The sequence below is a fragment of the Electrona antarctica genome (genome assembly GCF_951216825.1).
Source record: "Electrona antarctica genome assembly, chromosome: 12".
Taxonomy (NCBI): Eukaryota; Metazoa; Chordata; class Actinopteri; order Myctophiformes; family Myctophidae; genus Electrona; species Electrona antarctica.
The window spans coordinates 16,602,615-16,674,703 of NC_136793.1; the positions used below are offsets into that span (position 1 = coordinate 16,602,615).

Here is a 72,089-nt window from a genome sequence, read left to right on the forward strand (position 1 = left end):
TTTAATGAATACAATGTTATGTTGTCCATCTGTATGGTAGAGTATGTAACTTATACAATTGGGATGGTTGTATTGTGTCTCCCTGCTCTTCTATTGAGACATTTAGATAACGTCAAAGGTCATGTCTCACCTAGACACGGGATCTGATGGTCAAGATTCAATTCATCCCCTGAGCAAGCAGGCAGGCTCTATTAGCTCAATGGTAAAACATTCTGCACTTGCACAGGAAGCCGGGTTCAAATCCGGGGTAGAGGAGGAATTCGGAAAGTGCAACTTTTAGGTGATGCTATTAACTCATATTGCTGGACCCCTGTGGGTATACCCGGACGCCAGGTTGAGAACCACTAGTGGAACAGAACATGTCGGACAGCCCGCATATCAGTGGCGTGCACAGACATTTAGAGGGGCAGGTGCTCAAGTTAAAAAAGGGCACCTAGCTATTGAAAAATAGCAGATCTACAAGCTCATAGCGCGCCACCGAGTGGCGCGCTACGAGCTTGTAGGTCTGCTATTTTTGAAAAATCAAAAAAAAAAAGAGAAAAAAAAGTTTTTGTTTCTTTTTTTTTTCCAAAAGGGCACATTGCCAAAAGGGCAGGGGGTGCTCTAGCACCCCCTAGTGTCTATCTGTGCACGCCACTGCCGCATATACACAACAAAATGTCAGTTGATGCTCAAAAGTGACTTTGATGCCCCTAAAGATGAAAGGGGACCCATTATACTTGTCTTTATTGTTCAGCCAAAGTTCCATGATGAATAAACGAATGACAACGCTATTAATCAGGCAAATTAAGCTATTCTAGCGGGGAGATCCAAAGTAAAGTATTAATAATCTTCACTGCAAATGAATGAGCATAATAGGCCCCCTTTTAGAAATATGATCATAACTGCTGCTGATTTGGATGTTGTGCTAGTCTTAATTCTGCTTGTCTTAAGTTGTATTATTATTATTATTATTTATTATTACTATTTATGTTTGGTATGATTGTAGGGGAGTGGAGGTACAGTATTTCCAAAACGAAACTGTGGTCTTGTGAGCCAAAACGGAGCATGTCTGAATACTAACTGTATAGGTTACATGACAGCTAAGGTTATAGTAAGAGTTCCACTGGAACTCATGCACCTCCCATTATGACACACACGCTCTCTCTCCTCTACAGGACCTCATGCACCACATCACACAAAGACAACATGTGAGAACACACACACACACACACACACACACACACACACACACACACACACACAACGGCTTAGTACGAACCAGCTCTCCTCTGCTCGCCTTCTCTCTCTTTTTCTGTCGTTCCTGTCTCTCTTACACTTATACATTTCTCTCATACACACACACAATCCAATGCCGTCATAAGATTTGAAGCGTTGTTTTCCTTTGGTTTTCTACTAAGAAATTGTAAGTCAGAAAGAATTCTAACACGTTGCACTATTATACTTAACGAAACCCCTCTCTCTCTGTCTTTCATTCTCTCTCTCTCTCACACACACACACACACACACACACTTATAAGTAATTCTTTTTTGCAATTAGAGTATGCCTTAAGTACAGAGATGTTTAAAAGAGGTGTGTACATATTTATTGCCATCCTGGTTACTTTGTTTATTTGTTATTTGAGAGAGGATTTGCTGTCTTTGAAGGCATGCATTTTCTTTCTTTTCTTTTCTTTTTTTACTTTTTTGTTTTGTTTGATTTCATTTTGGTTGTACAGTAAACACTTTCATTCCAGTATTTAACAGTTATTATTATTATGATTGTGTGTAGTCAGTGTGTGAAGACAAGAAATAAACAAAAAAACTGACAGAGCAAACTGCCCTTGTCTAGAGATTCACTGTACTGTTTAAAGCTGCCATTCTATTTTCAGACTGGTCCATATTACAGCATTATCGTCTCCTCCTGTGGCCTGTCCATGATACAGCTAGTAGGCCATACATGGCCTACTTGTGCGCACGCAAGTACTGCTACTAACTAATGTCTATATTACAACTGCTGTTCTAAATCCTTTAGACCCGTTATTGACCTTATACCAACCTTGAAGCGTACCTTAGTTACGTCACCATCAACAGCCAATAAGGGACCACCATTCTTACCGACATACATACATACATACATACATACATACATACATACATACATAGATACATACATACATACATACATACATACATACATACATACATACATACATACATACATACATACATACATACATACATACATACAGTACGTTACCATTTACCCACCCAACATTGAAACATCTTTAAATATATCTTAATTACGTCACCATCAACAGCCAATTAGTGACATGCATACCATACATGTATACATACCACCTTTGGTCCTGCCGACCACAATACTTCAAGTAAAAATAGCGAAAGTAGCACATCCAGATATGTATCTGCTACTTTTGATACTATTTTGTGACTTGGTAGTTATGATCAAGTATAGGGTCGTTCATTTTATTTACAAAAAGTTAAAATATGGAGATGAGAGGTTTCTGCCAGCAACGCCATACTGTTGCATATCGCCATGGTCCAAAACCATGCCTTGCTTTGTTTTTATTGTTTAAGAATCAAAATAATAATATTAGAATTAAAGTAGTGAAAACCCGAAAATAGCAGACCATCTCACAACATGTCTGTCAACATCGCGACACGTTCTGAGCTTGCATATCTGCTATTTCACTACTCATGATGAAGCAGGGCATCACTTTATGAGAAAACATACAGTAAACAGTTGATACATGGAGATAGGAGGTTTCTGCCCGATGACAGCGAGGATATAGACCAGCGGTTTCCAGGCTTTTTAGCCTGTGACCCACAAGAGAAATTAGCCCGGGACCCAAACTAGTGAAAATAGCAGATCGACAAGCTGAAACACTGAACCAATTGAACAAAAACAATGATCACATTTTTATTTTGAAAATAGTGGCTTTGTAATCTCGCAACACATGGGCTTCTGCTTTTCTTTTACTTTTTCTCTCTTCCAAAATGTGTTTTTCACTTGGGTTAAAGTGGTTTATACAAATGCAGCTTGAATAATTTCAACATTGTAAAAATGGTTCAAAACAATAAATTAAATACTGTATATCTACCAGTGAATTCTACCAGAGTTCCTGTTAAGTTTGACTTTAATTTCAGAGCATTGACTTACCGGTAATTGTTCTATTTTGTTGTCTCTCTCTCATTTTAATCGTATTTTAAGCATTTGAGTTTATATCTAGTTCTACATCCTTGAATTAGTTTGAAACCATTTATTGTTGTTGGCCTAATTAAATTCAACATGCGTTGAATACATTTTTTCTTTGTATTCCCAGGGTTGTGCATAAGACAATGTAGTATTATTGAAGTTATTATATTTGTTGGTGGGGATTTTATTCCAATGAATATAAATGTACACCCTCCTAGAGCCAAGCAGATTAGGCTGTGATAAAGAAATCATTGAAGGGTTTAGGGGCGTAAAGTTACTTTTATGGTTGTTATTACTAGAGTAGGCTACCTCTGGTTAATGCTAAATGGCTTGCTTGAATTGAAAGATCGTAACACATAGGCTACTGTGTATATTGAATTATAATCATTTTCTAATAGATCTCTCTCGACATTGCACAGGATCCAGACTCTGTTGGCTTGTTTGAGCTACGTTGTCTTGAACCACGTACCTTTTGAACAACTGAGGTGGGCAAAGAAACAACTAACAAGCCATATGTCAAAACACCTGTGGTCTCCGAGGCTACCCCACCTGTAATGCTAGAGAGATTATGAATGAATGCATGAATGAATGAATGACCGACCAAAACTAGGCCAGCCAACTCGGGAATGATGCAAGTCAGGAACACATAGGGAAATAGGGAATGCTTGACTGATATTCCCATTATATGGAGATCTCTGTATCAGTCAGTCCTTGTCCCTTTTATGCCCATATATGGAGATGTCTGCATCTGTCAGACATTGTACAGTTTATGCCCATATATGGTGATCCCTGATGTCATCAGTATATGGACATATAAGGGCAGCCCCCTTTGTGTGTCCATGGAGCTGACTGATTTGTTTATGCCTGATGCCATGATGACACATTGAGGTTAGACAACACACTCCAGTTGTGTGAACTCCCTATTTGGTTATGGCCGAGTTATGGTGACATGGGCGTGACCTAAGACGGCCTATAGGCCTACATGCTGATTATAGATTCTGCTGTAATTCTAAACATTCCTGGATCGTAAATACAGCCAATACTGGTTGAGGACATACGTGACTAAATTTGACTGATTGACTGCCATTGGATTTTTTTGAATTCTCGTTTTTTCATGTCATATGAAAGCAGGGAATCATAGCTTCAAATTGACATATTGGTTGTTCAGTTTGGCCCACCAGTTTTGGAGATATGGCTTATAGAGTAATGTCTTGCAGAAAACAGCGAGTTGAGAAAACAGGCTTGAAAGGTTCACTTCTGTGGTCTCTAACATTACACCTAGCTACATGTTTAAGCATTTATTTCATATTTACATGTCGATTTCAGCTCTGACACTTATTTCAGACATGCTCTAGTATGTGAAGAGTCTGCCTGTGCTATAAACCCATTTTGGAAAAAAAATAAAAGGTTTTTCTCCTCTGGTGAAAAGCTGGAATTTGCGCGATGGCAGTCTCTCAGTCAAATCGGCACTGCTGATACAGAAAATAAATAAATGTAGTTTTAAGTAGTCTTTACAATATTTCCTGTGTTTAATTACTTTGACTTAATACTCTCACTGTGTAGAAATGGCGTCCGTCAGTAGTCTCCTGTCCGAAGAGCACTTTCTGTGTTCTACAGTTGGAGGCCATCGATATTGTCCTTTTCTTTTTGCTGAGGTTTGCGTGATCTGCGCAAAAGGACAGTTAACCCATTTTGGGCGGGAACCCCTTTTGGTGTTTTAAACATTGTTATAATTTAGCTATTGAAAAATAGCAGATCTACAAGCTCATAGCGCGCCACCGAGTGGCTTGTAGGTCTGCTATTTTTGAAAAATCGTGAAAATATTTATTTCAGAAAACTGGAGGATTTAGAAGGATTTTTTAAAATGTTGAGGTCAGGCCTAAATGGGTCAAATGATAAGGGACAATATCGGTGGCACCTAACTGTATATGCGTGGATGTGTTTACCGATCTGGATTAAGAGCGTCTGCTAAATGCCTAAATTGTAAATTGATCCATTCACCATTCCATGTGGACACAACTACTGCAAAACCTGCATCACACACTACTGGGATACTAATGAAGTGTGCCACTGCCCACTATGTAAAGAAACCTTCGATAGGAGACCAACACTACTGGGATACTAATGAAGTGTGCCACTGCCCACTATGTAAAGAAACCTTCGATAGGAGACCAACACTACTGGGATACTAATGAAGTGTGCCACTGCCCACTATGTAAAGAAACCTACACTACTGGGATACTAATGAAGTGTGCCACTGCCCACTATGTAAAGAAACCTACACTACTGGGATACTAATGAAGTGTGCCACTGCCCACTATGTAAAGAAACCTTCGATAGGAGACCTGCATCACACACTACTGGGATACTAATGAAGTGTGCCACTGCCCACTATGTAAAGAAACCTTCGATAGGAGACCTGCATCACACACTACTGGGATACTAATGAAGTGTGCCACTGCCCACTATGTAAAGAAACCTTCCATAGGAGACCTGCATCACACACTACTGGGATACTAATGAAGTGTGCCACTGCCCACTATGTAAAGAAACCTTCCATAGGAGACCTGAATCACACACTACTGGGATACTAATGAAGTGTGCCACTGCCCACTATGTAAAGAAACCTTCGATAGGAGACCTGCATCACACACTACTGGGATACTAATGAAGTGTGCCACTGCCCACTATGTAAAGAAACCTTCGATAGGAGACCTGCATCACACACTACTGGGATACTAATGAAGTGTGCCACTGCCCACTATGTAAAGAAACCTTCCATAGGAGACCAAAATCATCCGTCAATACTTTTATTTCTGAGATGGTTCATCAGTTCGGGAGTCACAAGTGGAAAAACGAATATGAAGCAAAGACTGAGGCTGAAGTTCAGCAAATGATCCAGGACAGACAAGTGAGGATTCAGGAGTTCAAACACTCAGTAGAGCTCAGCAAGAAGGAAGCATTCACAGCGATGGCAGACAGTGTACAGATCGTCACCGCTCTCAATACATCTCTGGTGATCTGTAGTGAGAGGAGCCAGGCTGAGCTCATTGCTGCAATTGAAGAGAAACAGAAAAAAATAGAGAAACAGGCCCATGGCTTCATCAAACAGCTGAAAAAAGAAATAACTCTGCTAGAGAAGCGGAGCTCTGAGCTGAGGTCTGCTGATCATGACGGGGAAGACGGTAACATCCAACTTCAAAAAGAAGAAAAACATGAACGTATTACCTTTTTCCGATAACTAGTAATATAACTAATTGCTTCCACATTGAGTAATACAACACATTTACTATTTTTCAAAAGTACAGGCCTTGGTGGTGACATGAGTGTTTTGTGTTTATTTATAATGGGATTGATTGATTGATTGATTGATTGATTGATTGAAAGTTTTATTAACTACAAAATGGGTACAGTCCAAGGAAGGTACAGATCAATACAAAAACTGCTAAGGGGGTAAAACCAGAGAAAAAGCACTAAAACTTGTTTACATCAGGGTCCTCCATTTTCAATTCATCAAAACATCTAGACATACAAATATACACATATACACAAGAAATTAATAAAGATCATCAAATACAGTTAGAATAAACGTGAACAGTAGCCTACAGAATAGAGGGGGGGTTTCAAATTACAGCCGCCCGTAAGTGCTCTTTGAGAGTGGTTTTGAAGGAAGCTAGGGATTCGCATTTCTTAACGGCTGTTAGTAGGGCGTTCCACATTTTAGTGACAGGAGCTAAATTCATTTAACCCCTTGTTTGAGCCGAATCTGGGTTGAACGTGGTTTGTTGAACTCCTTCTGGCGTTGTGATCGTGGACTTCGTTGACATTGAGGAAGTATTTTGACAGGTACATGCCATATGGGTATCTTAGTGTAGTGAATCTTGTAGACCAGGCCCATTGCAAGTCGCTGTAGCCTACTGTCATCAACCCTAAGCCATTCCAGCTTATCAATATAATAGAATGGTATACATTTGTATCTAAACATGCAGTAAATTACATGGCAGATCTTTTGCTACACCACCCTACAACATAACACACTGGAGTACAAGGCCCATTTGTTTCACCCAGTGTCAATTATCTAATGTAATCCTGGGCGCTACACTTCCACTGCCAACCTGGGGGGCCAGTGTCCCCAGCGGGAATCGAACCCAGGACCTTCTAGCTGTGAGGCGACCGCACAATTGTCCCCATTCATTATTTTAAAAGTAAGGATGGACGGACATTTTTATTCAGTTGTTGTTGGTTTATTCAGTATGAAGTTAATTTCACTAAGTTAATTCAGGATTTTAATGAATGAGAAAGAAGACCTGGGGAATATCTCCAAAGGACGAGTCCTATGTTGACAGGAGCAATATTTACATAAGTACTTTTTTTTCTGTCTAACCACCTACATACCTACAAGTACAAACAGACGTTTAATTATTTAAATTGTAAAGTTTTTACCCAATACTCTGATGTCTTTTCAAAATAAGTAACTGACTGAAGCTCATGTCACAATGTTTATCCTTTCTTCCTCCAGTGTAGTGTGAACATTCTGGTGCTTCTTAGAACCTAGTGAACTAGTCTATTGTTACATTGGTTACATCAGTAAGGTTTTACTCTAATGTGGACACCCCATGGTGGCTATTGAGGGCTGACGTCACAATGTACACTGTGGAAAGGTTTTTCTCCAGTATGGTGACTTGCCAACCTGAAACCCTTGCTACACTGGGGGACATCAGTACTGTTTTTCCCCAGTGTGGATACGCTGGTGTGTCTTCAGGTTACTTGATTGACTGAAACTCTTGTCACAGTTTTTACAGTGGAAAGGTCTTTCTCCAGTGTGGACACGCTCGTGTGTCTTCAGCTCATTTGATCGACCAAAGCTCTTGTCACAGTGTTCACAGTGGAAAGGCTTTTCTCCAGTGTGGACACGTTGGTGGTGTGTCTTCAGCTCATTGGATCGACCGAAACTCTCGTCACAGTGTTCACAGTGGAAAGGCTTTTCTCCAGTGTGGACACGCCGGTGTTCCTTTAGGTGACCTGACCGACTGAAACTCTTGTCACAGTGTTCACAGTGGAAAAGCTTTTCTCCAGTGTGGACATGCTGGTGTTCCTTTAGGTGACCTGAGCGACTGAAACTCTTGTCACAATGTTCACAGTGGAAAGGTTTTTCTCCAGTGTGGACATGCTGGTGTGTCTTCAGGTTACCTGACTGACTGAAACTCTTGTCACAGTGTTCACAGTGGAAAAGCTTTTCTCCAGTGTGGATACGCCGGTGTTCCTTCAGGTGAGTTGACAACCTGAAACACTTGTCACAATGTTCACAGTGGAAAGGTTTTTCTCCAGTGTGGACACCCTGGTGTCTCTTCAAGAGAAATGAGATACTGAAACTCTTGTCACAATGTTTACAGTGGAAAGGTTTATCTCTAGTGTCGACACGCTGGTGTGTGTTCAGGGGACCTGACTCACTGAAACTCCTGTCGCACCGGTCATCATCACCGCCTTCAGTGGACTCCCCCCAATCATCACTGTCCTCAGTGACTTCAGTGTCAGACTCAAGTTCAACTTCAACTTTAGAGCAGTGTGAAGCGATGTCTTCTTCAGTATTATCCTCATGATCATCTTCACGTTTCACTGCTAGTAATGTCAACCATGACCCATCAGCCTCCTCTGGTCTTTGAAATATCTCTTCCTGTTCCTCTTTAATCTGTAGAGGCTCTGGTTCCTCCTGTTCAGGAGAAATCTCCTCTTTACACACAACCATGTGCCGGATGTCTAGGAGCAGAAAAATAAGATAATGGTGAATACTGGATTCCTAAAAAATATATATTTTATATTGACCTTATTTCATCAGGGAAGTCCATTGAGAACATGCTCTCTTTTGCAAGGACAAGTACAGTATGATCACAACGTACAAAAACTACAAACAACACCATTTTACATATATATAAATATAGTGAAATATTTCACCCAGCCCATTGTCTGCCCCAAAATCGCCGATGGACGATATATTTGCGCTATTAAAGCAATATGAGAACAGCTCACAGCGGGTTGAAAAAAAGGCTGATCTACAAGCTCTCAACACAACGCATCCGTGGCGCGTTGAGAGCTTGTAGATCTGCCTGTTTTTGCAGCGCTGTTCGCGGCGCGTTGAGAAAGCAAAGCAAAGCAAAGTTATTTGTTTACCCAGGGTGAATGGACTAAGCTCGAGATGCTTGTTTACAGCCAGACCCTGCTCATAGAACATTTCATGGTAGGGGTTCAATGCCTTGCTCAAGGGCACTTCAGCGGTGGTAATTTTAACGTGCCGGTCCGGGGATTCGAACTGGCGACCTTCCGATAACAAGACCGCTCCGCAAACCGTTCGGCCACCACTGCCTGTTTTTGCCGTGCCGGTGTCAGGGTAAGAACGTGACTCCACGTCCACGTTGTCAATAACAAAATAAAATAGATTACAGGTGGAGATGAAATTAAGTTGAATTAGACAGGCTAACATCACTACCATGGCTGGTGCAGTGGTGGTGTTGTTAGCTTTGCCACTCCTCGTCTTTTCCTTTACTTTCTTTTTTAATTCCCCCCCCCCCAATAAATAAGTTAAAATAAAACAGAACATAATACACAGTGGGGCTTTCTTATAGCGATATCAAACGCCTTAAGACGAGCCCAGTCGTCATGAGCACCCCGCGTAATGAATTTATAGGACGAGTATACCTGTCCTTAGTATCCAATGTTCAGGTTCAAAGGTTAAGGACAGTAAGTAAGTAAGACCCCCCAAGTCGGTAAGTCATTCCAGTGAGGGGATATACCACAGCAAAAGCTTGATCACCCTTTGTTACCACATCGTCAGATGATTCATGTATGAGTCAGACATTGAAAGATCGTTAATAACAAAAGGGCTGCTAACGTTAATTTTACGCTCTTATTTGTCAGTTTTATTTTTGACTGTATGCTATTGCTAATGTCCTTTTATAATGTATTTCCTTTGCTTAATGTTTTATGTAAAGCACATTGAAGTGAAATTGTTGTTTAAATGTAATATATAATTGCCTTGCCTATAGCTTTAACTTTAAGATTTTCGTTTTGACCAAAAAATATTACTTACAGCACCTTAACTGTTTGTAAGTGTATGTGACATGAAACACATTTAGCTAAAAAAAACAAAAAAAAAACAAAGAGAGACCGTGAAACGTACTGAGGTGTGGCTGGTCTTCAGGTTCCTCCTGTTTCACTGAAACGGGTCTGGATAGATCTGGAGAGTTCATCTGCATCAGTAGTCTGGACTCCACAGAGTCTGCAATTAAACAAGTAAGACCAAAGAGTTAATTAGGATTCATTGAGAAGAGAAACACCTCTTATACTCAACTTCAACAACAACAGACAATAAGGAAGGACTTTTCAACTTGGCAAGTTACTGCTTCACAGCACATTATAAATAATGAAACTGTGTTAAAAAGCTCTAAATTGTGAAAGTACTCATTGTTCTGCCTCCCAGGCAGTTAATTTTGTGTTTAGCACCACCTGTGCTTTTTTTTTTTTAATAATATTTATTTTATTTGGAAAAAGCAGTACAATAACAGCATTTCTATGCATACATAGGACACAAGTGCAGTTCCCAGGATTTTTTTTTCACCCCTCTTCCCTCCCTCCCCCCTCCAAGTGACTCCATCTCCAGTGTCTCTGTAACATCCTTGCTTTCTTCAGGACCACATATCCACCTGTGCTTCTAGTGTGGTATTGCAACAGAAGTAGGACTGGGGGATGGGCAATTTGAGTGTTCAACCTCTTGTGAGTTGTTGATTGCAGGAGTAGCACCTGTTCTTTATTGGGAGTAATTAGGGCACAGGCCAGCTCAGTCATTTTTGGAAAAGTACTGCTAGAGAGCAGAGTTCAGTCACTCTTGGAAACAACACTAGGTGCGTTTCCATAAAGCCGTTTTTTTGCGCATTAAGGCTCTTGCGCAAAATCTCCTGGATGGAAACACATCAAAGTGCGAATAAGTCTCCATTTTTCGCAAAAACACTTTTTCGCTTGGAGGTTGCGGATTTAGGCTTTTTCGAAAAAAGGGAAATGCGCAAATAGTGTATGGAAACACTTGCGGAAAAGGTTTTTAATTAGAAAGCATTGAACTCGCATTATATCGCTTTTGAACAGTTGGAAAATAAAATAAAAACCGATGGGGAGGCAGTGGAGTGAACGGTGCAAGGGAGGGTGGCTAGAGGGAGAGGGAGTGATGTTGTGGATACATATAAGGTCCCAATTTACTACTACCCGACCCGTCCGATTAATAATTGTGTAGTGTGTTCAAAGATCCCCAACCCGACTCCATATGAAGTCTGAATCCTCCCGAGTTGATCGGGGCGCTCCGATCATTTTGATATCTGGATCGCTAGGCCTACTGTATGGATGCACACACACACACACACACACACACACACACACACACACACACACACACGGTGTAGTAGACTAAACTTTTATATAACCTAGCTGCCTGGGTCCCTGCAGGCTATTCGATTTCGATCCATGCATATGCTTCATCTATTCTTATATATTCATTGCATAAGATAAGCAACCTAAACGTGTAGGCTAAGTTATTTACAACTGTTTGCAGCTGCAATCAATCAATTTACAGTATAAACGACCAGTATGCTCCAATCGAGTCCCGCGACATGGCTACATGTGCCCTGAATATATTAAGACAAGCATTACACAACAAATCGTTCTTTGTACGTTCTTTGACTGTATAGGTGTCAATACTGTGAAAGCAGCAGATGCCCGCTGGCTTGCTGTAGACTTGCTGACGGTCGGTCAGCCGCTGACCAGGGATCAGATTACAGCGCAGTATATCTGTATATGGGGTCCCGTCCGAAAATTGAGAGCACGCACAAGCGCATCAAATCCCTAAATCAATGGTGTGAACATGGATTAGGACTACTTTACATGAGCCTCACTTTACTGGCAAACAGTGCCAACTACTGCATATTTAATGAACTTATTTAATATGCGCATTTTATCAGTTTAATGGGAACACCGACAATTCGCTTTTCTTTTTTCGACTTAATGAACATACGCTTCCTTTTTTCGCAAAGGCTTAATGGAACCGCACCTAGTGTTAGACAGCAGTCAGATTTTAAGTTTGTTACAGTAAGTGGATATATTTATAGTTTGCATTTACATAATTCTAAATGTTACTTTTTGTCTCTGTTGTTTGCTGATGGAATATTTGTGTTTCTGTTTTGTTTAAATTGCAGTTTACCATATATACTTTACACACATCAAGGAAATTAAAACCGGAGCTAGAACGCTACATCCTGACTCCGTGTGGTGTTTAAAGGGAGTTTGGCTGGCTGTCAATTAATGGAGACACTGTTGGGAGGACAGCACACTCATTGCTATAGTGTTTGTTCAGTAACAGGAGTCTCCATGTCTCTCCAGCTTTTAATTAAACTGAAAATGCATTTTCAGAAACTGAAACTGGGATACCAGTCAGGATACAGACTGAACAAGTGGTATTGTAAGTGATGACATAAAGAAATGAGCAGAAAAAATTTGAACTTTTTGAGACCCCTGTTATTGAACAAAAAGTCTATAGCAATGATTACTATCGGAATATATTTATTTAAACTTTTTGTTTTAACACTGCAAATATCACTTACACTACCTTTATAAAAAGTTGTCCAGCATCAAAAAAACAATACAGAAAAAAGCCAATAGTAAATAAACAACCTTCTTTTTCATGTGCATCACTTGAAAAATGAAAATAATTTGCATCAGCAAAGCACTTTGATTGATTGATTGATTGATGACTTTATTAACAGTTTACAAATAGTACAGTGGTACAATTTTACAATGATGCCAAAAGGACAACACAATTAAAAAGCCATATGGTCTTGTTTCCATTGGGGTGTATATGGTCACTTGAGACTCAGTGATCTGAACGTTTGAGTTATTATATCAGACTTGTGTTCTTTATGGTGAACGGTGCACTGGGGCATGATATAGGCTACATGTAGCTATAGCACAAGCTATAGTTTATAGTTACTGTAGCAAAATTAGTGTTAGTGACACTCCACAGACTTTATAAATGACGTAAAGGGTGATCAAATGTAACCATTGTGGATTACATGTTTTACATTGAACTGGATTATAATTGGATGAGCAAGTCAAACATTAGGACAACTGACAACTATAATTATATGCAGTATATAGTTGATGCTTGTTAAGAAGTGCTCTTAATTGTATCTTTTATTATGTACAGAGGCAAACTATTATTGTTTTGATTGATTGATTGATTGATTGAAGAATTTATTAACAGTTTGCAGAATTACAGTACATTTCAAGCACAAACTCAATACAAAGGCTGTTAACTGTGAGTGGACGACCCAATTAAGCATTACACTTGTTTCCAATAGGGTCCACCATGTTCAAATCATCAAAACATTTAGAGACGTACAAATAGACACTTCTATAGACAGAACAGGAATTCATAAAGGAGGTAAAAAGGGAAAAGGGAAAAATGATGCATGTTTATGCGTAATTGAACACTGATCAGTGCCACCTGCAGTGGGCGTGTATGTGATTATGGGTGTGTCATGTGTTCAATAAAAAGCCTCACTTGCTGTGAGGACAGCGTCCTGTGGAGCTGTGAATCTGAGCTGTCTGTGTCCGTCTACATTTATTTTCCCTCGTCAGTGTGGTGCTATTACAGTGGTGGTCTACAATGCTGGGGCTGTGATGAACTTAGCTGAACAATGCTACAGCTTTCTTGTGCAAGATATACTATTTTAAGCGATTCCTGACTTTTCTACCTTTTGATATAGGCCTACAAACAACGTGGAAGTACAGTACACAATACAATACACACATCACTAAAAATAAGGACAGACAGACAGTTTCATTCAATGACTTCACTTGACATTCAAATTAACATTACTGTGTGCAAATGGCAAGGTAATAATCTCATTTACAAGTTAATGATGTTAATGATAATAAGTTTGCACCTCAGTGATTATGGAGATTATAGTGCTATAGTTACTAGTACAACAAAACAGTAAAACAGTGGCATAATCAACATAATCAGCTGCAGTTGTAATGTGTTTATGATCACATTAAATTACAATCTAGTATAAGATAGATATAAGAGTATAAGTAATTGTCTCAAATGATGATTCATGAAGACTAATGGATGAAACACAACAATTTGTTCATCTTTACCTGTAGGCTACTTCACTGCGGTTTGCGTTTCAGTGGGAGCTCCTCCTGCTGATTAACGACGATACACTTTTTAAACGACACGTTTTTAGTTGCTTTAACGGTTGTTGATGTCAGTCAACATCAACAACCACGTTGTTTTCACATACAGTATCACCACCTCTGATAAAGCGACATGTCCAGAAGACGTTTTGAGGAGCTGAAGTGTCACTCACTGACACTTCTACACTGTAGAATTATAAATTACACTGTTTCTCTCGCACATAAGTTTATTTAAGAATACAAATCTACCATCTTTGGTTCAGAACACAAACAAAACACTGCATTGCGGGTATGATCCTCTTCTTCTGAGTTTCTTTCTGTCAGACTAGACGCCAGGTTGACGTATTGTTGCTGCCCCCCACTGTTAATCTTGGGTATTGCCCATTGTGGGAAAAGTGGGCACAGTGACACAGTCTGCGATGTCTGGCATGCATTCACTCACTCACTCACTCACTCACTCATTGTCTCCACCAGGCCGAAGGCATGGGGAGAGAGTATGTTTTGCACTCCGTCCGTCCGTCCGTGTGTGTGTGTGTGTGTGTGTCCGTCCGTCCGTCCTTCCGTCTGTGACCAGCTAATCTCCGGCACCGTTAACCCGGTCGATGCCAAATATTGCACACACACTCCCTGGATGCCAACGATGAACCTCTGCCCCAAAATTTCCAGAACGGCCGGTTATAGCGCCACCAGGAGGCCGCTTTGTGCAAAACAAGTTTTTGGACAGTACACCTACAGATTTTGTCCAAACATCACGCAAAATGGTACACAGTCTCTCTAGAGCCATTCAACGAAACGGGTCTTTCAGATTTCTCAGACTCCATCCTGATTGGCTAAGATTGGCTTCCAAAGTTCGCAGGAGTGCTCAGTTTCAAAGAAATGCTGCAAATCATGAACACATCGTGTGATTTCCGTGAAATTGTGCACGCACATTCCCACTAGGCCGAGGAAGAAATGCCACATGAACATTTTCAACTCAGCCTCATGGTGGCGCTATAACTGGCCGAAAAGTGTTTTGACCTCTAACTGCACGGATCTGTGGATAACTTTGTATGCCAACTCCCTAGAGGCCAAGGAAAAACCTTTGCCTGGAATTTTTCACATCTGCTCTTTATAGCGCCACCAGGAGGCCGACATATGTAAAACACATTTTCTAATATTACTCCTTCAGAATTTATCCAAATTTCACGCAAGTCGGTACACATCTTCTTCATAGTCATGTAATCAAGACGGGTTTGTTTGATTTCTCATCATCCACCCTCATTGGCTACGATTGGCTTCTAAACTTTTCAGGAGTAGCCCGCTTTGTACCCATTTTGTACAAATCGCCACAACTACTCAACACAGCGTCCGATTGTGGTGAAACTGTGCATGCATATTCCCACTAAGCTTTGGAAGAAATGCCACTTGACAGTTTTCAAATCAGCCTCATGGTGGCGCTACAACAGGCCAAGCCGTGTCACACACACACACACGTTTATATTGCTCCTAAACATTTTGCCAAACATCACACACACACTCCTATCCTCCTGGTGGAGACCTGTGCCCAGAAGGGCACTTTTTCTAGTTTATTCTTTCTTTTCCCTGCCCCAGTGCTTGGTATTCCGTAGCCTGGCATTGCCAGACTGATCACATGGGATGTTGATTGATTGATTGATTGATTGATTGATGTATTAACAGTTTGCAGAATTACAGTACATGTCAAGTACAACTGTGAGTGGACGACACCATAAAGCATTACACTTGTTTACAATAGGGCCCACCATTTTCAATTCATCAAAACAATTAGAGACATACGAATATACACAATATAATATATGTAGCTATAGCTACATGTAGCTATAGCACAAGCTATAGTTTATACTTTACTGTAGCAACATTAGTGTTAGTGACACTCCACAGACTTTATAAATTACATAAAGGGTGATCAAATGTAACCATTGTGGATTACATGTTTTACATTGAACTGGATTATAATTGGATGAGCAAGTCAAACATTAGGAAAACTGACAACTATAATTATATGCAGTATATAGTTGATGCTACAGCTTTCTTGTGCAAGATATACTATTTTAAGCAATTCCTGACTTTTCTACCTTGTGATATACAAACAACTTGGAAGTACAGTATTTTTTGATTGATTGAAAAATGTTACAGTAATTACAGTACATTTCAAGCACAAACTCAATACAAAGGCTGTTAACTGTGAGTGGACGACCCAATTAAGCATTACACTTGTTTCCAATAGGGTCCACAATGTTCAGTACACAATACAATACACACTATATCACTATAGCGGACAGACAGACAGTTTCATTCAACTTCACTTGACATTCAAATTAACATTACTGTGTGCAAATGGCAAAGATCACATTAAATTACAATCTAGTATAAGATAGATATAAGAGTATAAGTAATTGTCTCAAATGATGATTCATGAAGACTAATGGATGAAACACAACAATTTGTTCATCTTTACCTGTAGGCTACTTCACTGCGGTTTGTGTTTCAGTGGGAGCTCCTCCTGCTGATTAACGACGATACACCTGTTTTGACTATATTATATCAAAACACTATAACTTTTGACTATATTATAGTCAAAAAAGGAAATCATCATAGAGGAGGTAAAAAGGGAAAATAAACATATACAGTGAGGGGGAAAAGGGGGTGGGTGGGGGATTCAGAATTTACGGGGGCCAGTTTCGAATTGCAGCCGTCCGTAGGTGCCCTTTGAGAGCGGTTTTGAAGGAGTCAAGGGATTTGCATGTCTTAATGACTGTTGGTAGGGCGTTCCACATTTTGGTGGCATAGGAGCGAAATTAATTTAGTCCCTTGTTTGTGCCGAATCTGGGTTGCACATGGTTTGTTGAACTCCCTCTGGTGTTGTGGGTGTGGACTTCATTGACATTAAGGAAGTATTTAGACAGATACATGGGTATCTTGGTGGTGTATCGAATATTGTGGACCAGACCCAAGATGCAAGATGCTGTACTCTGTCGTCAACCCTAAGCCATTCCAGCCTGTCAAAGTGGGCAGGGGTGAGGTGGGTTCGGGGAGTGAGGCCAAGTAGTAGCCTGACCAGTTTGTTTTGGGAAGTCTGGAGCCTAGTTTTAAGGGCCTTAGAGGTGCTGTGGTACCAGGAGGTGCATGCATAGTCGAAGAAACCTTGTACGAGGGCAAAAATCTAGTCAGTGCACTGCGCCCGGGGTGTGCTGGGTGCCCTGTGCCCACACTGACGACCCTACTCAGAAGTTGGGGCTGTCCAGTGTGCGTCACTGCGGTGTCTCGAGCGCTCCCCGGCGGTGAAATTGGTCCTTTGAGCTTTATTATTACACACGCATCAACATGTAGAGTCTACATGCTGCTGAAAGGTAATTCAGAACAACAACCTACCTGCTGTTGGTTGTAGACCAACCAACAGCAGGTAGGCTGTTGTTCTGAATTACCTTTCAATGTTAAAGGAAGGTGTTTTGTCGTTCGTAAATAAGCCACACTCAGTGCCCTCTGTGACGTCACCGCACAGTGCAAAGCAAAGCAAAGCAAAGTTCTTTGTTTACCCAGGGAAGTGGACTAAGCTTGAGATGCTTGTTTACAGCCACACCCTGCTCATAGAACATTTCATGGTAGGGGTTCAATGCCTTGCTCAAGGGCACTTCAGCGGTGGTCATTTTAACGTGCCGGTCCAGGGATTCGAACTGGCGACCTTCCGGTATCAAGACCGCTCCGCAAACCGTTCGGCCACCGCTGCACACAAAAGACTGAGCACATTCTTCGTGCACATTTCCGAACACACCCGTAGTGGAGTAGAAAAGTATTGGAAATTGGAAATACTCAAGTAAAGTACAAATACCTCAAAATTGTACAGTATTGGGCTACTTTGTTACTTTCCACCACTGGTAGGCTACTAGCCTACTATCTGTACTTTGACTTTTGCATACTGAACAGACTGGTGTGGTTTACAAAGCTGGTGAAACCAGTTTGTTTCTTTTTTTGTTCCTGTCTTTGCTCATTCCTTCACAGCTATAGCTGCAGTTAAAGCAGTCTGTTTTTTCAAGCACTGATCGGAGTTAAAGCAGACATGACCATCAATAAATTCACCATCGAATATGATGCTCTCAATGATCGAAACATCTTCACCAACGGAGATTCAATAACAGGCAAGATTGTTGTAGTTTTGCATTTGTTTTTATTGTCATTGGGGTCTGCTATAGTAGTATTTTATTTGTATTGGTCATATCAGGGGTGAAAAAAGGTCAGGGGAAGCAAATTGTGAGCTTGTAGATTTTTGCTATTCTATTTCTAAATCTATTTTAAGATTCGGAAGATAAAATTGCATATCCACCCAAAACGATATGTACATTTTGTAAACACAATACAATTTCAGTTAGTTTCCTTAAGCTATGTTTTATTTCAGTTAAGAAATGTTGTTTTGTTCCTCAAAGTTATATTTAACTCTAAAAACTGTGGTGATGACAGGCAGAATCATCGTGGTGACGTCGGGTCAAACCAAGGTCCAGTCGCTGACCTTCACCGCCAAGGGCAAAGCATCAGTGTGTTGGTCTGAGCATCATGGACAGAACAACACCGTGGTTTATCACGATAAAGAGAAGTATTACAACGTGAAACACTCCATTCTGGCAGGTAATAAGAAAAAAAAACATGTTTTTCATTGAAAGCCCAGAGCACCAGTTTTGTGTGTGTGTGTGTGTGTGTGTGTGTGTGTGTGTGTGTGTGTGTGTGTGTGTGTGTGTGTGTGTGTGTGTGTGTGTGTGTGTGTGTGTGTGTGTGTGTGTGTGTGTTGTTTCATTTCATTTCATTTAAAGCCTAGGACCCCCATTTTGGTATGCGTGGGACCACTGACCCATAACTTTGAGGGCGCTATCTTCCACAAACTGAACCAAATGAATGGACAATTTGTGTACACTCAGAGTTACGGGGGTCTGTGGCCAAATGCATACCAAACTTGTGCACCATGTCCGTATGTATCTGTCACAGTGGCGATCGTGATACCCGGTGCAAATATTTTGTTTATGCATGCATGCAAAAGAAATAACAGAAAATACAGATTGTTTTTATTGAGAAATACATTCACAATAACCATGTGACTTTGTTTAGAGTCGGTGATCAGGCCATAACCATGTGACTTTGTTTACAGATCCCCAGGAGATTGGACCAGGCCGCCATGTGTTTCCTTTCACCTTCCAGATCCCTGACAGGTATAGTTTTCTTAAGGACCTGAGTCCAGACATATGCATTTGGCTGCCGAGTCCGACCCCCATCTGAAAACATTTTGTGCCAAGAGACAATTTCTATTCCAAATTGTCCAAATTCATTCAAGAATAGCTGAAGGAATGTATACAATAATGTTAAAGTTGTTAAACAGATTTCAATTAATATTTAAGACTTTTTTTTGTTAGGAACCCCCTCAATGACCAACTTCGACCACATTGTCAGTACCACTGACCACAGATCATATAAGACATGGTTACTTACTTTATGCATTTTGCTTTTGCTGTGTGACATTTGTGTGCAGGAGTTTGCCATCCACCTTCAAGACACACACGGGCAAGGTGGTTCATTCCCTGCAGGCCAAGCTGAGCAGATCCATGAAGATTCCAAGCAAAGACAAAACCCAGTTCACCTTTGTCTCCAAAGCAGACATGGCCCTGCCTGGACTCATGGTCAGTGGTAGCTATGGTTCACATGATGCTCGTACTTGATGCGGCTTAACTTCCGCCTGTTTTACGCGATCGCTACATTTACATTGTAAACGTGTACATAAACATTCAGATTTCAAATATGAAGTACTCACCACGTGGGCCACGGGTGTTAGAAATTTGCTGGTACAGTGATTAGCATTGCTGCATCCCGCGTTGTTTAATAAAAAGCATTTTTATCCGAGCTGTTCTTTTGCCATTGGCTTTCAACTACGCGCCCCTATCGGTCGGGAATAGTGTGGCAGTCTGAAACACTGGGTGTGTTCGATATAGGCACGCTGATCGCACTGCCAATACAGACTAATAGGCGAGTGCGCTCCCGGTGTGCAACTGTAATTTTCCTTAACACACCCCGTTTGAGAAAAGTAACCGAGGCGCTCGGATAAAAATGTTTTTTATTAAACAACGCGGAATGCAGCAATGCTAATGCTAATCGCTGTCCCAGCAAATTCCTAACACCTGGCACACGTTCAGTACTTTATATTTGAAATCTGAATGTTTATGTACAAGTTTTCAGTGTACTGTAAATGTAGCGATCGCGCAAAACTGGCTTCAGTTGCGTCATGACTGTCATGATTATGACAGTCATGTTTCAGGCCTAGGTGGAAGCTACTTTCAAATACATACAGTGGAGTCCCGTATGTTTTGTTCCTCAATCTACCTATAGAAGTCAGCCTGGAACAGACCAACAGAATGGGACTGTAGTATATTGTCGGGTGGAAACCTCGACAGAAACTGTTACTTTTCAGGATTCAAATTTAACAGTAGCAGAAGTAGCAGATCGATGAGCTCAAAGTCTGTTGCTTCGCAGCATATTTCAAGCTTGTAGATCTAGATACGTTTGATGCTTCTGTGTGACACTGCAGTATATAACCATACTGAGTGTGGCGTGTCATTTCAGGAGCAGCAGTACGGCAGTAAGGACAAAGACGTTGTTTTCTTTGCATCCGGAAATGTATCTATGAACGTATTCACTGAGAAGATGGGATACCTGCAAGGTAAGGTTTGCAAAATGTGCAAAATTTGATCTGGGTTATACTTTTAGCATTATTTTGTATAAATCTGTACCACCGTGCCTTTTTAATATTCTCAATATTATTATGTTTGCAAACTGTTAAAGTATTCAATCAATCAATCAATCAATCAATCAATCAATCAATCAAAAAGTCGACTAGCTGTTTCCCTCTTATCACCACTAGGTGACAGCAAAATCTATATTCAAAATTTTAACGCAATTAATGCATGCTTAGACCCGCCCTATACATCCCATAATCCCATCCACTGTGTGTGTGTGTGTGTGTGTGTGTGTGTGTGTGTGTGTGTGTGTGTGTGTGTGTGTATGTGTATGTGTATGTGTATGTGTGTGTGTGTGTGTGTGTGTGTGTGTGTTTTTGTGTGCACGTACACGACACGTGTGTGTGTCTGTGTCCTTTTGAGATTCTGAGGCTTCGTACACACATATCAGACGAACATGATCTGTGCTGTCCGTGTTTCATGGCCGCTTCAATGCTTTTCCAATGGAAGTCACGTGGTTTGACCAAACAGTTGTGTGTGATGGGGGGAGGGGGGCAATCAAACACAAGTGTTTGGTCAAACCACGTGACTTCCATTGGAAAAGCATTGGGGCGGCCATGAAACACAGGCAGAGCACAGCACAGTTGTTCTTTATGTGTGTACGAAGCCTGATAGGCCCTACAGAAACAACGTTTGAGAAACACTGACGTGTTGCCATTCTCTCTCCCCCGTTCCGACAGGAGAGTCCCTGAGCGTGACGGTGGAGGTGGTGAACAGCTCCACGCGCAGCGTCAAGCCGAAGTTCGAGCTGTACGAGAAGAAGAGCTACTTTGGCAAAGGTATTTACGGCCAGAAGAGGAAGTGCCGAACCTCGACCATCCTGAAGGACAAGGACGAGTCCGTGGAGGAGTCGAGCAGGAGGACCGTGTGCAAGACCATCTGTCTCCCGACAGAGCTGCCTCCCTCCATCTTGAACTGCAAGATTATCAAGCTGGAGTACAGACTGAAGGTACGTCTGTCTGTCTGTCTGTCTGTCTGTCTGTCTGTCTGTCTGGAAATTGAGTTGGTACTCCAATGAAGTTTAAAAATTGCAAAACAATGTTTTACATTTTTACATCGATTACAAGTCACCACTAGAAGTAGTTGGCCTACCGGTTGGATCATGACACATATACCCTAATTTATTAATGAAAATGAATCGTTGATTATAATTCCCTTCAGGTTATCCTGGACGTGAAGCTCGCCAAGGACCCAGAGATTAAACTACCTATCGTGGTCCTCCCAAATATGAACGACTGGTCTTCTTCAAAGGCCCTGGAAGCATACAAGCACTGAGGGAATGTATCAGTGAAAAAATCATACTCAGACAAATGTGTCCGTAACAAGACTTGGCTATTCAAAGCACGTTACAATGGTCCATTCATTCATACATTGGGAGTAGAGACAGTGTAGTGCCTCAGTAATCTAGGGTCATAGGTAAACCATGAACCTAGAATCAGTCTACTCTAAGCAGTATATAAACAAATCACACCTGTGTGAACTGAGTGGTGCAACTCCCCCCCCCCCTCTCTCTGTCTCTCTCTCTCTGTCTCTCATTAGCAGGCAGCAGTGCAGCACTATCTCTCTCTCTCTGTTTCTGGCACAACAGCACCACTTTTGGTACTCATTGGTACTCGTGCTCATAGTGACATAGTTAGGTGAACACATAGGTGAACATGAACACATAGGTGAACACGCACATTGCTGTTCCTTGGAGTGGTTGCACCACTCAAAAATTAATGTGTGTGTGTATATGTGGTAAATGGTAAAATGGTGCATTTATATAGCGCCTTTATCCAAGGCGCTTTACATAGATTGTGCATTACATTCACCCATTCACACACACATTCATACACCGATTGCGGCGGAAGCCATGCAAGGTACCAACCAGCACATCGGGAGCAACTTGGGGTTCAGTGTCTTGCCCAAGGACACTTTGACATGTAGACAGAAGGAGCCGGGATTCGAACCGCCGACCCATGGATCATTGGACGACCTGCTCTACCTCCTGAGCCACAGTCGCATTGAAACTATACTGTACAAAGTATAGGATGCTAGGTCAACAAGACAACAAATGTAGGCTACTATTTCCAAACGGACAAGGCCTCACATTGTGAACTTGTAAATCTGCTATTATTTATATGAATAAAGATTATTGTTGTTGTTGTTGTTGTTGTTGTTGTTGTTGTTGTTGTTGTTGTTGTTGTTATTAGGTTGTTTTTTTCATTACCTGAAAAGTCACAGTTTTGGACATATGAGCAGTGGTGGAAAGTAACTAAGTACATTTACTTAAGTAGGTATTTGTACTCCACTATGCAGTGGAGTACAAATACCTACTTAAGTTAATTATTTAAATGATGCGTAGCTTGCGGAGTTAGTTCAGTCAGAAATACTCGAGGGGTTTCTTGTGCTCAAGGGCGCATACATACTCTAGGGCCCTTTCTGAAACCAGTCCCTTGACTTGAAGTGCTCTCAGGAGGTTCCCTCGTCAGAAAGTGCCCCTCCAGCTGAAACAAGTTCCCTTGATTAGGGTGCTGGGTATACAAAACTGTTTGGAAATACACTCGCCCTCCTTGTGCAGAAACAGGAAACAGACACCATTCGTTGCCATGGTTACCATCACGCAATTGCGTTACCTGTTATTTTGTTTGTACAGTTATATTGCATTGCATCGTGTATGTTTGTGACATGTGGATTTCATTAATATGGAAAAAGGAAATACAGCGTGACTGTCAAAAATGACATGTCATATACATCCATGGTGTTTATAAATCATTGTGTTAAAAGTTGTGTGGTTTCATAACTTTCATTTATAGTTTTTTCACGGTGGGGTAAATAAAGAGCCCTTGTGAACATCAGTTGGAGCATTGTCTATTCTGCATCAGATGACGATTGTTTAGGAGGAGTTTATTTATCATTTATTTGTGGTGGTTCTTACATTTGTAGGTCGCGGTTTCCATGCGGACACAGGGCTGCACAAGGCAATCGAGTCTAGATCGGCAGAGACTCGCTCTTGAGGGCTTTATAAGCCACTTCCACTCAAGGCTGCTTGGTTTCGGACGACACTTAATATGGCGCAGCCTCGCGTGAACGCGCATATCGAGGGCAAGTGTGTAGAGCGAGTGGCGAGGAGCTGGTTTCAGAAAGGGGCTAGGGGTTAATATGCTGCATTACTATGTGGGTGTATTCTGTGTGTGCAAGACCCACATGTCATTCGCTGATGTGGCAGTCAGCTGACCAATTGGGCGGGCTACCTAGACTGCATGCTCTTCCTGCCTTCCTTTTGCTTATGGTTCCTGGTTGTTATGTGATGTTTGCTCCCACCACCACCCCAGCACCACCGTTGGGCTCTGTTTTTTATGTTCACCATGTGGGGTTTTATTGTATACTGTACATGTTTAATGTTTAATGATGGTGTTTGATTGTGCCGAGCAGAGCCGAACGCCAAGATAAAATATATGCACAAATGTATTCTCATTCTATAATAAATATTGGTTAAATCTATTCGTGAGTTATCTGACTGAATTATGATTACAAAAGATACAGTACTTCAGCACTATATGCATTTCAGCCATTTGAGAATGGCCGATCTACAAGCTCACAATGTGTTGTATTGTGATGCATTGTGAGCTTGTAGATTGTATTTCTACATTGCAGGATTGGTACTTTTATTTAAGTAAAACGTGAGTACTTTTTCCACCACTGCCTGAAAAGTCACAGTTTTGGACATACAGTATGAGGTTTCCACCCGACAGCGACGGTATAACAGTGTCTCATATTGTGGACCATGCTGCGGGTCGTGGGCCCAGTGTCTGGTAACCGTCTGATCTCGGGTTACCAATGTGAACGCGACACCTGCGCTAAGATCACACACGCAGGTCCAGAGCATGCCATCCTCATCGGCATCCTTGTTCATTCCAGAACAGACACAAACCAACAGAATGAATCAACTGGATGCATTTTAACCTACGTAGTCTCTCATACTGGATGGTTTCGTTTGGAACCGTTTTAGAATCGAAGCCGTGTGTGACAACTGAACAACCTCATAGTAGAGAACTCTATATGATACAGAGAGAGCGTTCTGCATTGGTTCATCATGACAGTGAAGCATTTCTCTGTGGAGTACGACAAGGTAGGGCTGCTGCATTATCCATTATTGTAGCGATTTAGTGATGACTCTAAATTTATAATAGTTTCTGTCGGGGCAGAAACCTCTTGTGTTTGCCACATTGTGCAAAGCATTTTGAGAATATGAAAAGTAACCGTTTTGGACATACAAGGTTTCCACCCGACAGACGATATACACACTTTATAATTATCAACAAATCCAATAACTGAAATGATGGATCATACACTGCCGCCAATTTAAAAAAAATATTTTTTCTCATCTATAAATATAGATATAGTTTGTATTTCTTGATGACATTTATGTCATTACATGAGAATTACTATTCTATGCTCTGTTGATTAATTGAATATACATATGACCAGAATTGTTTGTGTTATCCTTTTAGAATGTAGTATCTTTTAGTGTTTTACTACACTTCAGTGGTGTTAACCATTAAGACCTGGAACACATCTGTGTCACTTTAGCTTTTAACTTTATACTTTAGCTATTGTAAAATAGCAGATGCTACGAGCTTGTAGATCTGCTATTTTCTGCTATCCTCGATCCTTGTTTTTTCACAGCGAAAGTTTGAAACTAAAATCTTTGCCTCTGGGAACAAAATATTTTGAGATGGGGGTCGGTGGCCAAACATATCATTTTTTAAGGGTTTAGAAGAAACCTTCCCCCACAATGAGCCCCCACATGCATGGAGCTTTCCCCACGATAACAGAAAACAGAAAATACACCAGTATAGAGCCCTGATGGACTCCAGTCCAACCCCAAGTGGTTAAATAATGGATCAAATGCATTGGTTAGATTAACTGTTAACTGTACTTTTTGTGACAACAAGGTGAATGACAGAGGGACGTTCTCTCCTCTTGTGACAACAAGGTGAATGACAGAGGGACGTTCTCTCCCGGGGACCGCCTCTCCGGAAGGGTGGTCGTGGTCACCGGCAAGGAGGTCAAAGTTCAGTGTTTGTTGGTCAAAGCCAAAGGAAAGGTGGAGGTGAAGTGGCCGTCGCCAGAGGGGGCACCACCCCCCGCCGTCCTCAACCACACAAAGAAGAAATACTTCTACTTTGAACACATTCTACTCCAAGATAAAGGAGATGGTAATTGCCAATTTGTGGAAAGTACATTTACTCAAATACTTGAGTACAATGTTGAGGTACTTTCACTTTACTTGCAGGACATTATTCAATAATTAAAAATAATTGCTCTATTGTTTAGGAATTGATCATTCAAAAGACATTGACTTACAGTACGCTGAAACAGCTCTCAACGTCACTCTATTAGTACGTGAACAAACACAAAGGGATTCAGACAATCACCAAAACCAGTAGGCCTACTGTTTTTATTCCCTCTACGTATAGGTATAGGTATAGGATACACACGTATGCTCGCATGCACACGAGGAGGATACACACATTTTAAACAATAGAGTGATTCTATATATTTATCAATTACCTATGCTTTATAGGATCTTTTAAATATTCGTATGGAAGTTGCTCAATTTAAGTTCAGTATCGAGTTTATTCTATAGGTTTACCCCAATGGTGGATAAACATCTCTCTTTGGTGTTAGTCTTTGTTGAGCTTTAAAAAAAATCCAGTTCCCTTGAGTTCATCTGCTTTATTGGCTTAAAGGTATTATTACGAACCTTACGACCATATATGGGGTCTTGGCTCCAAAGGAGTAATATATGAGCGCTGTCAAGGATCACAAACCCATTCAAGCAAAAGTGTATTTATTTGAGAACAAGGTTTCACAAATCAAGACAGGGCAAGCTGTATGTTTATGTCGTCAGGGTGGCCAAGGCTAAAACAACAAACAAAACTCCCCCCAACCCTACCTAGAAAAGAAATAGTCTATACTACACCAAAAAGAAAATTACAATCTAGGCTCCCTGACTAAACAGTAAACAATGAGTCAAAACTGGGGCACAAAAGAAATAGCAGCACACCCTTACCCTATACAGCTTCCCTGGTGGGGGTACACGCAGGCCAATGGCTTGGGATACTTAGACAGTGGTTTATTATGAGTTTAACTTTTAACAACTTTGTCTGACTAGTATTGGCTAGACAGACGCACAGGGTCTCAGCAGCATGTGTTTGGTACAATGGCAAAAGAGGCTTGTGGGCTGTTCTCTCTCTCCTTTTATATTGGTTGGTGATGAGGCCCAGGTGTGTCACCATCTCCATGACACGCCTCCAATCTCCACTGCCACTCCCACCATCCATCATCAGCACTGGAAAACACTCACATTAGATTATACACAGACCAAAACACTGTAGGGCCACATAGGACCGTAACACCCCTTCCCATAAAAATAAACATGTACACTTTACAATGTTCAACTTAAATGGGTAAATGGTTATTCAACCATAACTGAAAAAGTATTAACAAGTATTAACAGTTAACACATGATTTTAATGTATGGAATTTGATCTCACCCCCACTCGCGGGACAGAGCGTCGGCCACTACATTGTTGGCCCCCTTCTTGTGTCAGATGTCCAGATTGTAGTCCTGTGCCAGCAGAGCCCACCGCATCAATCGTTGGTTGTGGTTGTACATTCGGGCCAGGAACACCAGTGGGTTGTGGTCGGTGTAGACCGTCACTGGTGATGGGCTGGAACCCACATAAACATCGAAGTGTTGGAGTGCCAGCAGCATGGCCAGAGTCTCCTTCTCTATTGTTGAATACCCCAGCTGGTGCTTCTTGAACTTGGCGGAGTAGTAACACACTGGGTGGTTGATGTCATCTGTGCTCTCCTGCAGCAGGACTGCTCCTGCTCCAGAAGCACTGGCATCCACCTCCAGCGTGAATGGTCGAGAGAAGTCTGGCGCAGCCAGAACTGGGGCACTGCAGAGAAGAGACTTCGCACACTCGAAGGCATGTTGGCACTCATCTGTCCACACAAAGGGTTGCTTAGGACTAGTTAGTCTGGTTATGGGGGAAACGACTACAGAAAAATTCTTGCAGAAACATCTGTAGTACCCAGCCATTCCTAGGAAACGCTTAAGTTCCAATTCAGTGATTTGACTTAATCTAAATATCACTTATTTTTTCTTTTTTTCTGGATAATCCTCCCTACTATAGAGTGTGCTGACCATATAAGGAGTTCCTCCCTGTCCCCAGTGAGCCCCTGGGGTAAAAAAAAACCTAGTTTTGGTGGCGGGTGGCAAAGCCTTCATCCAATCAGGATGAGAGGGGCCTTCCTCCAAATCATGATTGAGTGGGGGCGGGCCTTGATGCACATGCTGTTGGCCTGTTGCACTTCCCCCCACTGTAGAGCGTGCATGTGCACATTTTGTTACCGGGGCGGACTGGGTGGTTTTCCAACTCACTCAAATCACTGAATGCTCCTTTAAACAGATTGGAAGTAAGTTATTGAATAACTTGTACATTGCGGTGTTATGGTTGACCATGTCTTCAAGTTTCAGTGTGCGATTATAATGGATAATAATAATAACTGCACTTACATTGTCATTGACAATGTAAATCAATGAGGAGCACATTTTGAATTATCAATTTCTTATGAATGGAGCAATATCTTTTGATTTCTTGTCCACCTTTGAAGTTACATCATGGCAAGTTGCCATTGATTATATTGATCAAAACTGTTGATTGAGCAGTTTTTAATAGAATATTTATATTTTTTATTTAATTTTTCTCCTTAATGTCTTTTTTTTCAGGCTCTGTAATCATTGGCCCGGGGAAAAGTGTGTTTTCATTCACCTTTGAAATTCCAGAAAGGTGTGTGTTCCTTTGAATACAGTAGTGCTGATTTTGACTGCAAATTTGGAAAAAGGTTTCATATTTCTTGTCATCTGAAATGTTTTAGTCTAATGGCATTGTAATGCCTGATTTTACACTTGGTTGCATGCTGAAAATAACCAATCTACAATCTTGTAGATCAGCTATTTTCAGAGCGCAACAACAACCAAGTGCAACCAAACATAAAATGACTTGTCTTTTAGTTATACTGTTCTCCACTAGTTCGTCCCTAACATTTTAGTGTAGTTTTTATTCGTTGACAAAATTGTCAGCATATTTAGTGAATAGTTTTAGTCATCATACTGTTGTAGGTATCGTTTATATTTTTCGTCATAGTTTTAGTCGACAAAATCAACATTGATTTGGATGTGTTCACGCTCGCAGAGATATGCCTTCCTCTTACGAGGGTAAATGGGGCAGGATTGCATACAGCCTGCGAGCCAAGATGACCCAGTCCATTTGGTTGGTGCACAAAGCCAAGACACACTTCCCCTTCTTGACAAAGGCAGAGTTTCCGTTTGTGTCCAAGTCAGAAATGATCATCATAGGATTGAAGGTATGCTTTTTTTGGTATCACTTTACTTGGTCGGATCTATAGGTAGGCCTACGAATGCATGTCTAATGCATTGTAGTGCACCTATGGCTCGTTATAAATGTGTATAAGTATGAGACCTTAATTATAATGACATTTATAATGTATTTTAAGTGATGGTCATGCATTATAAACTCAGTGGAACAGCACATTACAGCTACATTAAAGGAGTTATAAGTGCATTATAATGCATTATAACTGTGGTTATAATGCATTATTGGCTTGGTTGAATGCGTGATTCTGATTGGTCAATCACTGAATTCAGTGGCGTGTTATCTTTTTTTATCAAAGACTCAATTTGGTGCTGCATCCAACATATAAGATCCATGCAAATAAACGCACAATGTCATTTACACATTGCTCTCAAGAATGTTTTTGAAAACATTTGAAAGGAGTAGGCCTAACTGAAAATGTATTCTATTTGATCAACACTTCCTTGTTTTCCGAGGCGACTGTCCGCCCAGCTCAACACTTATGGAATACTTTCATTATACCGTAAGCAAGAAAATACTTTGTTTTGTTGTTACTTTTGGGTAAATGTATTAATGAATCTATTAAAGGAGCATTCAGTGATTTGGGTGATTTGGAAAACCACCCAGTCCGCCCCGGTAACAAAATGTGCACATGCACGCTCTACAGTGGGGGGAAGTGCAACAGGCCAACAGCATGTGCACCAAGGCCCGCCCCCACTCGATCATGATTGGAGGAAGGCCCCTCTCATCCTGATTGGATGAAGGTTTTGCCACCCGCCACCAAAACTGAAACTAGGGTTTTTTGACCCCAGGGGCTCACTGGGGACAGGGAGGATTTCCTTATATGGTCAGCACACTCTATAGTAGGGAGGATTATCCAGAAAAAAAGAAAAAATAAGTGATATTTGAATTAAGTCAAATCACTGAATATACCTTTAAGTAGCCGTGTAATAAGTCCCAATAAAACTTTTAGGGAGAAATCTTATTTCTCAACAATGACCGGCTGGCCGCCAATTATCCCTTGCCCGACCTTAATACAAAGTTTAACCTCTTACCTATGCACACAGAATAACTTCTGGGTCATTTCAATACATCCTTCACAGGTGTTACCTTACCGATGATACTAATTTAAGGCTCTGTTCCATGGGTTCACTGGAAACACTGCTACACCAGTGGGTCTCAAAGTGTCCTTGAGTGGGTTCCAAATGGCCCGTACGGGTGTGTAACTCTCAGAGGGGGTCCTTGTACAGTCTATGGTTTGAGAAGCACTGTACACCAAATGGAACAGTAATAAGTATCAATTAGTATCATCGGTAACACCTGAAGGAAGCAGTACAGGGAAGGGGCTCAGAAGTGGGAAGAGTTATGTGATGTACTGACAGCCTTTCCATCGTGTCTCCTGCAGGAACCTCAGTACGGAACCAGAATCTCGTTCTATGGATGTGGGAAAGTCACTCTGAATGTCACCTCTGAGAAGATGGGCTTAACACAAGGTAGATCTGCTATGGCCCGCATATTTGCTGCCATGACAGGAACATAAATATCACTCGATAACATGATATGCATCACGCTATATAACATGATACATCGTTGCTGTCAGGCAATACCATATTCATGAGTTTTATTTATTATTATTCTGCACTTAAATTTCACAGTTTTTCTTTTTCATTTACGGCTTTTGCATTTTGCATTACGTCATTTGCTTTTGCATTGCATTCAAATGACCTTTAATATTGTGTCTCTTTTAAAACTTTTAAATATTACATTTTCCTTCCATGTTTCATGTAAAGCACATAGCAACTTGCCTCGTTGAAACATATAATAGAATTATAGCTGGGTCCCAATTCGTTATAATCGTGCACTTGGTGACAAGTTTTAGATTTTTGGCATGGTGTTAGGTATGGTTATAAGGTTTTCAAAAACCATCGCAAACGAGTTGGGCTCGCCCCCTAGTGGTCTGTTTGCAATGAATCTAATATTAAATGGGTCAGTATATGGTTACAAATCAAAATAATTGATAAAAGAGATTTTCCAATGGATTATATATTGGGTATGCTAAATAACATATTAAAAATGTGGGTGAAAATAACTTCTGGAAAGGCGTCATTTTCAAGATAGCGTCCACGATGGCTGCCATGAGCTTAAAATGCCTATAAACTGGGATTTAATACATAAAAAATCACAACAATTATGCACTTGGTGACAAGTTCTTGATTTTTGGCATGGTGTTAGGGATGGGCATAAGGTTTTCAAAAACCATCGCAAACGAGTTGGGCTCGCCCCCCGGGGCCTAGTGGTCCGTTTGCAATGAATCTAATTTTAAATGGGCCAGTATATGGTTAAAAACCATAATAATGGATAAAAGAAAAAATTCAATGGATTCTATTAGTATTGGGTATGCTAAATAATAATGTATGAAAAAATAATGTAGGAAAAAATAACTTCTGGAAAGGCATCATTTTCAAGATTGTGTCCACAATAGCTGCAAAATGCCTATAAAGCTGATCTAATCAAAAACTTGTCACCAAGTGCATAATTGTTATGATTTTTGTATGTATTAAATCCCAGTTTATAGGCATTTTAAGCTCACTGAGGCCACCGTGGACGCCATCTTGAAAATGATGCCTTTCCAGAAGTTATTTTCACCCAAATTTTGAATATGTTATTTAGCATACCCAATACTAATAGAATCCATTGGAAAATCTCTTTTATCAATTATTTTGGTTTTTACCCATATACTTTAATATTTGATTCATTGCAAACAGACCACTATCGATCCACGATTGAACCACGATCTTGTTGATTTTGGACGAATTGGGACCCAGCTATTATAATGTATTGACAAATGGACATACTTACCTGAAAAAGTACACTACCTTTTGTATAAAAGGTGAGTCCATGGAAGTGACGGCGGAGGTTCTGAACGAGTCCACGTCCGCTGTGACGCCCATGTTCCACCTGTGTGAGAAGCAGACATTTGTGTCCGGCTCGGAGAGGACGGTGCACACCGTCGGCGTCCAGTTCGGGACGGGGGACAGCGTCCCCGCGGCCAGCAGCCTCACAGTGTCCAGGGTCCTCAGCGCTCCTCCCACAATGCATCCCACCTTCTTCAACTGCTCCATGATGAAGCTGGAGTACAGGCTGAAGGTATGTATAGAGCACTGCTGCTTCTCTGACTTTTTTCCATGTCAAGATCCAAGAACCCCCAAAATGATATGTATTTGGCCCGCAGTCCCACGGACCCCCATCTGAAAAGGTTTTGTGACAGGGACAATGTTCCAAAATTTTTTGATATTTTTTACTTCTTTTTCTGAAAAAGTATATATCCAATCATCAATATATGCAGACTGATTTGTTTGCTGAAGCCATTGATGTTAGACAACACACTCCATATTTGGCCGTAGCTGCATTGAGTCATGGTGACATGACCATGACGTCACATGTATCATTTTCCTAAAATATATTCATTGTACATCAAATCGCAAAGAATGGCTGGAAAATCACTAATGTGATTGTTAGACTGACGTTTTAATTTTCATGTTCACAGTCTCTGTGTTACACTTGTGCACTTAATTTAGCTTTGTCTCTGCTGGGAAAGAACTTGCACCTGTACTTGTGACGAGGGGTTTGAGAAAACCACTCATGAGAATGGCTGAGAAGGTCCTGGTCACCGGTGGAGGAGGCTACATCGGCAGTCATTGTGTTGTGGAGCTTATTGAAGCAGGCTATTGCCCAGTTGTCATGGATAACTTCAGCAATGCCATACGAGGACATGGGGATGTACCTGAAAGCATTCGCAGGATAGAGAAGTTCCTGGACACCAGTATCGAGTTCCATGAACTAGACATGTTGGACCGACCTGGACTAGAAAAGCTCTTTCAGAAACACGTGTTCAGTGCTGTGATGCACTTTGCTGGTCTGAAGGCTGTCGGGGAGTCGGTAGAGAAGCCACTGCGCTATCATCATGTCAACCTCACCGGCGCCATCAACCTGCTGCAGGTCATGCAGGCCCATGGTGTGCACAATCTGATCTTCAGCAGCTCGGCCGCGGTGTACGGCAAGCCGCAGCACCTACCCATCAGCGAGCAGCATCCAGTGGGCACCTGCGCCAACCCTTACGGCAAGACCAAATACTTCATCGAGGAGATGGTTGTTGACCAGTGCAAGGCTGAAAAGGACTGGAATGCAGTGCTGCTACGCTATTTCAACCCCATTGGAGCTCATGCCTCGGGCCAAATAGGAGATGGACCAAAGGGAATCCCCAACAACCTCCTGCCATATGTAGCCCAGGTTGCCAACGGAAGAAGAAAGCACCTCAACATATTTGGGAATGACTACAACACAGTCGACGGAACAGGTGTGAGAGATTATATACATGTTGTAGATCTGGCTAAAGGACACATAGCTGCTCTCAAGAAGCTTAAGGACAACTGCGGCTGCAAAGTGTACAACTTGGGAACAGGGATTGGTTATTCTGTGCTGCAGATGGTCAAAGCTATGGAGAAGGCCTCAGGGAAGGAGATCAACTACCAGATCGTCCCTCGAAGAGAAGGGGATGTCGCAGCCACCTATGCAGACCCTCGCCTGGCTGAGAAGGAACTGGGATGGAAGGCCGACTTTGGCCTGGAGACAATGTGTGAGGACACGTGGCGATGGCAATCCCAAAACCCCAATGGATTTAACAACGCCATCATCTCTTGATGAAAGCTAGGCCAGCTCCATCAAGTTGAATTATGTGTTCATCAAGTTGAATCATGTCTTTCTCCAAGTCACATTTTTGAGGGGCACTAGCCCCTCCTATGTCCAGATTTGTGTAAACACAAACCTTGTGCTAACACAAACATTGTATGTCATTGACAATGAATAGCCAGTTTTGAGTGTTTGTGCAAACACAAACATTGAATGTCATTGACAATGAATGGCCAGTTTTGAGTCTTTAACACAAACATTGATTGAATGCCATTGACAATGAATGGCCAGTTTTGAGTGTTTAACACAAACATTGATTGAATGCCATTGACAATGAATGGCCAGTTTTGAGTGTTTAACACAAACATTGATTGAAGGCCATTGACAATGAATGGCCAGTTTTGAGTGTTTAACACAAACATTGATTGAATGCCATTGACAATGAATGGCCAGTTTTGAGTGTTTATAAACATTGTGTAAACACAAACATTGAAGACAAGTGAGGACGCAAATTTTGATTGGCCGGAATGAGATGATGTATGATGATCCATCCATCCATCCATCCATCTTCAACCGCTTATCTGTAGTCGGGACGCGGGGGCAACAGCTCCACCAGAGTGTTGCAGACTTCCCTCTGCAGAGCAACATTAGTGACTTCCTCCTGGGGGATCCCGAAACATTCCAATTAAGGCCAGTGAGTCGATGTGTTTCCTCCAACTGCGCCTTGGTCTTCCCCGGGGTCTCCTCCCAGTGGGACGTGCCTCAAGGACCTCACTAGGGAGACGCCCGAGAGGCATCCTAAGCTGGCTCCTTTCCAGGCGAAGAAACAGCGACTCTACTCCTAGTCTCTCTCGTGTGACTGAACTTCTCACATGTCATTGATGATGTATGATGATAAGAGCGCCCCTCACTTCACACGGGTGTGATTTTTTTCCTTTCATTTTTATTTTATATACAGGTTTAATGTTTGTTTTAAAACACCATTGACAATGAAGGAAAATGTACGTCATTTGTCCCTAACACAAACATTAACAATAAATGTATTGTTTGTGTTGGCACCGTTTGTTTGAGAAAGGAGAGAGGCCACACAGCTCGTAGTCACGATGCCATCAAAATCTTTATTTTTCCAACGTTTCGGAAACAAGTTGCCTTCTTCAGGGAATGACATACAAGGAGTTACACCAGATATTTATAGAGATTGGGACAAGGGATCAGGGAGTCAGGGAGTGTCCTCAATCAGGCCAACACCCAAAGTGGGTGTTCCTGAAGAGAAAATCATTTTGGGATGTAGTTTTTTATTTTATCCAAACATGAAATTCCTCTATTGCTTCACTATAGGAAAATAAATCACACCTGTGTGAAGTGAGGGGTGCTCTTATCATCGTACATCATCTCATTCCGGCCAATCACAACTTGCGTCCTTACTTTTCCCTCTTCATCTTTGTCTTCAATAACTCGGAAAGCTGGGCATAGGAGGGGCTACCTAAAAAAAAGTAGTTTTGATTGATCGTGTAAAAATTGTTAAGCACACAATATGCTGTAAAGATTGCCCATTCCTTAGAGATACTGCACCGTAAGGTTTGCGCTAACTCTGACTGTTTATTGTGTTTTCATCCTGCCAAGTTTCTGTATTGTAGTCAGTGGAGAGAAAAGGGAAGTAATCAATCTGGGAAAGGAAAAACAGTGCCATCTGCTGTTTGTTTCAGAATCTGTTCTTGAGAGAATAGTTGTATTTGAATTGAACTGCTTAGTAAAGTGGAATTAAATGTGGGTTGTCTTTTGTTTTTTTATTGATCAGATCCAAAACGTTGGATGTTCATGTAAGGTGGTAAACTCAGTTAACAAGTTGTATTAGCAGTAGCCTACTGACTTTATGACTAAGACTACAGTAGCCTATTACAGCAAAAATCCCCCCATTCTCTATGTATTCATTTGACTCTGTGTCTGCTTTCATTCCCCCGTCGGCCTAGCCAGCAGTTCATTAGTTCAATTTATTCATGCCAATACGGCAATACCACATTGTCTCAGATCCTGTCACGGCTTTGCCTTAAGCAAATACCCTCATCTCTCTCTTAGTGTACATCTTCACATTCTCCAGTATGATACCTGAAACCATGAATAGTTTTCCCTTGCTCTGACTAACCTCTTTGGGTCATTTTAAATGTGCTTTAATATCTGACTTCTTCTTGCCCTTCTGCTGTGCCAGTTCAGGGCTCTTCCCCTCTGCCAAAGCCAGCTGTTTTTTTAGGTCCAATAGTTTGGCGACCTCCCCTGTGAGAACGGCCTTCTCTGCCTTTTGGGCCTTCAGCGCTCGCACTGTGTCCGCCTGTTGGGCCACGGCCTCTGTGAGCTGCTTGGCTCGCTTTGGGTCGCCACTGCACACTGACCGGGGTTGACGCAGCCACTGGCGTGGCCTCAGCGGCGTTCTGTGGCTTTGTCTGCTGTACACCAAACCTCTCCTTCAAAGCCTCAATCTGGTCTGCCTCTAGTTTCTGGAACAAAGGACTGACGGTGCCAATGCGGTGGCCAGCAGCCAGGGTACAGATGAAGCTGCCAGTACCTTTCAGAATGGTGTTGATGCACGCCTGAGGGGCATTGAGCTGATCTCTGATGGTTTGGCTGACCGTCGGCATGTATGGCAGCAACATCACAGACAGCAAGCACGCAATATTCACAGACACACCGGTAACTGTACCTGCACGTTGCCTGTCGGTGTCTCCTCCCTTGATCTTCTTCCACGGCTCGTTGTCCTGGATGTACTGGTTGCCATGGCGAGAGATGTTGAGGATGTGTTTCAAAGCATTGCAAATTTTGACTTTGTCCATGAACTGGATGTACTGGCGCAGCTCCCAGCCCACCTGGGCCAGGATAATCTTGTCCTTGTCCTGCAGGTCCATTACAGGCACACAGCCCTCGAAGAACTTACTGACAAACATCCCTGCTCTGTTGATGAAGTTTCCCAGGTTATTAAGCAGCTCAGAGTTGTTCCTGGTAGCCATGTCATCCCAGCAGAAGTCAGAGTCCTTGCTCTCTGGACGCACGGACAGCAGGTAGAACCGCCACACGTCTGAGGGGATGCCGGTTTCCATCGCCATGTCTCCGAACACGCCCACGCCACGGCTCTTTGAGAACTTGACACGCTCATAGTTCAGATACTCAGTGGCGATGAGGTGGTTAACCAGGGTGTAGTTGTCCTGAGCTCCCAGCAGGGAGCATGGGAACACCACACTGTGAAATGGCACGTTGTCTTTGGCCATGAAGTTGTACAGCTCCACCTGCTGTGGATTCTTCCACCACTTCTCCCATTGGTCTGTGTAGTTGGCGGTGATGGACAGGTAGCCAATAGGGGCATCGAACCACACGTAGAACACCTTCTCTGCACACTCTGCAAAGTCAGGGTGATCAGGCACTGGTGTTCCCCACTTCAGGTCCCTGGTGATGCAGCGCGGCTTCAGTCCGTCCCTCAGCCAGGAGTACGTGATTTGTTTGGCGTTGGATGTCCAGTCTCCTGTACTGGTCGACTTGTCCAGCCACTCCTTCAACTGGTTCTCCAACTTGGGCAGGTCCAGGAACAGGTGCTTGGATGAGCAGATGACGGGAGTCTGCCGACAGACTTTACACTGGGGATCCCCGAGCTCTACGGCGTTGATGAGTCGACCACAATCGTCACACTGATCCCCACGGGCCTCTGGGAAGCTACAGTGAGGACAGACCCCCTCCACAAAGCGGTCAGCCAGGAAGCGAGCTGGCAGGCAGCTCTCACAGCGTAGCTGCTCCACCGTGTCCTCCACCAGGAACTTGTGGTTGTGTAGCCGCCTGAAAATGTCCTGGGCTATTTTTGTCTGTTGCTCTGTGGTGGTTCTGCCAAAGAAATCAAAGTCGATCTGGAACCACTTGTAAATGCTGGAGTGGACGGCGTGGTATTTATCACAGATCTGCTGCGGTGTCAGGTTCTCTTCTCTGGCCTTGTTCTCCGTGGCCGTGCCATACTCATCCGTACCGCACACGAACAGCAGATTCCAGCCTCGCAGACGACCATACCTGGCGAAGACGTCAGAACTCAGGACACAGCCAATGATGTTACCCAGATGGGGGACATTGTTGACATATGGCAAAGCACTAGTCAGCAGGATGTTACGCTTACCCTCCTGAGGCAGGATGGGGTGTTGTCTCTCTGTGCTCACTGAGCAGCTGTCCAGTCTTTGACCCCATGTGACGGCAGCTGATGCCATCTCCTCCTCAGAGAACTGACGTTCTCCCTCACCCTCAGTGGAGCTGCTGCTGTGTGTCTGGGGGTCTCTGCTCTGGCTGCAGTGTGGGGCAGGCTGCCTCTGCATGAAGCCCTTCAGTGCCTCAAGGCCCTTTCCCTGCAGCGCCTTCTGAGCTGCAGTCTGACAGGCCTGCAGAATGGCCACACGGTCAAACCATGCCCGCAGTGCCTTGTGTTCGCCTGTTAGGGTGGAATCAGACATAACAGGGTGCAGTGATGCCCACAGAACGATATCGGCCACCGAAACTGCTTCAGCAGTTAGGTATGGTGTGGTGGTCTTCCTCAGACTTTGATCCAGGTAGCTGAGGGGTCCCTGGAGGCACCTGGATGCCTCTGCTTGTTTCCCCTGCAGCACAGCCATGTGGAGGGCCTCCATAAGCGCCAGCTGAAGCTCTGTGGCTTCCCATTCAAGCCATTGAAGGCACTGGTCACTGGATAGCTGTCCACTCACTTCAAACATGTACTTGCAGATTGCGTTTGCACTGAAAAGGTGCAGTCCACTGGGCAGAAGCATGGCTGGCAGGGCTGGACGGCTGAGGAATGGCACCACTCGCTCTTCAGGGTTGACATGCTGAACCTCACATGTAACTCCTGTCAGTTGGAGTGTCGCTAACGGCTTCAGGCAATGTGGATTGCCCTCACTAACAAACAGTTTCAGTTTCATCTGTTCCACTATATTGAACCGGTGTATGAGAATAATGGCTGGCTTATGTCTGTGCGTGCAGTATATATCTATCTATGGTCCCATGGTCCATATATGCTGACCTGTTCTGAATAAACTCAATAAAGGGACACAGAGGGACACATATAGAAATCTCCATATATGGGCATAAAAGGAACACACATAGATGGGTGGAACGTGTTCGTGAACTCCATATATATTGTGGCGTCTCCTCACTCTCCGAAGACAACCACCAGCATACACAGTCACACGTTGCCATGGCAACCAGTAGCGCGTCACTCAGACCGGCACGCCGAGTACAGAGAGCCGCTCTAGGCATCGTAGCAGAACACGCCTATCTGCCCAACCTCCTACTCGGCCAGTTGACACTAATGCAGCCGCCTACTCGTCAGGTAACTACACGCACCTGCGCGTCTGAACAACTATATAAACGCCTGCCGGCTCGCGGGTCAGAGCAGGTTGATTCACCACGCAGGGCGGCTAGACAGACAGCACGCTCGTAGCGAAAGCCTTGGGTGGTAAGTGAACAGAGCTATTCCTCCCCGCCACCATCCACCACACATGTCTGTATGGCTATCCGCATCCTCACTGTCTCTGTCCGTTCACAGGCTTTATGGAGCAGCAGCAGTAATAGCAGCAACGCGAGCAGCAGCGACAGCAGCGAAGGCAGCGGGCCAGACGCCGAGGCAAAGGGGGAGAGTGACTAGAGGACCCCTCGTTCCTCATTCAAATTTGTCTCAGAATCATCACAATATATTGAAATTGTATTTCCTTTAAAGGATAGCACCTTGAGATGTATCATCTCGTTTTAGAGGGGGTATATAGGCATAACAGGGACACGTACATAATAACTGGGTGGGACATGCATTCCCGGTTGTCCAGAACCAGCACAAAAGCCTCTGCCCCAGGTCTGGATCTGATCACCCCTATATGTCCATATATGGATCTGGCCTGTTCTGATATCACAACACGGATACCTCTCTATAGTGCTTTAAAATGGACAAAACTGACCAGCACCACAACAAGCTATTATTGTTGATGGGTGTTGGCCCCTCCCGTGCCTGGCTTTATGTGTACCTCTGTGATGTCATGTTGCAGCCAAGTCTATAGATTTTTTGGTTTGTCTTATTCATGCCCCCATCATGTGACAGCCAAGTCTATGGACTTTTTACTATGACAGTGGGTGCCCCCCAAAGGCACCCCTCAATTCACACAAGTGTGATATTTGATAGGCGCTAACCCCTCAAAAACGGATGGCTTTGTGTGTGCCCCCATGACATCATGTGGCAGTCAATGGTCTTTTTATGTTTGTTATTTACGCCCCACCATGACGTCATGTGTCAGCCAAGTCTATGGACTTTCTGCCAAAGGCGCCCCTCACTTCACACAAGTGTGATTTCTTTCATTACATATACAGCAGGAATTAATATGTAATTCCAAAGGCCTCTCATAGCAGCCAGTCTATAAGACATTACAGAGAAATATCAAACACACTGTATAATCCTCCAAGTACTGCAGCCTCTGAAGCAACTCCATATGGCTTCTCCAGTTACTTCACATCATAGTATCATACTCCTGTTCTCTGATCCTGGCATGATGTTCCTAGGGTGTTCTTCTACATATTGAGGAGTTCCTGTGGACGCAATCTCACACAGAAAAGGACACTCATGGACATTATTTGTTGAAATAAGTTTCTCAAAATATTTAGGGCATGGGTTTAAAGTACCCTTTCAAATAGGAAACATATATAAAGGAGTAGAATAAATTAAAAACATAGAAAGCCATCAACAGATCAGGGGGAGGGAGAGGGAAATAAGTCCAGGCCATAATAGGCTGCTGGACGTGGAGCTCTACCCACCATCACAGAAAGGGTCTTAGATCAAATTCCATGTTGAGGCCATTGGGGGTTAAAGTATTCAAGTAGTGAATCCAAAATGCTTCTCTTTTTAATAGAGCATTGTCAAAGTCTCCTCCTCTTCTGGGGACAGGCAACTTCTCTATGCCTAGATAACGGAGAGAGGAGATAGAGTGACCAGCTTCAAGAAAATGTGCTGCAACAGGGTATAACATGTTTTTGCATCTAATGGAACTGCGGTGTTCCGCTATACGTGTCTTGAGAGCACGAATGGTCTTACCTATATAATATTTACCGCAGGGGCAATAAATGAAGTAAATTACACCTTTGGTGTTACATGAAATTATGCCCTTAATAGGCACCGTTTGTTTAACATCACCATTACATCACCTAATCAACATGAGTTAGACTTTAATACATTAGCGCCCCTCACTTCACACGGGTGTGATTTTTCATTTTCACATGGAACCTCAGGACAAACTGAATACTGGCAGGTGCGTACAGTGTATCCGTAATGTGCAGCCTGGACAATACATGTTTATGTATTCTGCTTGTGGTGTCTTAAGAGTGTCCATACTATAGCCGGGGAGCCACAGGCCCAAAATTGGACAGGACCTGTCATGCCGTACTTTTTATTTGTGTTTTTGACGTCTAGTATTGCTCAGTTTTGCATACTACATAATCCAATGTAAACCTATACTCTAAGGTGTAAACATGGTTTATGTTTACATTCTAGTTCACTTCTAGTGATTTTTACAAGTTGACTAGTTGACTAGTTTACTAGTCGACTAGTTGTTTAACTAGGCCTACCTATTATGTAAAAAAATAAATAATAATAGAAAAAACTGTGTACATTGGTGACTATAACTATAATCTATCTTATCTCGAGGCTTACAAAAACGGGTAAAAAAAAAACAACTTACCCACAAGGTCGACTAGTGGATTTACTAGTCGACTAGTTGAATAGTCGACTAGTTGCTTAAAGCCCTATTAGTGTACAGTAGCTAACACAGCTTTTTTGCTACAGTACCATTGTGTTTGTGTTTGTGTGTGTTTGTGCGTGCGTGCGTGCGTGCGTGCGTGCGTGCGTTATGTCTACGTGTGTTTGCAGGTCACACTGCACGTGCCACACGGGCGAGACGTAGAGGTCAGACTCCCGCTGGTCATCCTCCAGCGTCATCCAAGCCCACCTGAACACAAACAAAAGAGATTTAAATGGTTGAAATAAAATGTTTAGCTGCTGCAATCTTTGTGGTCTGTGTTTACGAGAATACTGTATAATCGATTCACAACATGTGGCCAACAACACAAAATAATACCGTAGATGTCCGAACGATAACAATGCGTGGTAATTTTTCTTAAATCTTTACAGTGTCTGCTTTAACCCATTAAAACCGGGAAAGCATCCGTGTAATTTTAGATAACCTCATTATGTCCACTGATTGCACACTGTAGGTTGGTGAACCAATAGGAGCCCGCGTCCGTTTCCAGGATCCGCCCCTCTATGCCAAGAAAAGCTTGGGTACTTTCAAGCTAGTGTCCAAGGGTCATGCTCCCCCACCGTCTCTTGGGGGTTTAGGGCATAGAGTATATAAAAGGATAGAGACTGAACTGGCGCGAAGCTCCGCCCCCCCAGCTATTCATGTCAGTGGAAGTTGCTCAGTGGCGTTTTGAAGCACCCGGAAGACTGCCGGAAGTACCGTCTCAGAACGTCTACTTCCGCATTTGACCACCAAATTTTGGTGGTCAAATGCGGAAGTGCAACCGAGCGCTCAATGTTAAAGCCCAGCTGCACGGGGTTTCCCGGTCATGAATCCACGGGTCCGCCTGTAGTCCCTCCTCCTACCACTAGGGCCCAGAGCTTCAACGTTGAATAGCCTCACTGGCCCCTTGGTTTAGGGTGGCAGGTGAGCTGTTAGCAGCGGGTGTTTTGGGCTCTGGAGCCACACATTCACAGTCATATGAGCCGGGCGGTGCTTAGACGCCCGCACGGCATGGGTCCGTAAGGCAATCAAGCGTTCCCCTTCCCCAGTACAGCTACAGAGATGCAGAAACAGCTGCGAATGATATAAAGTGATTGAAGGTGTGGGTTATCTGTGAAATTTACAATGGTCACGTGACGGTAACCAGCCAATCAGGATCAAGTATTGGGACTAACCGTTTTAGAAAATGTTTTTTAGAATGGGCTTCAGGTCTATAGATGATTATGGAGAGATAGATAAGAGATAAGACAGAGATAACAACTGTATGGTCGCTCGGCTCATTCAATTGACTAAATTGCTCGGAGAAAACAACAGTTCATACAGCATGGGCAATATCTGACATGCTACTGTGTGTTCTGTCTGTGTCCTGCACTATGCCGATGCCCTATCTGACATGTTAGGCCTACTGTGTGTTCTGTCTGTGTCCTGCACTATGCAGATGCCCTATCTAACATGTTACTGTGTGTTCTGTCTTTGTTCTGCACTATGCCGATGCCCTATCTGACATACTGTGTGTTCTGTCTGTGTCCTGCACTATGCCGATGCCCTATCTGACATGTTACTGTGTGTTCTGTCTGTGTCCTGCACTATGCCGATGCCCTATCTGACATGCTACTGTGTGTTCTGTCTTTGGCTAAGTTGGGATCGAACCCCAGTATCCCACTCGGCAAAGCGACGCACAATTCAGCGCAGTTCATTGACAAGCCTGACATTCTGGCCTTAATGCTCCTGTACCTCTTCCCAGAGGGTAGGATGGCAAACAGGCCACGGGAGGGGTGATGGAGGTCCCTTATGATGCTGGTGGCTGTTTGGGCACTGTGTAGAGCTCCAACAAGGAGGGAACAGACAATTTACAATTTACAATTAAGACATTTAGCAGATGCTCTTAGTCCAGAGTGACTTACAGTAAGCAAGAACAGAAAACTACAAAAATACATTAAAGAAAATGGTCATAATGAATTATACGTAAGCTAAGAACAGTGGAATATATATAATGAAACTAGTGTATACACTATGCTATGTCTACATAAAATGCTATGTAAGTTACATAAGTTGAGCCTATGCCTGTAAGGTCGTCGAGGCAGGGCAAGTGCTATGGCAAGTGCTACAGGCTAAGAAGGAGTCTGACGAGGTGGGCTTTCTTGACTACGGCGGAAGATTGGGAGTGAGTCTGCGGTTCTGATTGCTATGGGAAGTGCATTTTCAGTTCTCAGGTTGATTCTTAGTCAGGGTGTGGTCAAAATTAATGGACTTCATTCCTGTCTCTGAGTAAAACACTGGAAGGATGGTTGTCACTGAGTTCAGTTCAGGTACTGTAGGATTCAACATTACAATTCCTTCATCCTGGAAAGCACTGTTCATTCATTATGTAATTTCTATGTTAAAGGTCTGAAGCAGTTAAAGTTTTAGCTTTGAGCTCTTGACATTCTTATAAGCTACGTGTATCCACCACTGTCCAGGTTTTTAGCACTTGAATTCCCTTTGTGGTATCAATAATGTTCTTATCTTGTCTTACATCTTTTTGACACGTTATGAATCAGAATCGGGGAGAAAATATCGGATTTTTAATTGTCTAATGTAAATCTCAAAGAAAGATGTATAAGGCCTGGGCCGTTGCTCAGCGGTCCAGGCACCTTGGCTGATAATCCAGTCTGGCAGGGTGCCGCAGGCTCGACTCCCAATCCCGACGGCCTTCACTGCATGTCACTCCCCCATCTCTCTCCCCGTTTCCTACTGTTTCCTACTGTCTGTCCCTCTATAAAAAATCACACCCGTGTGAACTGAGTGGTGTAAGGTCTTATATAGACTGATCAGCTGTGGTCTGACGTAATGAAATCACACCCGTGTGAACTGGGTGACCATAGCAACCATGCTCATTTTTTGGTACGAACAGACACGTAAACGAACAAAGCCAGTTTTTTGGTACGAACAGACACGTAAACTAACAAAGCCAGTTGTAGGAGTGGTTTACACCACTCAAAAATTATAAATAAAGGTGAAAGCCGCAAAAAAAAAAGGTATAAGATGTATAAGCAATGAGATTTTGTAAAAACTGTTATTTATGCTAGTTGTTTTCCTTCTGGTCCCAGTCAGAGATCATCAAACGAAGACTAGTCACAGTCAGAGGCGTGAAAGACACATATTATGAAAACAAAGGAAATGCAACCCCGCAATGCATGATGGCATAGGTGTCTGTAGTACTCTCTCTGAATGAGAGAGTTTTAACTTGACTTCAGTTCTATAAGCTGTATTCACTCTAATTCATGGGTTTTCAACAGGTGGTCCGTGGACCACTGGTGGTCCGTGGAGGTATTGCATGTGGCCCCTGACCATGCATTTAGTAATGTAGGATTTGTTGATTTGTTTTAAATGTTCTTTCCACTAGTTGAGAAACCGTGAACTGAATGACCTATAGTGACCTATGATGAGTCCATGTAGTCTGCCAAGTTGGAGTTCAAGAAATTCAACAGAAAAAGGGAGTTAGAATCTCAAGAAGGGGGAAGTGCCAATCCCCAGTGATTGTCTGGTTGAGTCATTATTATTAGGACATTTTACCAGTAGTAGTCAACGGTTGAGAAACAGTGGGATGTATCCATGCATAGCAAGTGTTAACTTACAAAAGCACTAATCTTAGCCCACCCCCACCCAACACAATAGTGGTCCCCAGGTTGATTCTAAGGGCCTGTACAGACGAGGACGTATTCGGTGTTTCTGGGGCAAGTAATTAGCCGATCTACCCTTTTTGTCACACGGAGACGGCGTTTTGGGGGACTTTAACGGCTAATTTTGAAACTACCTTCCAGAGTGGGAAAGTTTGGAGACGCGACTTTCACGTCTCCGTGTGTACAGCGAATGCCGCCTAATTTGCTGAAACGGTGATGTCATAGTCCCCTCGCCCCTCCAAACTAACCAGTGTTAATGGTTTATTTCACCATAACCACTTACATATAAGTATCACAGCTATTTTATATTTGCACATAATGTCTATAAATCTCTTCTCCAAAAATAGCCGATCTGCAGCCCGCACGCATGCAAACCGTTGTTGAGATTGAGCAGGCATGCACGAGAGAGGAGTTGTGTGTGAGGAGCTGATCACAGATAGAGGGAAAGTGTTATATTTGGCCTATTATTTATGCTATATATTATTGACCGCGTCGCAGTCACAGTCACAGAGAGAGAGAGAGAGAGAGAGAGAGATGCTGCGTGTTAAAAAATAGAAGGGGCGCGCTCTCTCTCGCTCTCTCTCTCTCTCTCTCTCTCTCACACTCTCTCTCTCTCTCTCTCTCTCTCTCTCACACTTACTTTGTGCTTGCTGCTGTTTTCAGAAGAATTAATCCAAGGTTTGTCATATATTATGGTTTAGTAGGCATACACTTTAGCTGGTCAGTCAGTGTGTGCAGACTGATCAAGATAATTAGTTATTTGGCAACACCTGTGTGAAATACCAACGCTTTCATATAGCCTTTAGAATAAGCTTTTTCTTTTTTTTGTGGCCATCTACAGGCCAGCCATGTGTACTGCATCTTTATCTTGAAAACGAAGCAGTTTACCGGTCTCGAGTGGACGTCGTACATAATTAACATAACCGCAATGTAGACGCAGTAAAGTTTTATATCGTTCACAAAACTTAGGCGGGGAACAGCCCGCGACGTCCTCGTGAAGGCAGCCCCTAAGTCAGGTCCCTGTTTCACAATCGGTAATTCTAATAAAAGTATAGTCACATTTTGCCTTTCAATAATTGAAAGACCACACAACAGACTACACTAGAGTGACATACATTAGGATATTTGCTATTGTGATATGGCATAAGTGTTATATAAAAATATAAAGATCGGATCGGGAAAGATCAGTATCGGTATGTCTCAAAATTCGGATCGGGAGCAAAAAAACGTGATCGGGACATCCCTAATATCTTCATTACGCAGTGGTGGGCCGTCAGGGCCAGCAAGGCCTTCTCTGCTGGCCCACTTGCCTGATGCAGAAATTAAAATTTATATTTTATAATAAGTTTTTCTTTTTAACAAATATTATATCTATAATATTATATATAATATTATATTTATTTCGCTGCCACTGCACTGTTTCTCACTCAGACAGGCTGGATGCTCTGCTTCCATTCTGTGCAGGTACAACAGCCCTTGTTTTTTTTAACCAATGAGATTATTTCATTGTGTTGTCTCCGGGTAAAATTCTCTACCGGGAGGCCTGCAGAAACTCCAGTGAATCCCCTTTCTGTTGAAATGAATGGGAGCAATATAGAGATTGACAGGTTCCTTAGCCAATCAGATTTCGAGTTTGCCCTGCTGGGCGTTTTCTTTCATGTACCAGCGCCAGCTAGCTGGCCTTTGGTGACGTTAACATCTTGCTTGGATTCCATCACTGGGGGGAAATATTGTCAAATGAGAAAAGAGAACTGGGTGTTTCAAACTTTCTGTGCGAGTTCCCATATGTGGGTTGATTGAGGAGCTAAATAGATTTAACTCACAAACAAACGCGGAAAACGGCTGAAGGAGGAGAATAAACAGATTTAGTGGTGGATTTACAGCATTTTTCGAGAATGAAGGACTTCAAGAAAAGCTTGCAGGGTCGACCATTGGTATGATGCAGGCAGCCATGGTAAGGATCTTTATATAATATTTATATACATGCGATCGCGATGCGACACAGCTTATTGATGATTGATCGTTTTATAGGCTATGGTTGTGGACTTCAGGACTTGTGGTTGTCCGTGCTGACAGTGTGTGTGTGGCCGAGTCTCATTTGGCTGTGCGCTGCGGAGCCACTGGAGTGTGTGTGTGTGTGTGTGTGTGTGTGTGTGTGTGTGTGTGTCAGTGTGTGTGCGCGCACGCGCGCACGCTGCGTGTGTTTAGTCCCCGCCGGTGCAGCATAGCTGGGATATTACAGAGCCTGATGGTTCAGTTCCACCAATTTTTGCGTGGTTTAATGTTGTATAAGAACATATGACAGGTTGTCGGGGGGGGGGGGGGGGGGTTGAAGGCCTAGTTCATTTCGGCACGGCCCGCCACTGTCATTACGTCACACTCAAAATCAGTATGTATACCACGAGCATACGCATAAAAAAGCCAGCACGACCACAATACTTGCTCGCTTCCCTTTAAGGGACAGGCACAGTTTCTTCCCCTTTAATGACACAGAGTGTGTGTGGAGAAAAACATCTGTGTGAAGTGTTTGGTCAAACTTGGGAGCACAACCTGCTCGGTTTGTTTTGTGCTTGTGCAGAGACCGAGTGTTTTGGTGAGTTAAAAAACTATTCATGGATCATTGCACAAATTGTTTGTGTATGGTCACACTTTTACATGAAAACATTGTTATTATTTCATTGATTTGTTCATGGTAAAGAATGAGTGCAATTAAGGCAGCTGGGCTGTAAAGTTTTGCATTTGCATTTAAAGTAAGATGTCTCTGGTCTAATACATTATTGTTACCCACTCGTTAGAACCTAGAACTAGTCCAGTGGTTAACCTCTGCGATACGGGTGCTACATATGACATGGTTTATATATTTGAATTGTTATTGTGCCAAGATAATATTTGATAAGAATGAAACATTAACTTGATCACTGTCCGTGTAGTGAAAGCTTAGGCTAAATGGAGAAGTTGACAGTCTGGCCACACGTAATACTATAGTCCTAAAAAGGGAACATGATACATGAGAGACTGAGAATCTATGTAGAGTTACAGATCAAATAAAAGGTTACATGTGTACTGTAACTGTTTTACTTTTGTATCCTCTTTAGATCATCAATGCTGAACAGTGTTGTCACCAACCAGTGTCCACAGCAGAATTAAGTATCTAACAGTTGACCCTGACGAAGACAGCCATGATGCTACAGATAGGAAGCTGCCATTGTTTCTTTGTCTTATTTCTGTTGTTCACGCTTCATATTAGTCCCATACTGGCTTACTTCATGAAGAACTGCACCATTCTTTACTCTGACAATGTCACTGCTGGTGTTTCAGTAGATTGTGAACAACGCCATCTCCATAGTGTACCAGCAGACATTCCCAGAGACGTTATATCACTAAAAGTAAAGGGGAATGCGATCAAAAAGATAAACTGGAAAGAATTTTACAATCTGTCAATTCTCACAGATTTGGATCTGAGTTTTAATTCAATAACTCATGTTGATAACGGGGCTTTTATCAATTTGGTGCAACTTGAAGTGCTCTATATGGACAATAACAACCTAACAACACTGACAGACAATATGTTTCAGGGACTGTCTAACCTCTTGATACTACGCTTGGCTTTTAACAATATCCAATTCTTCAACCCTGTTGCCTTTCACTCACTCACCAACTTACAGGAACTAAGTCTGAAGTCCAATCAAATGACAGATATTATCCATGTCTTACAGCTATCAAGCTTGCAGGTGCTGAACATCACAACTGATGAGTTACAGTCTTTTCAGTCAAAAGATCTGCCATCAAACATGTCCTCTGAGCTCAGGGAGTTGAGAGTTAGTTCAGGTTCGATAAAAACGTTCAGCATCACAGCAGCTGTATTTCCACATCTTAAGAAAATTGACCTGTCATCATGTTGTAATGATACCGAATGGGAGTGGGACATACCAGACAAGTATTTCCTAAGGAATATAACCACAGTGCATTTGACTGCTTCTAATATGTCTTTTATCACCATCAGAAAGGCTCTACAGAGCCTTGATGCACTGGAGTACCTACAGCTGGTATTGGTGGATGGGAGGATGGACAGAGATCTCTTAAAAATTGTCTGCAAAAAACGCACAATGAGAACACTCATCCTGCAGGGTACATTCAAAGCCAAGATACGTAAAATACTGTCACCTTGTACTCAACTTACCAACTTGGATCTATCACATAATAACCTGACTATATTGTCTAAGAATTCAATTACTAAAATGAATCAACTGAGTCACTTGAACCTCGCCTACAACAACCTTTCCACAGTACCGCACGATGTTAAGAAACTCTCCATGCTTCAAATCCTGAATTTACGTAATAATAATATTCATGATTTAAACTGCTCAGATTTCTTAAATTTAACCAGACTCACACACCTTCATCTAGATTACAATCTCATCACTAAAATAGAACCATGTGTTTTTAAACATCTGAATGAGTTAAAGGTTCTAACTCTGATTCACAATTTTATTAGGAGGTTACACCACAACACATTCAAGATTGCACTACACAAACTAGAATTATTGGATTTAAATGAGAATATCTTCTACAAGATCGGCAAACGGGCATTTTTTGGTCTGAAATCACTCAAGAACTTAGGCATGGTATTCTGTATCCGGTATCCATGGGAAAACAGTTATTTGGAAGGACTAGATGAACTTGAAATTCTTAGTCTACATTTTAATAAAATATTCTTCAAAATGACATCTCCACCTCCCCATGAGTTACAATGGCAAAACAAAAGCACCTTACTGAGGAAACTGAAGAGCTTAACAATACATTTTGGTTCACAAAACCATGCATGGGACATGCCCTCAGATATGAAACAATTGGAAATTTTGAATATTTCTGGTTTACTACTAGACCCAAATAACTCATTTAAATATGTACCACAGTTGAAGACTCTTTCTTTAATAAACTGTAATCTGACGGCCCTGGATTTCCTGACACAAGCCAATCTGACTCAACTCTTCTGGCTGGACCTGAGCCACAATGAGTTGACGGTGATCAATGTCTCTGTGTTCAGTTTTCTCACTGCTCTCAAGTATATTAACATGAATGGCAACCCTTTAGCTTGTGATTGTTCTAATGCTGACTTTCAGCAGTGGATGCAGAACAACAACCAAACACAGGTAGTTGACGCTCACCGCTACACTTGTGGCTTTCCTCTTGCTAAAAAGGGAACGAGGTTTCTGGACTTTGACTATCATTCATGTTGGGTGGACGCTAGCTTCATCTACTTCCTTTCCTCCTCTTGTGTGATTGTGCTAACTCTGCTCACATCCTTCACCTACCACTTCCTGAGTCTGCATCTTCTCTATGCCTACTACCTCTTCCTGGCCTTCCTTTATGATGCCAAGGAAAGAAAGAGGGGGTCTCCTCAGCGCTACGATGCCTTCATCTCCTACAACGTTCACGATGAGCTCTGGGTTTGCAGAGAAATGCTTCCAGTGCTGGAGGGAGAGCAGGGCTGGAGACTCTGTCTGCACCACCGAGACTTCCTACCAGGTACCACCGTACCAACCTCTCTGTATCTAAGTAATACTGTATTTATGTAAATAATCTATAGGAACCTCTGATCCTGATTGGCGAATTCTGAACATTGCCCGGACCACAATAACCTACCTAACCTGGTGGAGACTTGTGCTCTGAGGAGCACTAGTTTTTCTAGTTGCAGCATGTAATACTATAGGCAGGGTATGTGTATATCTATCTGTCTCTCAAGAAGTGAAATAGCTTTGAATGTGGTTTGACTAATGTTGGTATGTTATATTTCCAGGTGCCCCCATCATAGAGAACATTACAGATGCCATCTATGGCAGCAGAAAGATCATCTGTGTGATCAGCCATCATTACCTGGAGAGTGAATGGTGCTCTAGGGAGTTCCAGATGGCCAGGTGGGGGTGCCCTTTCTCTGCTGTTTAACTGCAAATCCATGAAAAATCACACCTGTGTCAACTGAGCAGTGCAGTGTAGGCTTTCCCTACTTAACACCCCCCCCCCCTAGTTAAACCTTTTAACTAGTTCTCTATTAAAATTGTTTTTTACTTATTTCTGTAAAGCGACTTTGGGTATCTTGAAAAGCGCTATATAAATCCTATATATTATTATGAGATCCTCTAGTTAAACCTTTTAACTAGTTCTCTATTAAAATTGTTTTTTACTTATTTCTGTAAAGCGACTTTGGGTATCTTGAAAAGCGCTATATAAATCCTATATATTATTATGAGATCCTCTTATTAAGAGGATCTGAAAGGCTGCAGCCTTTCAGATCCTCTTAATAAGAGGATCTGAAAGGCTGCAGCCTTTCAGATCCTGGTTTACTGTGATATTAGAACAGCTGTAAGAGAGCCTGAAGCACTCTGCTCAGTGACAGGCCTCAATTCTCATTCCCACGTTAAACGACAGCCTCTTGTGGCCAGGGCTGGACTGGGACAAAAATTCGGCCCGGGCATTTTCGCGTGAATTTGGCCCAGACCGGCCCACCACAACCAGCGCGCAGATAGCAGAAACTCTACCACCCACTCCGTCGAGGCACACACACAAACAAGCACCGCCGGGGGGGTCAGGGGGGGCGCTACCTGGTGGCCTGCCGCCTATTGGCCTGCCTGCCTTTTTTTTTTTTTTTTTTTTTAATCATGGCGGCCCCCTACGGTCGCGGCCCACCGGGAAAATGCCCGGTATGCCCGGTGGCCAGTCCAGCCCTGCTTGTGGCTATTGCTTTAACGAACTCCTGCGGATGTAGAACAATGTAAAGAAGAACAAAAGATAAGGGTGCTGTAATCAAATACACACTGTGGTGGATCATTGTATCAGAGCTGGAGGAGGGTAGAGGCTCCATCACAATGAATGGAATGAATTTGAATTAATAATATGCATTTTAATTATTATTAATAATGATAATAACTAGAAGTGCACTCTGTCGAGTGCCTACTTGCTTGTTGCACACAAGTAGGCCATAAATGGCCTACTAGTGCGCAAGCAGAGCGCGCACTAGTGTTGAAAAATGATGATGGTAATTACTTATAAGCTTGTTTGACGTCACACTGGAACACGTCATCGTTACGTCACCGTCAACTATACCCTGGCACTGGTACATATATTTAACACGTCATTATGCTCACGTGTCCATATATGTGTACATGTATATATGTATGTATATTTACTTTTCTGAGTGGTTGGTGGTATAATGTAATCGGCTGGGTCAATTGACACTGAAACGTATCATCATCGTCAACCAATTATACCCTGGCATTGGTACATAATCTAAATCACGATTCACGGAAAACATACCTGCACGGTCAGCTTCCGTATGTCCGTATGACATCATATCACGTGCATGCAGGGACATTGATACATATCTTCATCACGTCATGGGACATATGCTTCGTAGCATGACAAAAACACACCTGCACGGTCAGCTTGGGGCCAGCATATGACGTCATAACATGTGCTGGCCCCAAACACGTGCATCGTAGCACCTGACTGAAACATGACTTGCACGCTCTGCTTGCGCAAGTAATAATAATAAATCACACAAAAGACTATGTTTCTGTATACAGTACTGTATACAGTATAACAACAGCTATATGTTATAAACATTTTCCCAGATTGAAAGGAATAACAACCAATAGGTGTTCAGGCATTAATGTAAAAATAAAGTTGACTTAGTGTAAATGTCTCCTGTGTGCAGCTACCGTCTGTTTGATGAACAGAAGGACGTGTTGATCCTGGTGTTTCTGGAGGACATTCCAGCCCAGCAGTTGTCTCCCTACCATCACATGAGGAGGCTGGTGAAGAGACACACCTACCTGAGCTGGTCCCAGGCTGGACAGCACCCTGGACTGTTCTGGGAGAACCTACGCAGAGCTCTGGACACACCTCACGCTGATCTGGGCTTGAATGAATAATCGATATATTTGTATACATAATTATGTACATTCTTACAAATGGTCTGGACTATTTTGTGGCAAATGAGCCATAGTTTACTACAATATAGACTACAATATATTTTTTAAATCATTTATAGTGTAATGTTTTTTTGTCTTCTTTTTCACAGAATCAAATGTTTCACGCAGGGTCATGACTAATTCATATTTTCGGAACTCACTATGGGAAAGATGTATGGGCTTTATGGCCGACTAAATAGCCATGTAGTGTAATACTGTCATAATTCATTAAAATACTTGCAAAGTTGACTGCCAGATTTGTTTCAGGCTGCGTTTAACCACTGCCAGGCTTTTTTGGTATTTGCTTACCTTTTAAGGAGTCACAGTTATTCATCAATTAGACTATACTATACAGAGTTGGTGCATTTATTGTAAGATGAATTACTTGCATCAGAGTTATTATGTTGAAGCTATTTATTTTGTTTCAGTACACAGCCAGCCCCTCGCCTACAGTATGCCGTTGGTGGTACACAGTGTTTTTCCTCCATGCTGTTGTTAAAACCCCACATGGCATGTTGTCCAGAACCGCTAATCCATCCAATATGCCCATACGTGACCATATACTGATGACATCAGGGATCTCCATTTATGGGCATGAAGGTGATGCGGACAGACACATACAGATCTCCCTAAACTCTGACAACGGGTATAAGGTTATAGCGTTACCAAGTAGGGCATTCATTCCAAACTTGCATCACTTACCATCTGAACACACCAGTCTATCGCACATAACAGGGATCCCCATGGGCTCCCAGGGTGGCGTTGCTGTGGCAATCTATTTGCTATATTAGGGAGCACAAAATGGATCGGATTCTCTGATTGGCTAATCCATCCCATCACCTTCGCAGGTTAGCCAATCTTTGTGGCGCTGTACCAATATAAGTGGACTTGCGTAGAAAACATGTACATTCTTGCTTATGTAGAGTGAGATGTTTTGTTGTGTAGTCCACCTGAAAGTTAGGGAATGGTTAAGCCTCCATGCTGCCGTAGAAGTGGGGCACAAGGTGTACTGCTTTGACTTGGGGAATAACTATGTATTCAACACAATGTCTTTGCACTTGATGAAGTTGCCCCCAATGACATTGGCTAGAGGAGAACATATTTCCTCTAGGTGCTTCGGACACACAGCTGTGCTGGTAGAATATATCGTCTACATCTTTGGAGGGTTTCCTTATTGTAATGAGCTTTATGCATTTGATGTCGACACCCACAAATGGCTGAAGCCCAATATTTCTGGGACTGTTCCAGAATCAAGGTTTCACCACACAGCCTGTGCCTTGAGGAAGGTCATGTATGTCTATGGAGGATGCACTCATCTGAAAGGACAAACTAATGACATTTACAAGTTGGACACTACCGCAATGGTCTGGTCTTTACTTAACACTAGAGGCACTGCACCCCCAGCTTCATCACGTCACTCAGCCACCATCATCGGAACAAAGATGTTTGTATTTGGAGGCATAGTGAACCAGGACGACAACATCAGAATGTTTGACACAGAGACCAACCACTGGATGAGCATGCCTTCTACAGAGCCTTTTCCAAAAAGATGCTGGGGTCATTCAGCCTTTGCCTACAATGGAGAGCTGTACATATTTGGTGGCATCAACAGGGACGAGACCCTCAATGATCTGTGGAAATTTAATCCAGAGACCATCTCCTGGAAGAAGGTTGAGCTGAAGGGGAAATGCCCATCTCCAAGTTCTCCTAGGATCTGTTCCATGGTGGGAGATCGTATCATCCTCCTTCATACTGAAATTTACATCTTAGACTTGCGTCCTAGTCTAAAGACATTATGCAAACTCACAGTTATTCAGTACGGTCTGGAGCAGTCGGGACTCCCACACAACATCATTTGGGAACTCACGGCCATGACTACCAGTGTTGTCCCTGAACGCGCTCATTGAACGATCGTTCACAAACCTGTTCATATTTTGTGTGAATGTGACTAGACGTCCTGTATTTCTGTGTGCTGAACGTTACTGTGAACGCGTTCATTCTGGGCATGTGTGAACGTCACTCTCTGATAGTTCACTTTGTTCAAGACTGTGTGCCAGATTTCCATCTAAACAGGCCTAAATGTGTGCGGAAAAACACCAATCTGTCCCGCTCCTGCTAAAGCATAAAATAATATCCAACACCAAATTAACGTGCACTGTCTCTGGAGTGTGCGCAACGCGATCGAGTTGTAGCGAGGCGATGATGATGTGCTTGTGCGCTCAGCATGCGGAAATATGCAGGATGGATGTGAGACGTTCAGAAACTTTTGCCTTCACAATAAAAGCATCAGATTTGGGCCATGTGAGTTAATTTTCACATGGCCCGTATAAAGACAAGCAAAGTGGAAAGGGATACTGATTCGGTGGAATTTCACATTGCAAAATGATGCAGGAAGAATGGGCACCTAAACACTGTGGGTACCTCAGTGTTAATTTTTCCCCCAAAATATTGTAAAAGTTGTCACTTTATTAATACCAAAGGGATTTTTTAAGGTTTGGACTTTATTCCCAATAGGAATAAAGTATGTGGTTCTATATGGGCGGTGGCAATAATATTGAAAATAGCTTGCAGCAACGTATTGGGAAAAAATGAACTAAAAATAACTAAAATAGTTAATTTTTGGAAACATGAACTAAAACTTTAGTTTTAGTTTTGAAGGATGAACTATGAAGAATTTATTTTCCCCGCTGTGGCGGCGGGTCAAATTCAGGTTTAGCACCCTTGACAGTTATAAGAACCTGACGTCTCTGACTTAGAGCAACCAGAGGGGACTGCAAAGTGCCGGGCTTTCGGTAAAAACATCTTCTCAATTCAGGGCTGTTAAATCTGGAATGAATGAATGAATGAATGATCAAATTTTGACCATGAGAGATTTAGCTTAATTTTAGCTTAATTTCCAAGTTCAATCTAAAAAAATGGTTACTCGACAACCAAACCTGTGACAATAGTCTAGTGCACTTTATGCACAGTTACTTTATTTAAAAATCTTCATTGCCCTATAAAATGCTGCTGAACTGTATCACGTTATACCTTCTTGTAGTATGTTTTATGCTTGTTTCCTAATGCAATGTATTCCACTGTCTGTGCTTTTATTTTTTTATTTTGATGTATAGTGTGGGGACTGTGGATGTAAACTAGCATCTTTGCTAAATACAGGCTATTTACGTTGCATTCACATGTAATGTCCATTATGCACCAAATATGTCCAAATAAACTAATAAAGTAAAGATTAAGGTAAGAAAAAGCCTAGTCAGGAATTATCCTTTAACCATAAATAAAGCTTTTTGTAATTTTGTTAAAACACTGCCTTTCTGCCTTTATTCTTAACTGTATACAACAAACCGTGTGAGGAGTCACATATGTATAATCAGGTGTCTTAGTTGTGGCATAGTTGGCTACCAATCCTCATGCCGCCCTGTTGGGCGTCGCTCACACATGAAAGACAGGGTTATTCCAGAAAATAGTTCTGGAATAACATTACATCAGTAATAATGTGTCAGAGATGAATACCATAAAAATCACACCCGTGTGAACTGAGTGGTGTAAGGTATTATATAGCCTGTCTGACGTAATGAAATCATGTCTGACGTAATGAAATCACACCCGGGTGAACAGGGTAATTTTTCTGCACAAACAAAGCCAGTTGTAGGAGTGGTTTACACCACTCAAAAATGCCAGGGTTTCCTACCCAGGGCCCGCAAACTTTGGAAGGCAGTCATAGCCCTTTGCAAGCCTGCATGGCAACACTTTGTGTTGTGATGATGTCAGACCAGAACTCTGATCAGCCTAATAAAGGTTCTAAGGATTACTTGTCAACTCCATCCAACAGAGACAGAAACGTATTAGTATCTTCCCCAAAAGTTGTTATTCCAGCAGGCAAGCTGTGAAAGAAACCACACCATTATTAAACATAGGTTTGAAACTGACATCATTAGGCCTACATGGGAAAAGACAAGGCCACCATGTTCAGGAAGAACGGAAAGAAAAATCCTGAGGTGTATAGCAACGTTTCAGAGGGGCTGCGGCGACTGTACCGGACCAAACTCTTCCCACTGGAGAACACATATCGATTCCACGAATTCCACTCCCCAGCACTGGAAGACGGCCATTTTGACAGCAAGCCCATGGTGCTCCTGGTGGGTCAGTACTCCACCGGGAAGACCACCTTCATTCGACACCTGTTGGACCAGGACTTCCCCGGCATGAGAATCGGCCCTGAGCCGACGACTGACTCTTTCATCGCTGTGATGCACGGTGAACAGGAGGGTGTGATACCAGGCAACGCTCTGGTGGTCGACCCCAAAACGCCATTCCACAAGCTGAACTGTTTTGGTAACCAATTCTTGAATAGGTTCATGTGTGCACAGATGCCTAATCCAGTCTTGGAGAGCATCAGTATCATTGATACCCCCGGAATCCTTTCAGGGGAGAAACAGAGGCTCTGCAGAGGCTATGACTTTGCGGCCGTGCTGGAGTGGTTCGCCGAGCGAGTAGACCGCATCATCCTCCTGTTTGATGCTCACAAGCTGGACATCTCAGACGAGTTCTCTGAGGTCATCCGAGCCCTGAAGAACCATGAGGACAAGATGCGTGTGGTACTCAATAAGGCTGACCAGATCAGCACCCAGCAACTGATGAGGGTCTATGGCGCCCTCATGTGGGCCCTGGGCAAAATCATCAACACGCCTGAGGTGGCGCGCGTGTATATCGGCTCTTTCTGGTCCCAGGCACAAATGGTCCCTGACAACAGACAGTTGTTTGAAGCAGAGGAGCAAGACCTGTTTTCAGACATTCAGACCCTGCCGCGCAACGCAGCTGTACGTAAGCTCAACGACCTGATCAAACGGGCTCGCCTCGCCATGGTGCACGCCTACATCATCAGCTCACTGAAGAGCGAGATGCCCAGCATGTTTAGGAAGGAATCCAAAAAGAAGGAGCTCCTCTCCAACCTCGACTTGATCTACCAGAAGATCGAAAAGGAGCACAAGATCTCGCGAGGGGACTTCCCCAATATCCACAAGATGAGGGAGCTGCTGGATGGCCAGGACTTTTCCAAGTTCCCGTCGCTGAAGCCCAAGCTGCTGCAGAGAGTGGAGGACATGCTGGCCAATGACATTGCCCACCTCATGAGCGTGGTGCGCCACGAGGAGACCTCCATGTCCTGCCCCTCAGTCAAGGGCGGAGCCTTCGAGGGGTCCACGAGGGGGCCTTTTGGATTGGGATACGGTGTGGGGGTAAGCGAGGGCATCGGCGATCAGGAATGGGTAGTGAGTCGCGAGAAGCCCACCTACGACGAGATCTTCTACGCTCTCTCTCCCGTCAATGGTCAAGTGTCGGCCGCAGCGGCCAAAAAGGAGCTGCTTAAGTCCAAGCTTCCCAACACAGTCTTGGGGAAGATCTGGAAGCTGGCCGTCATGGATAACCACGACTTCCTGGACAATGAGGAGTTTGCCCTGGCCAACCATCTGATCAAGCTCAAGCTGGAAGGTCACGATCTTCCTGCCAACCTGCCTGAACACTTGCTGCCGCCGTCCAAGCGTGCGCCGCTGCTGGAGGCCCAGTTATCAGGGGCCTAAGATGAGCAGCCTAGCAACCGTGTCGCAGCCTATAGAGCTACGTGTTGCCTAGAACTGTGGTTTTGACTCGGGGCACCCATTGTAAATATCTTCGAACTACATAAACTCTGAATTACATTACTACTTTATAGCGCCTTACATTTAAGTCATATTATGTTACATAAATAATAACATACAATAATTATGTCAGAACGACAACTTGAAATGTAAATACGTTTTGAAACGTCTATGGGAAAAATGCATGGGAAATTATTTTCCGGGCTGCTTGTCGTCATGAAAGGGGGCGGGACTGCGACGCTCTATATTCGCAAAACAACTTGTTACAGACCTGTAAGCGCCCATTTGGACCCCTGATTGTCCCCGGACCAGACATTGAGACTTTGGTTCTTATCCAGTGCAAAATGTGTTTAAGACATGCACTTCAGTGTGTTCACTGTCAATGTGAAAAGTACAGCTTGTAACTGCTACAGCAGCACGATCACAATACACCGCCCAGTGTAGCATGATCTGCATGACAGACAGACAGACATTCTGTTGGCAAAGCAGGCCAGTAAGCTCAGCTGGACAGAGCGTGGTGCTAATAACACCAAGGTTGCAGGTTTGATCCCCGTATGAGTCTGACCAATAGAGTACTGATTAGAATGTATCTGTGTGCATCTCTAACTTGCAAAAACTATCTTTTATTCACACATGGACATGGTAGGCAAAAACTGTCTTTATGCACATCCACTATGGTCTTCATCCAGCAAGATTATGCCACCAAACACAGAATGATAAGGCCTGATGGACATTTCAGCCAAATACCATCCTGACAGAAAGAATACATAATCTGTCTACAAGGACAATCTGGCCTAATGGCTAAGTCATCGAAACAGAAGATTGAGATTTCAAATCCCATCGTGGTTGGGCTTCCGCATGTATCCGTCTTAGTTACCTGAAGTTAACCACAACTTTGTTAAACTAGGATAGATAGATAGATAGATAGATAGATAGATAGATAGATAGATAGATACTTTATTAATGCCCAAATCTGTTCTGTTCAACAGCTACAGTTGCATTCATTATACAGATTGTCTATCAGATAGTTTTATTAATATTACTTTATTAATTACTTGGATTAGAAACCAAGTATTTTGGTATGGAAATATGCATTTCTTATGTAAGTATCTATAACTCCACGCTTGGCATTTGTTACAAACCGCTTGGGAAATCGGTTGAACTCATTCAGGAAGTTATGATGAAGTGGGGAGACATCCCCCCGATCCCTGCTATGGCAGCCGGCAGATGCATCACTCCAATGAACTGCACAGCGGCAATAATGAGGCATCTACAGTTCTATGATCTATTGGTACTCCCATAGCCCTGGTGGTGTTGCTGTGGTGTCACTCACAGAAGTAGAGATAGACAGGTATGAGGTCACTCACTGTCCCTTAAATACCACATTTGCCTGGTCTTCTACCTTGAGACATCCCAAACTAGACAAGTGTGTTGGAATTAGGTGGGTCATGCGCTTAAGGCAGAGTATAGTAGTCAAATCAGTTCATTCTTTGATTTACTTTCTTGATCACTTTGGAGGCCATTTCACCTGTCACCGTTTGTTATGAGATTAAGAAGTAGGTCTTCTTCGCTTTAGATTACTATTGTCAACTCTAACCTTGAAATTATTGTCATTACTAAGGGTATGTTTGGACCCCAAAATTATGGATTGTTTTACGGAGATGTAATAAGAGTACAGTAGGTCCGCTATTTACTTTAGCTGTGACTGTTTCAAAAGGATATGTACAGTATGCTGTGTCAAACATTGTATTTCACATGCACGTACGTGCGAGCGAGCGCGCACGCACGCACGCTCTCTGCACACACACAGAGAGCAAAATTAGATAAACACCTTTCACTGTATTTTTAGATGGTATATTTGTAAGTTTGTGGTAAATACAAAGCGCATACAAATCAAATAATTCTCTGATTAAGGCAAAGACGGCACAAACGGCACATATGAAGCTATACATTTTTATATACAGATGTAGTGAAATTAAGTGAAAAGCAAAACATTAAAACATACATATATGTATGTGCAGTATTTTCCTCACATCCAAGTACAATGTCAACGTAATGTAAAAGTACAAACCTATTCAACACAGATATTGACAGACAGACTTTTTAACGAGCTCTGGAAATAATTAAACACATTAACAGAAGCAAAGTTTATTCAGTGATGCAGTGTATGGAAAAGTAAAAAATAATAATAATGATAATAATAATAATGAAATCAACATATAATCAATGCAGACAGATGTACATTATACTGTAGATAGAGAAACAACCCCTTAGTAACAACTCAAAACCTCAGCATCCGTATTCTGGGGAAAACTCGCAGAAAAGGTTTTATTTTGTGCGAAGGTATTTTTTAATGTAGCGAAAAAACATTTAAAACAATTAAAATGACACATAAGAGCAACACATAATACAGTAATACATTTTACAACAACACATACGCTATACGTTGTGTCAAATTGTGTTTTAATTCATTTTTATTCATTGTATTTAAAATATTATTCATGTGCAATTAAACTTTAACAAATAGTGAGCAGAATTATTTTTTGCGTGTTGTGAGTTTGATCTTTGTAAATATTTGATGATTTAAAAAGTAAAGGCTTAAGTGATTAAGTGATTAAAATCTGAAAAAAACTAATATCAGATCATTATGATATGCAAAATTCCAGACATAATAATCAATTGTAACATTATAGATAATGATCTATGGCCCCGCCCCATACAATGGTTACTGTAAGAGAAGATAGTACCGAAGTGCTGACGCAACTCCCACCACCAACTGGACCAGGGAAGTATCGTTTTCTATTGAAAATCTCACAGAGAAATCTTAGAAGTGGAACTGTGTTCCAAAAATAAACACATCAGCCCTACGATTCTGTCTGTTTATGACATTGAGTTACAGTTGATAAGAACAATTGGAAAACATTTATTTTCCTTCTCATCTACTATTTCCACCATCAGTTGATGCTTCATATCCATAATTATGAGTAAAATTGCAGGGCTGATTTGTTTCTTTTTGGAACACAGTTCCATGATGTTCTTATTATCACATTGTCACTATGTTATTGAGACCCTATGGGCCTCTATAGCGGCATTGATGTCAGACTTGGGTTCTCTACAGTGTGTGAGTGTGTTAATGATCAACACAACACACCCCGTCATCCATGTGTGTCGTCTCTGTCAGAAACCTTGTATGTCCAAAACGGTTCAGGAAACCTTTGTTCCAATGGATCATGGAGTCATTATTTAGTCACAAGCTCTTGTTAATACTTTTCATTGGTTACATACATGTGAAACACGCACGCATGCACGCCCACACGCGTGCGCACACACACACACACACACACACACACACACACACACACACACACACACACACACACACACACTTAACAATTAACCACTTTCACTCAAAATAGTTTTCACTACGCGTTGTTAGCGTACAGCCGTTATTTTTTCCCCTGGCTATTTTCGCTACTTTTGTGTGACACTGTACTGTGATAAAGTAGGACATTAATTTAAGGGGAAAAAATGAAAAGTATAAGCATTGTTTGTTATACAATACAAGGTTTCTGCCGACAGCAACAATATAAACTATTAACGCTGTCTGCTTGACAATGCAGCGCTGACAACACAACTGCAAAAAAAACAACTAATCGCTCATAGATTCACAAAGCATTAATAGAAATTAGTTAATTCATCAAATAAATGACACATGGGGGAGATGCTGTCCCTGAGTGTATGTGTGTGTGTGTGTATGTGTGTGTGTGTGTGTGTGTGTGTGTGTGTGTGTGTGTGTGTGCGTGCGTGCGTGCGTGTGTGCGTGCGTGCGGTAATCGGTGTGTGTGTGTGTGTTTATCTCTGTCAGCATAATCTGCTGCACCTTTGTCTCTGAGTCTGTCTGTCTGTCTGTCTGTCTGTCTGTCTGTCTGTCTGTCTGTCTGTCTGTCTGTCTGTCTGTCTGTCTGTCTGTCTGTCTGTCTGTCTGTCTGTGTGAAGCCTACTTCGTCGTACAATGTTGTCAAATGAACAGATCAACATGCTCACGTCCGTGACACGTTGTTCGGCATGCAACGCCGCGGTATAAATTAAGCATTGGGACATTATGTCTGTCAGACAAACAGACAAACAGACAGACAGACATTCAGATGGTCTCTACATAGTTGCTAGGGAACAGGCCCTGGCGGCCATCTTTGCTGCATCCTCTCCACCAGGCTTTATCGATGGCTTCCACGGCGACAATGATATCACCAGGCTCAAAGGAGATCTCTGATTCGTCCTCTGTGAGGGAGGGAGAGGAGGATAGTGAAGAGGGGGTGCGCACGCATTTCCAACATACCATTGGACCGACATGCGGAAAACGACCGGATTAAGGTTGGCGAACATGCGTTAATGTTGGCGAACATGCACTGCTTGAGGTAGGTTGTCATTGTCGGACCAATAGTATGTCGAAACTAAAGCCTGTACCCATGAAGAGGAGGACCACACCCCGCTACATGACCTCATGTACATACCTGCTGCTACAGTATGTGGACCTACCTTATGTCTATACTATGTGGGCTAGGGATATTATCGGCCTCCCGATATTGTCTGCCGATATTTGCATAAAAGGGAAAATATCGTATCGAAAATATCGCAGTTTTAATTTATAGGTTTTAATTCATTTCAATTTCTCCCGAATTTATGATAATGTTTATTTGTATGTGGAAAACCTTACATTTATGAATGCATCACAATAATGTGTTAATTCCACGACCGCATCGGGATATCTGCAAAAAAGACAATATCGGACATCCCTAATGTGGGGATCTAATGTCCTCAACATTTTGGTGTGTTTTTGTTGCCCTGTTGTTTTGTCCAGTTGTTTGAGTGTTGAATGTTTGATGAAAACCAGCCTCTGGCTTTTTTGTCTCTGTCTTAAAATTGTTGTACTGCCTGTACCTTGGTCTGATAATGTTTGATTGCGTGCAGAATTTTATGAATGGCCGTCGTGTGTCATTCAGACATTAGTTCGACTAGAAAGAACAGCAGAAAAACAAATAGCCCCGAGAATGCTCTGAGAGATAAACTAAAAGATTACTTTTATTTAGCGTCATGTAAACAGTTAAGTTGGAATCTCTGATCGGAATGATTTAATTCTGAACGAAGAAATATTGGTCATGTAGATACTGTACAGTCACTGACGTCCATTCTGATTCTGATCACCTCAATTATTAACTTTACATGACATCTCACCTGCTTGGTAGTCGTACAGTGCGCGGACACACATCTGTCTGTCTGCTACAACCTGAGAGAGAGAGAGAGAGAGAGAGAGAGAGAGAGAGAGAGAGAGAGAGAGAGAGAGAGAGAGAGATTAGTTTAGATTAGTGTGTGTGTGTGTGTGTGTGTGTGTGTGTGTGTGTGTGTGTGTGTGTGTGTGTGTGTGTGTGTGTGTGTGTGTGTGTGTGTGTGTGTGTGTGTGTGTGTGTGTGTCACCGTCTCCACACCTTAGCGCAAAACGGTCTTAAGCTGCGCACTTCTTAAGCTGCGCGCAGCTTAAATTCTGAGTTTTTAGACAGCTGGTGGATGGAAAAGAAGCTCCACCTCCGCGGACTTTTTGGGCGGAGGAGAGCGTTTCCGGGAATCTGGCCGTCGCGCAAGTATTCCGCGGAGGTGGAGCTTAATTTCCATCCACCAGCTGTCTAAAAACTCAAGCTTTAAGCTGCGCGCAGCCGAGAACGTGCGCAGCTCTTTCGACCGTGTGGCAGCACCTTGTGTGTGTGTGTGGTTGCTAGCTACCTGCTGTCCGTTCTCTGAGATGTGTGGTTCTTCTGGGTTCTCCTCCATGTTCCCATGGTTCCATGGTTCTTCTGGGTTCTCCTCCATGTTCCCATGGTTCCATGGTTCTTCTGGGTTCTCCTCCATGTTCCCATGGAGGTCATAACTGGTCAGCTCAGGAGAACTGGGATCGGTGTCAGACGGACTGACAGAACGTTCTGGGCAAAAACACACACGTAAGAACAATTTAACGTCTCTACTTCTCAGTGTTGATTTAGACATCAAATTGTTTAGTTTAGTTGACTAAATATCATACGATTATAGTCGCTTAAAGTCGATTAAAATGTGTCTTTAGCAGGCAGCAGATGGCGTCGTAACTCATAATGCCTGGTTTAGGCCGAAAATAGCAGATCTACAAGTGAGCTTGTAGATCTATTTTCTTGGTTTTACTGAATCTCTTCCCCTCCTTAACATTTTAGTCTAGTTTTTATTTATTGATGAAATTGCCAATAGTTATAGTTTTAGTCAGCGCTTAGTTTTTATTTATTTTTCGTCAGTGAAAAAAAGTAGCTGACGAACATTTTTCTTCATGCTTTTAGTCGATGAAATCAACACTGCTACTTCTATAAGATCCGAGAGAGGCAATAGAATAGATAGAAAATTGTTATTTACAATGGTTGTTTTTAAACTAACTAACAAACCTGTGCCGTTCAAATCCTCCTCTTCCTCTCCGTTTGCGACGCCATTGGTTGTCGGGATCATAGCTTCCTCTTTGATTTGCTGGAAAATCACTTCTCCATCTGAAACCGACGTTTGATTAGTCTCACTTTATTTATACAATATTTAACTCATCAAAGACTGATTTAACTGATTTTTAAAGGGGCATTAATTGATAACATTATAATCATGACTTACCGCAAATCTTACAAATCTCGTTCTAAAACAAATCTATGGTGGCAGGAGCTGAACTATCGCTATTGCCATCTAGCGGTGGATGAACCAATTGTATGAAGGGAGTGTAAGCTTTATTTTCTTTTGTTAAAATTATTATTTTACCTTCTTTACACGGTGGTCAAATGCCAGTACAACAGAAATAACATTCACGAAAATGTGATTAAAACTCTTTGCAGGAACCATAAACAATGGTACCCATCATAACAGTCCATATTCCAGTTAATATGGACAGTGAAACAATATTTGAAATTGCGTCTATAGCTCAGGGACATGAATGGAAAACCATAAAGTCTGCAACGCTGGTATATTTCTCAGCTCCACTTGTTTATTGCTTGTTAAGGTTTTGATCCTGTTGGATCATCCTAAGGAATTTAGGAATCGCCTTTGGAATATGCATGGACCAAAAACAAGGACAAAAGGACAAAATGCATCATCGATTTGCAACAGGCTTTATATAGTTCTCTATAAACTAGATGACGAACTGCCCCACCCCCCAGCTATTCATTTCAATTCATTTCAACTAAGGAAAGTAAGCTTTCAACTCCACAAAACCGTCTTTGTTTTGGTGAGTAGCAAAGTGTACTTTTTATTTTGACTGAAGACGAGAGGGTGTGCAGCCTGTGAAACGTGCGCAGAGGCTCAAAAGTCCCATAGTGTTAATAGAAGTCCTTCTAACCCCAACCCTGGACCAGAGCTATAGATCGTGGCAACTTTCCCGTGGCTACTTCACCTATAACAGCTGACTCCTCCCCTTCCTCTGACAGCTCAACACTGACTGGCTCTGCAATGGCCTGGCTGTGATCCGATTGGTCCTCCGCCTGTCCGTCACCCGGCTCCTCCAATGACGTCTCAATGGTCTCAGCTTCTGTTTCCTGTGTAGACTCCGCCCCTTCCTCCCCTTCCTCTGACAGCTCAACACTGACTGGCTCTGCAAGGGCCTGGCTGTGATCCGATTGGTTCTCTGCCTGTCCGTCACCCGGCTCCTCCAATGACGTCTCAATGGTCTCAGGTTCTGTTTCCTGTGTAGACTCCGCCCCTTCCTCTTCTCCTTCTTCTGGCTCGGCTGTCTCCATCGTCTCCATGACAATGGGGCTGGATCAGGGTTAACATAGTTAAAGGAGCACTTCATGCTCATTATAAGATCATGGAACCATGATCTACTCACCCCGAGTCTCAGATGAGGGCTGGGTGGACAGTTGATAAACCCAACTACCAGTGACATCATTGGTTGGCCGGTTTGCTAATTTCCCTTTTTTTTGGGTCAGAATGAGATGATGTATGATGATGTATGATGATAAGAGCGCCCCTCACTTCACACGGGTGTGATTTTAATTTTTTTATTAATGCAAGAACAATGGCTAACTTTCCAGGAAGAGAAAGGCTGTAGCTTGGACTCCCCATTGATGTCCTATGGTAGCTGAACTGTCCACAGCCCTCCAATGAGACACAGATAATAAACAGAAATGGTGTCATCTTATAACTAAAGCATTAGTGAGGACAGGTTGAAAATGTGGTCCTAAATCTGGAGTTGACAAAGCATTTTGTAAAACTGAAATAAAAACTGGAATAGAAACCGTTTTGTGTTTACAAAATGTACACAAAATCGAGAAAATGACGTTAGAGTAAGGGTTAAAAAAAATAGCTGATCTACAAGTTTACAGCTATTCTAGCTATTTATCTGAATAATAGCCATATTATTATAATAACAAAATACAACTAACACTAATACCGAAACTAAATCTAAAAACATGAATAGGCTAAATAAATAAACTGTCATTTAAAATAACAAAGTAAAATAAATAAAATAAAACCGAATGATAAATAAAAAACTATAAAAACCTTGTGCTGGATGGTAGTTCTCTGCCGGCCTTGTGATCTTCTTCTTTATTCACTTCCTCCTTATGCTCTTCATCCTCATCCTCCTCCTCTTCCTCCTCTTCCACCAGAACAGCCTGGACTCTGTAAGCTACTTCTGACAACAACTCTGGAGAAAGAGAGTACAGTATAAATGGTAAATGGTAAATGGTGCATTTATATAGCGCCTTTATCCAAGGCGCTTTACATAGTTTGTGCATTACATTCACCCACACATTCATACACCGATTGCGGCGGAAGCCATGCAAGGGTACACCAGCACATCGGGAGCAATTTGGGGTTCAGTGTCTTGCCCAAGGACACTTTGACATGTAGACATATAGATATGTTCTAGTTACGTTCTTAGCTTACGCATGTTTCTTGATAAATGCATTTTATATATGTGATGTATTCCCATACTTTTGTTCTTGCCTAATGTAAGTCGCTCTGGATTAAGAGCGTCTGCTAAATGCCTAAATTGTAAATTGTAAATTGAGGAGCCGGGATTCGAACCGCCGACCCATGGATCATTGGACGACCTGCTCTACCTCCTGAGCCACAGTCGCCCCAGTATAATACGTGTGTGTGGTGTGTGTGTGTGTGTGTGTGTGTGTGTGTGTGTGTGTGTGTGTGTGTGTGTGTGTGTGTGTGTGTGTGTGTGTGTGTGTGTGTGTGTGTGTGTGTGTGTGTGTGTGTGTGTGTGTGTGCGCGCGCGCGCGCGCGCGCGCGCGCGCGCGCGCGCGCGTGTGTGTGTGTGTGTGTGTGTGTGTGTGTGTGTGTGTGTGTGTGTGTGTGTGTGTGTGTGTGTAAGCAGGAACTGGGGATGGCAATGAAGGACCAGAAAGTCTGGCGTGGCATTGTGAAATCCATGATCTCGACCGCAGTCGAAAAATGATGATGATGATGTGTGTGTGCGTGCGTGCGTGCGTGCGTGCGTGCGTGCGTGCGTGCGTGCGTGCGTGCGTGCGTGCGTGCTGCCTACCCTCAACGTGCGTTGTCAGAGCTCAGCGTATCAAAGACATTACCAGCCACATCACTACAGCGACCAGGCAAGCTCTTAGTATCAAATGACTGGACTTGGTTTCCATATATTTAAAGTTATATATTTATCTTTGCTCTCACTCTACCTCTGTCCCCACAGCTTTACACCTGTAAACCTGTCGTGTAACAAGTAAAACTGATACGGATTCTTCTATTTTAGGGGTTAGCAATAGGGATGCTAAAGGCTCACGTGGTTAAAATGGGTGGGGTCATTGTTTGGTATGTACTGTATCCTATAGTTTGAAATGAATAGCATATTATTTTGATAGCATGTTGTTTACCTGTATCCTATAGTTTGAATTGAATAGAATGTTATTTAGATAGCATGTCGTTTAGCCAGATGCTAGGTTCATTGTTCAACTGGTATCCTAATTGAGGCACATTGTTCTCTCTGCATTCTAGGCATGTGATTAATTACCTTGCTGCATGTACAGTGTGTACAATATGTCTTTGTGTTTATTCCCACCTGTGTTCAGCGAGGGGCTTTGAGGCAGAGGGGCCACGGGGGTCTCCAGCAGAGCCTGGGGATGGGCGGCCGGGGATGGTGAGGGAGGCAGGGGCGCTGGGGCCAGGCTCTCTGAGTCCCCGGGGTCCTCCAAGGAGGCCAGAAGAGTGGGAGAGGCAGGGGGGGCTGAGGGCTGGGTGGGAGGTGGGGATCTGGAAACGACAGGGGTCTCTTGAGCCCGGGCTCCGACCGGCGGCAGGCTGGGCAGAGCTGGGGGGAGAGGGGGGGGCAGGCGTATTAAGGAAATAACCAAAACTACAATAAAAAAAACACGTTTTAGTGAACTGATATGCAAATTAAAACAAGCCTTTGCAAAATAAGACTGAAAGTGTATTGTGTGTTAATAAAAGTAACTAAAACCGAAGAGAAATTAATAATGATAACTGACATTAGAAAGTAATAAAAGCTAAACTGAAACTATGCCTTTTAAAAATATAATAACTAAACTAAACTATAGCTTTACCCGCTTTAACCACTTGTCTTGAACCCCAGCATATTCTGGGGGGAACATTCGCCAAAAAAATTAAAGAAAAGAAAAGAAAAAAGAACACAAAACAATGGTCCAAGTACCATTATAACTAATTATTTTTAAAACAAAAAGTCACAAGTAAATTAGAAAATAATGAACAATGTAAAATGACAAAATACCTTGGCTTGGAGCGGTGGAGCGCAGGGGGCCCCAGGGGTTCTGAGACAGGGAGGGGGAGGGGAGGGGTGACTGGGGGCCTCGGGGGGTCTGAGACAAGGATGGGGAGGGGAGGAAGATGGGGCTGGTGGGAGGAGACGCGGCGGTGGTGTGGAAGAAGGGGGAGGGGGAGGTGCGGGAGGAGAAGGGGCTGCGAGGGGAGGAGGAGGTCTCGGGGTCAGACCTGGTGAAGATGAAGGCGGTGTCGGTCAGACTGCGCTGGTACCGCCTGACCGGAGCTTTACCTGGACGGGGTCAGAAGAACGAGGATTGATTGATTGACCGTATACTTGATTAACAGTACATGTAGTACAGTGAAAGGTTATGCTATAAAGATAACACAAAAAGCCCCAGGGAGCTTGTTTCTATCACACACACACACACACACACACACACACACACACACACACACACACACACACACACACACACACACACACACACACACACACACACACACACACAATTTACAATTTACAATTTAGGCATTTAGCAGACGCTCTTAATCCAGAGCGACTTACATTAAGCAAGAACAAAAACATGGGAATACATCACATATGTAAAATGCATTTATCAAGAAACATGCGTAAGCTAAGAACGTAACTAGAACATATCTATATAATGACACTATACATATAAACTATACATATATGCTATACTATGCTGTACATATATACTATGAAGTGCTATGACTACATACAATGCAATTATTGTGCTGTCTACATGACATGCCACACACACACACACACACACACACACACACACACACACACACACACACACACACACACACACACACACACACACACACACACACACACACACACACACACACACACACACACACACACACACACACAGACACACAGTGTGTGTACCAGTGCGTGGGGACCCAGGGCTGGTGGGACTCAGTGAAGAAGAACTCAGTTGTCTGAAGAACTCTCTGGGGTTGATGGAGCGTTGAGACACGAGCACCGCTGCCTCCTGCAGGGCACACAGGGAAGTGCAGCAGGGAATTACATACCGAACTGAACATTATTAATAATAATAACCCTAAAAAAGTGGACAAACTTAAAGGAGCACTTCAGCCATTTTAAACCCATCTTCAAATAATTGGTCCCCACTGATGCTCATTATAATGTCACCATTTCTGTCAACTCAGGACAGTTCAGAAAGCCGCAGGAAAACCTTCAGTTTGAAGCAAAAATAAAATAAAACAAATAGCATTCAGTCATCATAGATTGACGATATCCTCCCAGGTATAGTAATAGTGAGTGCATGTATGTGTGTGTGTGTGTGTGTGTGTGTGTGTGTGTGTGTGTGTGTGTGTGTGTGTGTGTGTGTGTGTGTGTGTGTGTCTGTGCGTACGTGCGTGCGTGCGTGCGTGCGTGCGTGCGTGCGTGCGTGCGTGCGTGCGTGCGTGCGTGCGTGCGTGCGTGCGTGCGTGCGTGCGTGCGTGTGTGCATGTGTATGCAGGTGTGCATTTGACTTACAGCAGCTTTCTCGATAGATTCGCTGCGTCGGAGACGAGCTCGCATTTCTTCTGAATGTTCCCTCTGCTGGACTTCCTGTCAATACAGAAATGACAGAGAATGTTAAATAATGATTTACTCTGGCAGTTAATGTAAACCACAAAGACCTAGAAAAAAAATATATATATATATGCAGGCTACAAGCTTGTAGATCAGCTATTTTTGAATAGCTCAAATCTAAAATAATTTCCCATTATTTAATGGGTCAAGTGTGGATGGTGCGTGCGGCGTGCGTGCGTGCGTGCGTGCGTGCGTGCGTGCGTGCGTGCGTGCGTGCGTGCGTGCGTGCGTTTACAAATACTGAACCAATGGAACGTACTGTATTAACGAGAGCCTGTGACTAAGTAATAACTACAATGGATTCAGTAG

The 72,089-nt window shown here is 42.7% G+C and overlaps 5 protein-coding genes and 1 pseudogene across 6 annotated transcripts in view; 3 read left to right on the forward strand and 3 right to left on the reverse strand.

Moving 5' to 3' along the window:
• Positions 1–7,543: 7,543 nt before the first annotated feature.
• Positions 7,544–10,466, reverse strand: LOC306933855 (uncharacterized protein). Its single transcript, XM_079516190.1, has 2 exons — positions 10,371–10,466; positions 7,544–8,953 (listed from the first exon to the last, which is right to left on the reverse strand). Exons 1-2 carry the CDS (start codon positions 10,444–10,446, stop codon positions 7,914–7,916), a joined length of 1,116 nt encoding a protein of 371 aa, XP_079372316.1. The 5' UTR covers positions 10,447–10,466; the 3' UTR covers positions 7,544–7,913.
• Positions 10,467–18,494: 8,028 nt separating this feature from the next.
• Positions 18,495–51,738, forward strand: LOC306934284 (uncharacterized protein; the record flags this gene model as incomplete). The annotated part of the gene is made up of 14 exons (XM_079516855.1): positions 18,495–18,585; positions 18,905–19,069; positions 19,584–19,644; positions 19,962–20,109; positions 21,047–21,143; positions 21,900–22,168; positions 26,198–26,420; positions 29,006–29,066; positions 29,472–29,643; positions 31,057–31,144; positions 32,542–32,798; positions 42,259–42,365; positions 50,840–51,321; positions 51,593–51,738. Exons 1-14 carry the CDS (start codon positions 18,507–18,509, stop codon positions 51,736–51,738), a joined length of 2,355 nt encoding a protein of 784 aa, XP_079372981.1. The 5' UTR covers positions 18,495–18,506.
• LOC306933490 (UDP-glucose 4-epimerase-like) lies at positions 33,300–34,352 on the forward strand (the record flags this gene model as incomplete). The annotated part of the gene is made up of 1 exon (XM_079515741.1): positions 33,300–34,352. The coding sequence occupies one exon, from the start codon at positions 33,300–33,302 to the stop codon at positions 34,350–34,352; it is 1,053 nt and encodes a 350-aa protein (XP_079371867.1).
• LOC306933643 (methionine--tRNA ligase, cytoplasmic-like) lies at positions 36,493–39,261 on the reverse strand (annotated as a pseudogene). Its single transcript has one exon. The product of its transcript is annotated as a methionine--tRNA ligase, cytoplasmic-like (transcript).
• Positions 51,739–57,724: 5,986 nt separating the features above from the next.
• On the forward strand, positions 57,725–59,338 carry LOC306933644 (EH domain-containing protein 1-like; the record flags this gene model as incomplete). Its single annotated transcript, XM_079515959.1, has 1 exon — positions 57,725–59,338. One exon carries the CDS (start codon positions 57,725–57,727, stop codon positions 59,336–59,338), a length of 1,614 nt encoding a protein of 537 aa, XP_079372085.1.
• Positions 59,339–61,235: 1,897 nt separating this feature from the next.
• Positions 61,236–72,089, reverse strand: part of LOC306933645 (uncharacterized protein) — a gene marked incomplete at its 5' end in the record, with an annotated part of 15,519 nt that continues 4,665 nt past the window's right edge. The window contains 10 exons of the mRNA XM_079515960.1: positions 61,236–63,673; positions 64,628–64,679; positions 65,171–65,367; positions 65,851–65,949; positions 66,834–67,195; positions 67,943–68,087; positions 69,465–69,713; positions 70,152–70,433; positions 71,067–71,172; positions 71,682–71,756. Of these exons, the coding sequence (XP_079372086.1) occupies positions 63,537–63,673; positions 64,628–64,679; positions 65,171–65,367; positions 65,851–65,949; positions 66,834–67,195; positions 67,943–68,087; positions 69,465–69,713; positions 70,152–70,433; positions 71,067–71,172; positions 71,682–71,756 (1,704 nt within the window). The 3' untranslated portion in view covers positions 61,236–63,536. The remainder of the gene's footprint in view (positions 63,674–64,627; positions 64,680–65,170; positions 65,368–65,850; positions 65,950–66,833; positions 67,196–67,942; positions 68,088–69,464; positions 69,714–70,151; positions 70,434–71,066; positions 71,173–71,681; positions 71,757–72,089) is intronic.

Bases quoted from the DNA above. Each gene is read 5' to 3' on its own strand.
- LOC306933855 (XM_079516190.1), bottom strand. From the start codon at position 10,446: ATGCAGATGAACTCTCCAGATCTATCCAGACCCGTTTCAGTGAAACAG. The intron at 8,954-10,370 runs GTACGTTTCACG...TTCTGCTCCTAG, and splicing joins TGAAGACCAGCCACACCTCA to ACATCCGGCACATGGTTGTG.